Raw genomic sequence first — 72,089 nt, 5'->3', positions numbered from 1 at the left:
TCAATCTGGGAGTTATGGTTCTTGTTCAAAGGCTAAGAAATGAAAGCTTCCTTTGTACTGTGAAAGGAATTGGTACAGCAAAGCATGGACTAAACATTAGTGGGAGAACTAGAGAGAGATCGTCTCCTAGGGGGAAACCCATTTAAATGTTTTCTGCCTGTCCATGTACTTAAGTTAACTGTATTGTGACACTGTACATGGATCTTGTTACAGATTGGGATTAGTCATTATCATAAAATTGTTGGCATCTCCATAAAGGCATGTCTTAAAGAACTCGTCCATCATAACAGAATGATATCATAACAGAAAGATATCTGATCTGGATGCTCACCCACAAACTATAGACAGAGAAGACAGGTATAAAGATGTTTCTTTAATCTACAATCACTGCTTCTGTAGTCCCATCAGTGAAACAATGTTCAGCTCCCAATAACAGCCCAATATTGAGCAATTTGTAGGCTTAACATTCCTAATATCTCTGGCTGTTATCCCTTCAGGCTTCATCTTTTTTTTTGTTAAGTTAGTCTTGACATCAATCGATAATGTCAAGCATGACTGTAAGTTGCTTTCACAGAGATTGTAGGACATAAAATTCTTAAATTACACAGGTGTGTGAGAGTTTAAGATTGGCAACTTATATTTTTAGGTCAGAAGTAGGTTTCCTTCCTTCCTTCTTTCCTTCCCGCCTCTCTCTCTCCTCTCCTCACTCTCTTCCTTCTTTCTTCCTTTTTTCCCCTTCCTTCTTTCCTTCCATACCTTACCTTATTCCATGCAGGATTTGAGAAAACTTCTGTTCACTCATTCTAAGCCTTCCTAAATTGCAAGGCTAAAAAGAGGAGAAGTGTGCTACCTCTGTCTATTTTGGTATTTTATTTTCTCCAGTACCTACGGGAGGTAGAGGATGGCTCATGTTCCTTCAGCACCAATGCACCTCTCTGTTGAGGGTCCATGGGTCAAAGTGAGGACAAAAAGAGAGTAGTTCTAAGTTATTGAGACTTTATTGTGGGATCTTAGACAAGTCACTTTTATTCCTTATCTGCTGCTGCTGCTGCTAATACGCTGCAGTTGTGTCTGACTCTGTGCGACCCCATAGACGGCAGCTCACCAGGCTCCCCCGTCCCTGGGATTCTCCAGGCAAGAACACTGGAGTGGGTTGCCATTTCCTTCTCCAATGCATGAAAGGGAAAAGTGAAAGTGAAGTCACTCAGTTGTGTCTGACACTTAGCGACCCCATGGACTGCAGCCTACCAGGCTCCTCCGTCCATAGGATTTTCCAGGCAAGAGTACTGAAGTGGGGTGCCATTGCCTTCTCCGATTCCTTATCTGCTGCTACTGCTGCTGCTGCTAAGTCGCTTCAGTCATGTCCGACTCTGTGTGACCCCATAGACAGCAGTCCACCAGGCTCCCCATCCCTGGGATTCTCCAGGCAAGAACACTGGAGTGGGTTGCCATTTCCTTCTCCAATGCAGGAAAGTGAAAAGTGAAAGTGAAGTCACTCAGTCATGTCCGACTCCTAGCGACCCCATGGACTGCAGCCTACCAGGCTCCTCCATCCATGGTATTTTCCGGGCAAGAGTACTGGAGTGGGGTGCCATTGCCTTCTCCAGATTCCTTATCTATATGGTGGTAATTATAATGTCTGACTCAGAGTGTTACTGCACCCATCAAAGATAATTATGACTATACACTTGCCTGTGAAGTGCCATGCTTCCATCAAGGGTTGATGCTCTGCTGCTAAGTCAGTTCAGTCGTGTCCGACTCTGTGCAACCCCATAGATGGCAGCCCACCAGGCTCCCCGGTCCCTGGGATTCTCCAGAGGAGATCACTGGAGTGGGTTGCCATTTCCTTCTCCGATGCATGAAAGTGAAAATTGAAAGTGAAGTCGCTCAGTCCTGTCCGACTCTTAGCTACACCATGGACTACAGCCTACCAGGCTCCTCCGCCCATGGGATTTTCCAGGCAAGAGTACTGGAGTGGGGTGCCATTGCCTTACTCTATTCCACTGATACTTGTGGCATAGAACTACAAGGAAGTGTCACTTACTGTTTCTTCAGGGAAAAGAATGCTGTATTTTCTTACTTGGATGTAGATATAAACACTTGAGCATTAGTAGGGCCTACTGCAAGGGGATCCAATCAGTCCATTCTAAAGGAGATCAGTCCTGGGTGTTCTTTGGAAGGAATGATGCTAAAGCTGAAACGCCAGTACTTTGGCCACCTCATGTGAAGAGTTGACTCATTGGAAAAGACTCTGATGCTGGGAGGGATTGGGGGCAGGAGGAAAAGGGGACGACAGAGGATGAGATGGCTGGATGGCATCACCGACTTGATGGATGTGAGTTTGAGTGAACTCCGGGAGTTGGTGATGGACAGGGAGGCCTGGTGTGCTGCAATTCATGGGGTCGCAAAGAGTCAGACACGACCAAAAGACTGAACTGAACTGAACTGAACCCAGATTTACGTTTGGCAAATCAACCAATTCTCCTTTGTTTTCTTAAATTGGTAATGTAAGGCAAATTTATAATAATAGTACATAGTATTTTTTGATTCCTTTATTATTTGCTCACTGTTTAAAATGAGTTATTTTATTTAAGCCCCCCAAATAAGCTTATCATTAAGATTTTATTATCTCCATTTTTTTTTTCCTATGTTGAAACTGAGGCATTGAGAGATTAAGCCACTGGTCCAAGATCTCATGAGTGATGAAGGCAGTGTTTAAACTGACTTGAAACTCCATGCTCTAAACCCCCAGACTTCCTCTGCACATATCAGTCAGTTCAGTTCAGTCGCCTCCGACTCTTTGCGACCCCATGAGCCACAGCACGCCAGGCCTCCCTGTCCATCACCAACTCCCGGAGTCCACTCAAACCCATGTCCATTGAGTTGGTGATGCCATCCATCCATTTCATCCTCTGTTATCCCCTTCTCCTCCTGCCCTCAATCTTTCCCGGCATCAGGGTCTTTTCAAATCAGTCAGCTCTTCGCATCAGGTAGCCAAAGTACTGGAGTTTCAGCTTCAACATCAGTCCTTCCAATGAACACCCAGGACTGATCTCCTTTAGGATGGACTGGTTGGATCTCCTTGCAGCCCAAGGGACTCTTAAGAGTCTTCTCCAACACCACAGTTTAAAAGCATCAATTCTTCAGAGCTCAGCGTTCTTTATAGTCCAACTCTCACATTCATACATGACCACTGGAAAAACCATAGCCTTTACTAGATGGACCTTTGTTGACAAAGTAATGTCTCTGCTTTTTAATATGCAGTCTAGGTTGGTCATAACTTTCCTTCCATGAGGTAAGTGTCTTTTAATTTCATGGCTGCAATCACCATCTGCAGTGATTTTGGAGCCCCCCAGAATAAAGTCAGCTACCTTCTTCAGTGATCAATGCAAAGAAATAGAGGAAAACAACAGAATGGGAAAGACTAGGGATCTCTTCAAGAAAATCAGAGATACCAAAGGAACATTTCATGCAAAGATGAGTTCAATAAAGGACAGAAATGGTATGGACCTAACAAAAGCAGAAGATATTAAGAAGAGATGGCAAGAATACACAAAGAACTGTACAAAAAAGATCTTCACGACCCAGATAATCACGATGGTGTGATCACTGACCTAGAGCCAGACATCCTGGAATGTGAAGTCAAGTGGGCCTTGGAAAGCATCACTACGAACAAAGCTAGTGGAGGTGATGGAATTCCAGTGGAGCTATTCCAAATCCTGAAAGATGATGCTGTGAAAGTGCTGCACTCAATATGCCAGCAAATTTGGAAAACTCAGCAGTGGCCACAGGACTGGAAAAGGGCAGTTTTCATTCCAATCCCTAAGAAAGGCAATGCCAAAGAATGCTCAAACTACCACACAATTGCACTCATCTCACACGCTAGTAAAGTAATGCTCAAAATTCTCCAAGCCAGGCTTCAGCAATATGTGAACCTTGAACTTCCTGATGTTCAAGCTGGTTTTAGAAAAGGCAGAGGAACCAGAGATCAAATTGCCAACATCCGCTGGATCATGGAAAAAGCAAGAGAGTTCCAGAAAAACATCTATTTCTGCTTTATTGACTATGCCAAAGCCTTTGACTGTGTGGATCACAATAAACTGTGGAAAATTCTGAAAGAGATGGGAATACCAGACCACCTGACCTGCCTCTTGAGAAATTTGTATGCAGGTCAGGAAGCAACAGTTAGAACTGGACATGGAACAACAGAGTGGTTCCAAATAGGAAAAGGAGTTTCCTATAGGAAAAGTCAAGGCTGTATCTTGTCACCCTGTTTATTTAACTTATATGCAGTGTACATCATGAGAAACGCTGGGCTGGAAGAAGCACAAGCTGGAATCAAGATTGCCGGGAGAAATATCAATAACCTCAGATATGCAGATGACACCACCCTTATGGCAGAAAGTGAAGAGGAACTCAAAAGCCTCTTGATGAAAGTGAAAGTGAAGAGTGAAAAAGTTGGCTTAAAGCTCAACTTTCAGAAAATGAAGATCATGGCATCCGGTCCGACCACTTCATGGGAAATAGATGGGGAAACAGTAGAAACAGTGTCAGACTTTATTTTTCTGGGCTCCAAAATCACTGCAGATGGTGACTGCAGCCATGAAAGTAAAAGACACTTACTCCTTGGAAGGAAAGTTATGACCAACCTAGATAACATATTCAAAAGCAGAGACATTACTTTGCCAACAAAGTTTTATCTAGTCAAGGCTATGGTTTTTCACGTGGTTACAGTTGGACTGTGAAGAAGGCTGAGCGCCAAAGAATTGATGCTTTTGAACTGTGGTGTTGGAGAAGACTCTTGAGAGTCCCTTGGACTGCAAGGAGATCCAACCAGGCCATTCTGAAGGAGATCAGCCCTGGGATTTCTTTGGAAGGAATGATGCTAAAGCTGAAACTCCAGTACTTTGGCCACCTCATGCGAAGAGTTGACTCATTGGAAAAGACTCTGATGCTGGGAGGGATTGGGGGCAGGAGGAGAAGGGGACGACAGAGGATGAGATGGCTGGATGGCATCACTGACTCGATGGACGTGAGTCTGAGTGAACTCCGGGAGTTGGTGATGGACAGGGAGACCTGGCATGCTGCGATTCATGGGGTTGCAAAGAGCCGGACACGACTTAGTGACTGATCTGATCTGACCTGATCTGACTGTTTCCACTGTTTTCCCATCTATTTGCCATAAAGTGATGGGACCAGATGCCATGATTTTAGTTTTCTGAATGTTGAGCTTTAAGCCAACTTTTTCCCTCTCCTCTTTCACACTCGTCAAGAGGCTCTTTAGTTCTTCTTCACTTTCTGCCATAAGGGTGGTGTCATCTGCATATCTGAGGTTATTGATATTTCTCCTGGCAGTCTTGATTCTAGGTTGTGCTTCCTCCAGCCCAGCGTTTCTCATGATATACTCTGTATATAAGTTAAATAAGCAGGATAACAACATACAGCCTTGACGTACTTCTTTCCCTATTTGGAACCAGTCTGTTGTTCTATGTCCAGTTCTAACTGTTGCTTCCTGACCTGCATACAGCCAAACTTAGGGAGTTTCTGGTTAAATATGTCCTTGTAAAGCATTTTTACTCCTCTTTGCTCCCTTAAAACTCATCTAAAGTAGCAAAAGGATGAAAAACAAGGGAAAACAACCCCCTCATATTCAATGAAAGAATAAAATGATCCCAGCTGCAACCTGTCCCAAAATGCCCCAGATTTCTCTCAAATGTCTCAAACCTAAAGACTCATCCTATAATTCTTTAGATTCACAGGATATCTTCTGTGCTGTGGTGGTACACAGGTCACCAAATGAGGACTAGCCCATGGAGACCCAGGTTAGTAGTTCTCATTGGTAGGAATGGCATCTCTAACAGAAAAGAGACATCCCTTTTCTAAAAGAAAACCGACATCCCTTTGGGAGGAGGGTGGCGTTAATTTTCTTTGTTGTTGAGATATAGTTGCTTTATAATACAATATAAATTGCAGATGTACAAGATGTGCATGTGTGCATGCTAAGTCGCTGCAGTTGTGTCCAGCTCTTTGCAACCATATGGACTGTAGCCCACCAGGCTCCTCTGTTGGTGGGATTCTCTAGGCAAGAATACTGGAGTGGGTTGCCATGCCCTCCTCCAGGGGATCGTCCAGACACAGGAATTGAACCCATGTCTCTTATGTCTTCTGCATTGGCAGACAGGTTCTTTACCACCAGCACCACTTGGGAAGCCCAATGTACAGGATAACGGTTCACAAATTTTAAAGATTATCCTCTATTTATAGTTACTATAAAATAGTGGCCGTATTTGCTGTCCACTGTATCTTGGTAGCTTATTTATTTTATGCATAGTAGATTGTACCTCTCACATATGAAGAAACCAAGGTTCAGAGAGGCTAAAGAGTCTAAGCTTACCCTGAGAGTAAGGAAGTAAAAGGTAGAGCTGGGATTAGAGTCTAAGACAGGCTGGATATCACGATTGTCTAAATCTGTCTAAACAGCAGCAGAATAAAGGGGAGCAGGGAAGCTCTGTTTTTCACCTACTCATATCCTAGAAAGGACTTGATTGACAGAAGCACTAATCCTCAGAGATGATGGGGGGACGTTTTCCCAGGGCAAAGCATTAAGTCTCCCACCTCTGGACTTGCCCTCTGGCCAATTTCAGCAATCACCTCCTCCCTCCCCACCTTGACATTGTCCCCTCCCTCACCCCAGCTATGGCTCCTGATCTCCCGGTCTGAGTCAGCTGGGGCTTCTGAATTGCTAGGAATGGCAAGAGGAGGCACTTGGGGAGGAGCAGAGCAATCAGGGCTGTGATTTGAATTGTTCATCTCTTGGTTTTTTTGTGTACAGGTACTAGAAATATGAGTCAGGAGAATAAATGTGGGTAATCAGAACTTCACTGGTTCTCTAACCAGTGGCACAGATCGGTTCTGAAGTTCCACAGTCCTCAAGCTCTAAATCCCAATATTAGAATTTCTTACACACTTACCTCTGCCTCCTGCATAATTCTGGATGTGAGTCATCCCCTTTCTCCTTCTCCCAAGCATTGCTTTCAGTTACATATCTTTTGGTTCTAACTCATTTTGACCCTGTTTATCCCTGGGTTTATTATTCACCAGCCGTCTTCATTACCATTTCAGTATTTCACTGCAGACTGGAAAATATTCCATTGTGATGCTGAAAGACACTGAGCAGAAGTGTTACCTCCATGAACTTTCTCTCCTAAGGGAGGCTGGACAGTGAGAGAGAGGGGGCTGTCTGTAGCTGAAAGTGAGGGGTCCATAGTAGGGGCTGTATATATTCCAATCTCTTTCGTAATCTATATGTTTTACCAGCCAGGAATGTTGGCAGTGGGCACCCTTTTGAAGTGGATGAAGGTGTCCAGACAGCTGTTTCCTTTCATTCGGATGAAAACTGTTAGCTTAACATATGCACCAGAACTCCTAGCCCGCCATATAAATTGTGATAGATTTACCTACCGCCATGAACCTGAACTGACTTTGTGGACTGCTCAAGATTGCTCTCCCCTGTCCACATTATTCCTTAGCTAACAGTTGGCTTCATTTAAAGAAGACTCACTATTTTCATTTTAAAGGAAGCAGAAAAAAATAATCATAAAAGTTACCCCAAAACATAGGAAGAGTTTAGACAAATAGGTGTATATATTTTAAAGAAATTGCACTGTGTTTTCTAAAGGACTGCTCAGAGGGTTCTGTGAAGAGACTATAATAAATCAAGCAGAAAATGAATGGTGTGTCAGTAGAATTTAGGGAAGAACTGCAAGAAAACAAAATCATTACAGAGATGAAGCACACTTCAGAAATGATACGAGAGGAAAAAGAAGCAGCACAATGCTGAAAAACGCAGCCAGAGGTAAAAGTGCTGAATAGGCTTGAGGAATCATAAAAGCAAAATGGAAAAGACAGAGGTATTGAAAAGGGTATATGGGAATCCCCAGGGGTCCCATGGCTAGGACTCAGTGCTGTCACTGCCTGGGGCCCAGGTTACATTCCTGGTGGGAGAACTAAGATCCTGCAGTGTAGGGGGAAAAAAAGGCGAGGGAGAAGGGGTATAAAAAAGTGGTCAGAGTGGAAGACAGAGAAAAGGCAATGAACAGAAGTATAATTTATTTTCTGAAGAAAAGAACAGAATAAATAGAACAGAAAAAGTATTCCAGCATATCATTTATGCATTCAAGGAATATTGATTGAGTATGTATGTAAATTATGTACTTATGTAGCAAGACTTTTTCTTGGGGATGGTCTTTTTTTTTTTTTGTACATGTATTAGAATTTTTTTTAAATTTTATTTTATTTTTAAACTTTACATAATTGTATTAATTTTGCCAAATATCAAAATGAATCCGCCACAGGTATACATGTGTTGGGGATGGTCTTGATCCCTGTCTCCTGTACAATGTCACGAACCTCCATCTACAGATCATCAGGTACTCTGTCTATTGGATCTAGTCCCTTAAATCTATTTCTCACTTCTACTGTATAGTCATAAGGGATTTGATTTAGGCCATACCTAAATGGTCTAGTGGTTTTCCCTACTTTCTTCAATTTCAGTCTGAATTTGGCAATAAGGAGTTCATGGTCTGAACCACAGTCAGCCCCTGGTCTTGTTTTTGCTGACTGTATAGAGCTTCTCCATCTTTGGCTGCAAAGAATATAATCAATCTGATTTTGGTCTTGACCATCTGGTGATGTCCATGTGTAGAGTCTTCTCCTGTGTTGTTGAAAGAGGGTGTTTTGCTATGACCACTGCATTCTCTTGGCAGAACTCTATTAACCTTTGCCCTGCTTCATTCTGTACTCCAAGGCCAAATTTGCCTGTTACTCCAGGTGTTTCTTGACTTCCTAGTTTTGCATTTCAGTCCCCTATAATGAAAAGGACATCTTTTTTGGGTGTTAGTTCTAGAAGGTCTTGTGGGTCTTCATAGAACCATTCAACTTCAGCTTCTTCAGCATTACTGGTTGGGGCATAGACTTGGATTATTGTGATATTGAATAGTTTGCCTTGGAAATGAACAGATCATTCTGTCGTTTTTGAGATTGCATCCAACTACTGCATTTCAGATTCTTTTGTTGATTATGATGGCTACTCCATTTCTTCTAAGGGATTCCTACCCACAATAGTAGATATAATGGTCATCTGAGTCAAATTCACCCATTCCAGTCCATCTTAGTTTGCTAATTCCTAGAATGTTGATGTTCATTCTTGCCATCTCCTGTTTGACCACTTCCAATTTGCCTTGATTCATGGACCTAGCATTCCAGGTTTCTATGCAATATTGTTCTTTACAGCATCAGACCTTGCTTCTATCACAAATGCCATCCACAACTGGGTGTTGTTTTTGCTTTGGTTCTGTCCCTTCATTCTTTCTGGAGTTATTTCTCTACTGATATCCAGTAGCATATTGGGCACATACTGACCTGGGGAGTTCATCTTTCAGTGTCCTGTCTTTTTGCCTTTTCATACTGTTCATGGGGTTCTCAAGGCAAGAATACTGAAGTGGTTTGCCATTTCCTTCTCCAAGGGACCACATTCTATTAGACCTCTCCACCATGACTCATCTTTCTTGGGTGGCCCCACAAGGCATGGCTTAGTTTCATCGAGTTAGACAAGCTGTGGTCCATGCGATCAGATTGGCTAGTTGTCTGTGATTGTGGTTTTAGTCTGTCTGCCTTCTGAAGCTCTCAGGCTTCAGTAATACATGAACCATGAACTTCCAGATGTTCAAGCTGGTTTTAGAAAAGACAGAGGAACCAGAGATCAAATTGCCAACATCCTCTGGATCATCGAAAAAGCAAGAGAGTTCCAGAAAAACATCTATTTCTGCTTTATTGACTATACCAAAGCCTTTGACTGTGTGGATCACAATAAACTGTGGAAAATTCTGAGAGATGGCCATACCAGACCACCTGACCTGCCTCTTGAGAAATTTGTATACAGGTCAGGAAGCAACAGTTAGAACTGGACATGGAACAACAGACTGGTTCCAAATAGGAAAAGGAGTACATCAAGGCGGTATATTGTCACCCTGTTTATTTAACTTATATGCAGAGTACATCATGAGAAACACTGGGCTGGAGGAAGCACAAGCTGGAATGAAGATTGCCAGGAGAAATATCAATAACCTCAGATATGCAGATGACACCACCCTTATGGCAGAAAGTGAACAAGAACTAAAGAGCCTCCTGATGAAAGTGAAAGAGGAGAGTGAAAAAGTTGGCTTAAAGCTCAACATTTAGAAAACTAAGATCATGGCATCCAGTCCCACCACTTCATGGCAAATAGATGGGGAAACAGTGCCAACAGTGGCTGACTTTATTTTGGGGGGCTCAAAAATCACTGCAGATGGTGACTGCAGCCATGAAATTAAAAGATGCTTACTCCCTGGAAGGAAAGTTATGACCAGCCTAGAAAGCATATTCAAAAGCAGAGACATTACTTTGCCAACAAAGGTCCATCTACTCAAGGCTATGGTTTTTCCAGTAGTCATGTATGGCTGTGAGAGATGGACTATAAAGAAAGCTGAGTGCTGAAGAATTGGTGCTTTTGAACTGTGGTGTTGGAGAAGACTCTTGAGAGTCCCTTGGACTGCAAGGAGATCCAACCAGTCCATCCTAAAGGAGATCAGTCCTGGGTGTTCATTGGAAGGACTGATGTTGAAGCTGAAACTCCAATACTTTGGCCACCTGATGTGAAGGGCTGACTCGTTTGAAAAGACCCTAATGCTGGGAAAGATTGAGGGCAGGAGGAGAAGGGGATGACAGAGGATGAGATGGTTCGATGGCATCACCGACTCAATGGACATGAGTTTGGGTGGACTCTGGGTGTTGGTGTTGGACACGGAGGCCTGGCATGCTGTGGTTCATGGAGTCACAAAGAGTCAGACATGACTGAACGACTGAACTGAACTTATGTAACTCTAATACATAAGGGGAAAAGTATCAAGTAAAAATATAACAAGACAATTTTCTTAAACTAAATAAAAACATGAATTTGCAGATTAAAAAGGCACAGTTTATCCTAGGAAGAAAAAATCTACAATCTTGATATAGAATAATTAAAATTAAGACACCTCTGGCTCAGATGGCAAAGCGTCTGTCTACAATATGAGAGACCTGGGTTCGATCCCTGGGTTGGGAAGATTCCCTGGAGAAGGAAATGGCAACCCACTCTAGTACTGTTGCCTTGAAAATCCCATGGATGGAGGAGCTTGGTGCAGGCTACTATCCATAGGGTTGCAAAGAGTCGGGTACGACTGAGTGACTTCACTTTCACTTTCAGGGGAAATTACTGTTTTAGGAATAAAGGAAAATTTAGTGGTAAGAAAATTTAGATCTTAACAGGGAAAAATATGTTTGGTGCCATGTTTCTTAATGGGATCAGTCACTGTCTGAAGGCAATGGAACAAGTATCTACCAATATCAAGTGGATTGGGTATACAAGTGGAAAGTTGTAAAACAGGCATTCTGAATTATATGGTCTCAGTGATCCAATCTTGAAAAATCTACGTGATGACAAAATGTAGCACATTAAGAGATAAATGACAATGTCATGATGTATGGAGTAGTGGTGAAACTCATGGAATTAGCAAATGATCTGCGTTCGATCTCTGGGTTGGGAAGATCCCCTGGAAGAGGGCATAGCAACCCACAGCAGTGTTCTTGCCTGGAGAATCCCCATGGACAGAGGAGCCTGGTGGGCTACAGTCCATGGGTTCAGAAAGAGTCAGACCCAAATGAGCAACCAAGTACAGCACAGCACAGTACGAGGACTGTGATCACAATCAGACTGTCATGCTACCAACTTTTACAACATTGAAATAATTGTGTAATGAATAAAAAGTAGGAATTGAGGGAGGGATGGTGGGAGAAACTATGGTGTTAATTTTCATATCTTTCAAGAAGGGAATGAATAGGCATTCATTATACTTAAAATAAATAATTAAAAAAGAATCTTGGCATAATTTAAGAAATAACTTTATGTCTTTTTATAAATGAAATCTCATAAATATTACTTGGAGATTTAGTAATTTTTCAGTTGCTCTTTGGTACCCTCTGGCAAATTTTGGGGACACTAAATTTATACTGAAAAATTATGTCTTGCTTAAGCAATAGATTTTAAGATGATCCCAGAATGTGAATATTACATGCAATCAACATTTTCTTTGAAAATCTCTTTAGAAAGTTTAATATCCCACTTTGGAAGAAATTGGTATTTTCTCATTAGAGTACTAGATAAGGTAGTAAGTTGTGTATGTGGAGGCATACTGTGCAAACGGTATCTCCTTTTGCGTGCCAACTCTCCTATTCAGTTCAATGAGATGCTTGCATTACAGAGATACATTGTGATTGACCATGAGTGAGGAACAGATGGAAATCTCTCTTATGCTCCTTGAATGAAGGGGAAGGTAAGTTGAAGCGTCTGCACTATGTAAATTTTTCCTCTTCCTCTCTCTCTTTATCTAAGTGTGTGGCTGTATCTATGTAAGTTAAATAAATGCTTAGTGTCGACTTAGAAAAAGATAGCATAAGAGTTGTGAGTTTCAGTTTTATTTAGGCTCTTGCTGAGGACTAAAGCCTGAGAGATAGCCACTCAGTAGCTCTGAGGAGACTGCTTTAAAGAGGAGCCAAAGTATATATGGTTTTTGGCTGGGAAATTCATGCAGTCAAGTATGTTGCTGTTGAGTTGCTAAGTTATGTCTGACTCTTTTGTGACCCCATGGAATGTAGCCCACCAGGCTTCTCTGTCCATGGGATCTTCCAGGCAAAAGTACTGGAGTGGGTTGCCATTTCCTTCTCCAGGGGATCTTCCTGACCCAGGGATTGAACCCTGCGTTAGCAGGTGTTGGCCTGCATTGGTAGGTGGATTCTTTACCACCGAGCCACCTATATATATCTTAGTAAAAGATTACTGTTAATCACAAAGAATAGACATCTCAAATTAATTATTTTAGGGCTTTTCTGTGTATGGGGAGATGCAAGAATCTGGCTGAAGTATGCATCCAACTATGTAAAGGCTTGCTTTCCCAAGGCACAGAGTGCCTCATCTCTTTTCCATCCTGGATTCCTTTCTGGGTGCACTATTGGGGTCAGCTGCAGTGGATTACAACTTAACCCTTGTAGAACTGAGTGGTGAGTAATGTTCTTTGTCTTAGTGATCTTAGTTTTTAATGTATCCACATTAGATAATGTGACTCTATGGAAATATTTTAATTAAAACAGCAGGTCGTGTAAGTTCATTTTGCAAAAGTTTTCATTACTCCTCTCTCTTCTCCTTCCTACCTTCCTTTTCATTCCTTCCTCCTTTCTTTCTTTCTCTATCTTTTATCTATTTGTTTTGTATCTTTCTGTGTACATCCTTCTATTCATCCAACCATGTATACAGTAATGTGTGTGACATATATGTGTATGTGTGTTTTTAGAGAAGTGTGTGTGCTTGTATATATATGTTTATGTATATATATATAGGGCTTCCCAGGTGGTGCTAATGGTAAAGAACCAGCCTGCTAAGGCTGGAAATGTAAGAGACAGGTTTGATCCCTGGGTCAGGAAGATCCCCTGGAGAAGGGCATCTAGTATTCTTGCCCGGAGAATCCAACGACAGGAGCCTGGCGGGCTACCATCCATAGGGTCACAAAGAGTCAGACACGACTGAAGCAACTTAGCAAGAGCTTGATAGATATATTTATCTGACTTACCTGAAAAGGTGTCTACCATATGGTGACCATGCTAATCTCCAGTAGGTGGGATTTGGGTAGTATTGTATTGTCTTTTTTCCTTCTATTCAGTATTCCTAGAACTGTTTTACAAGAAAGTATAATTTTATAAAACTGTTAAGTCATTCTTTCCTATTCTCTATACATAAAGAATTATATAAAATTGACTCCTAACTGTTATACCATTATATCTGCAGGTAGAGCTGCACAAACACTGCATTTTGTACTTAGATCCGTAGGGAGCTGGAAAAAGCTGATTAGCCAAAGAAGCGAGGCTTGGTCTGTCTCCATGCTCCAGCTCCTCCCCTGTTAGCCTTCTCTGCTGGTTTCTCCTATAGAGCTCCCGTTCCCAAGCTTTACTGGTTGTGTTCTCTTTGGGCTGTCATCCTGGAGACAACCCACTCTCCCTGGGGACCATTCGCTGTCAGCTTGTCATTATCAGCTTTCTAATCATTTCTTCTCATGTTCTCTCACTTTCTTCTTTCATTTTGCTTTTATGCTGCTCTCTGCCTCACCTCCCTTCTTTCCCTCCACTTCTCCCTACTCTTTCTGTGGTACCATGCTTTCTTTATTTTCTTATTTATTTTTATTGAAGTGTAATTGATTTGCAACGTTGTTAATTCCTGTTATACAACAAGTGATTTGATTATAAGCATACATATATTCTTTTTCTAATATCCTTTTCCATTATGGTTTATCATAGGGTTTTTTTAAATTGGACGATAATTGCTTTACAATATTGTGTTGGTTTTTGTTGCACAACAATGTGAATCAGCTACGTGTGTACATATGTGCCCTCCCTCTTCAGTCTCCCTCTTACCCCCACCCCCATCCCACTCCTCTAGGTCACCACCGCTGAGCTCCCTGTGCTATACACCAAGTTCCACTAGGCATCTCTTTTGTGCATGGTAGTGAACATACACCAGTTCTACTCTCTCAGTTTCTCCTGCCTTCTCCTTCCTCTGTGTCCATGATGCCATGCTTTCTATACTATGACCTCAGTTTATTTCATCTGGACTTTCTTTTCTATTTTCTCACTCATAGGGTGAGGCTCTTCTTGGCATTCCTAAGGATAGTTTCTTATTTTGCCCAGGAAGGACTGATGTAGTGGACTCTGCCATCAGAATCTTATCTCTTTCCAAAAAAATCATTATCTTGGTTCTCAGGAATAACTGAAAGCATCTTTAGTAGAAGCTACAGGGCATGGGCTCAAGGAAGAAAGGCTATCGGAGCTGTCCAATGACCAGTGGCAAATGGAGTGGCCAGCAGGCATACCCCACAGGCGCCTTATCTCACATGTGCCCTCTCCATGCAGGTACAGTTGCAGAAGTGTTTCTGTACTTCACTGACTTATGCTCGCTGTCTTTATGCAGGATCTCAGTCTGTTGTTGACAGGGTCTTCCCATAATTTTTGAGAATTCCTAGAGGTATTCTTGAGAAATTTGTATGCAGGTCAGGAAGCAACAGTTAGAACTGGACATGGAACAACAGACTGGTTCCAAATAGGAAAAGGAGTACATCAAGGCTGTATTTTGTCACCCTGCTTATTTAACTTATATGCAGAGTACATCATGAGAAACGCTGGGCTGGAAGAGGCACAAGCTGGAATCAAGATTGCCGGGAGAAATATCAATAACCTCAGATATGCAGATGACACCACCCTTATGGCAGAAAGTGAAGAGGAACTCAAAAGCCTCTTGATGAAAATGAAAGTGGAGAGTGAAAAAGTTGGCTTAAAGCTCAACATTCAGAAAACGAAGATCATGGCATCTGGACACATCACTTCATAGGAAATAGATGGGGAAACAGTGGAAACAGTACCAGACTTTATTTTTCTGGGCTCCAAAATCACTGCAGATGGTGACTGCAGCCCTGAAATTAAAAGACGCTTACTCCTTGGAAGGAAAATTATGACCAACCTAGATAGCATATTCAAAAGCAGAGACATTACTTTGCCAACAAAGGTTCATCTAGTCAAGGCTATGGTTTTTCCTGTGGTCATGTATGGATGTGAGAGTTGGACTATGAAGAAGGCTGAGCACCGAAGAATTGATGCCTTTGAACTGTGGTGTTGGAGAAGACTCTTGAGAGTCCCTTGGACTGCAAGGAGATCCAACCAGTCCATTCTGAAGGAGATCAGCCCTGGGAGTTCTTTGGAAGGAATGATGCTAAAGCTGAAACTCCAGTACTTTGGCCACCTGATGCAAAGAGTTGACTCACTGGAAAAGACTCTGATGCTGGGAGGGATTGGGGGCAGGAGGAGAAGGGGACAACAGAGGATGAGATGGCTGGATGGCATCACTGACTCGATGGACGTGAGTCTGGGTGAACTCTGGGAGTTGGTGATGGACAGGGAGGCCTGGCAAGCTGCGATTCATGGGGTCGCAAAGAGTGAGCGATTGAACTGAACTGAACTGAGAGGTATTCTCATAGGCACTCATGTAAACTCCTCTGCTTCTTCTGTTCTGGACTGTAATCAGTGTTTGCTTCCCAAGAAGCCCCTTGAGAGAGGAGCTTATATGACTGCAGTTGCCAGTACCTTTGTCCAAATACTAAAGACAAATAGATTTCCTGGGATGCTGCAAAACATTCTGAACCCAGGTGCAGACATTGCTCAGGGAAGAGAACCAGACTTGAGACCAACATTACGCTGTTGTCCTATTTCCTTCATCTTTCTTCTTCAGCACTTACAGAAAGACCAACTTTCTCAATATCCTCCCAAAACTATCAATCAGACAAATTAGTCTTATGGAAATGAACTGAGGGCAGCTACCCACCAGTCCATTACATATGATCAGGCCTGCCTAAATCCTAGTTCAGACTTCCCTCCTGAATTTTTTCAATGCACAGTTGAGTCAAATGCCCTAGATAAATCCCAACCCTTTCAAAAATCAATAACAAATAAATATAATTTAAAACATACATAAATACATTAAATCAATAACAAGGTTTTGGGTTTGAATGATATGGAACAATTGCTAATTTACCTTTGTTTGAATATTTTATCCATAAAATGTTACAACCTCGGATGTACAGTTAGCCTAAACAACAAAAAGATGTTCAATGAAAGCATCAGTTTATTTTAGTTACTTTTCCTCTTGTCATTCTAAACATTTTAAATCTGTGAGTATAAAGTCATTGAAAATTCTCAGGTTTTGTCTGTCTAGAAATGTCTTGGTTTTATCCTCATTATTGAAAAATAATTTCTTAAGATATGACATTCTAGGCTGACAGCTCTATCTTTCAGCACTTTGAAGATATTATTCTGGGAAAATACTGGGAATTATACTGGGAAATAATCTGTTAATTTAATTTCAAATCATTTATAGACAGTTTAGCTTTTTTCTCTTACTAGTTTGAAGGTCTCACTGTCTTTGGAATTGCACTTGGTCTTAAGTTATGCTGAGGTGTGTCTAGCCTGCTATTTGCTAGGCTTCTTGAATCTGAGGTTGGTGTATTTCATCTTTCTTGGAAAATTCTTAAACATTGTATCTAACCTAAATGGGGAAATAATTTGAAAAAGAATATATATATATATATATATATATATATATATATATTTATGACTGAATCATTTTGCTGTACATCTGAAACTAACACAACATTGTAAATCAACTATACTGAAGTGTAAAATAAAAATTAAAAACCAAAACATTGTATCTTAAACATATTGTTTCTCCTTTTTTTTATCTCTGCTCTCTCTTCCATGAATTACCAACAGACATTTTTGGAACTCATGCTATTTTTATTGCCTCTTCACTTATCCATGTTTTTACCTCTTTAATCTTCAGTTTAGTTCAGTTTAGTTCAGTTGCTCAGTCGTGTCCGACTCTTTGCGACCCCATAAACCGCAGCACGCCAGGCCTCCCTGTCCATCACCAACTCCCAGAGTCCATTCAAACCCATGTCCATTGAGTCGGTGATGCCATCCAGCCATCTCATCCTCTGTCGTCCCCTTCTCCTCCTGCCCTTAATCTTTCCCAGCATCAGGGTCTTTTCAAATCAGTCAGCTCTTTGCATCAGGTGGCCAAAATATTGGAGTTTCAGCTTCAGCATCAGTCCTTCCAGTGAACACCCAGGACTGATCTCCTTTAGGATGGACTGGTTGGATCTCCTTGCAGTCCAAGGGACTCTCAAGAGTCTTCTCCAACACCACAGTTCAAAAGCATCAATTCTTCAGCACTCAGCTTTCTTTATAGTCCAGCTCTCACATCCATACATGACCACTGGAAAAACCATAGCCTTGAGTAGATGGACCTTTGTTGACAAAGTACTGTCTCTGCTTTTTAATATGCTGTATAGGTTGGTCATAACTTTCTTCCAGGGAGTAAGTGTCTTTTATTTTATTTTATTTTTTTGTTTATTTATTTATTATTTTTTTATTTTTTTAATTAATTTTATTTATTTTCAAACTTTACATAATTGTATTAGTTTTGCCAAATATCAAAATGAATCTGCCACAGGTATACATGTGTATACACAATGGAGTATTACTCAGCCATTGAAAAGGAGTAAGTGTCTTTTAATTTCATGGCTGCAATCACCATCTACAGTGATTTTGGAGCCCAGAAAAATAAAGTCAGCCACTCTTTCCACTGTTTCCCTATCTATTTGCCATGAAGTGATGGGACCGGATGCTTTAAGTCAATGTTGCGCTTTAAGTCAACTTTTTCACTCTTCTCTTTCACTTTCATCAAGAGGCTTTTGAGTTCCTCTTCACTTTCTGCCATAAGGGTGGTGTCATCTGCATATCTGAGGTTATTGATATTTCTCCCGGCAATCTTGATTCCAGCTTGTGCTTCCTCCAGTCCAGTGTGTCTCATGATGTACTCTGCATATAAGCTAAATAAGCAGGGTGACGATATACAGCCTTGACGTACTCCTTTTCCTATCTGGAACCAGTCTGTTGTTCCATGTCCAGCTCTAACTGTTGCTTCCTGACCTGCATACAGGTTTCTTTCCTCTTATTGTGCTGTGTTTCGCGGGCTCAGCTGGGTACGCACCAGCACCCAGGTGACACTGCTGGGTGCATTCAGTTCCTTGCCCGCTGTTGGTTGGAGGACCTCAGTTTCTCTTTGACTTTGGCTGGAGGCTACCTTCAACTCCTTCTTGCTTGGCGCTTTCCATATGGCTTCTCACAATATGGCCGCTTTCTTCCTCAAAGAAAGCAACACAGAGAGAGACTTCTGGTCATATGGGCTACAGTTTTATATAGCATAATCAAATATACATGATTACCTACATTCTGTTACCTTTGGTATATTCTGCTGACTAAAACAAGTCACAGGACCCTCCCACAGAAGGCATGGGAACCATGGGCTCACCCTAGATTCTGTGTCACAGTGCACACCTCTATAATTTAATGCAAAATGAAACCATGTAACCCCCAAAATAGAGTTAGTCTGTATCCTAAAAGTTCCCTTTGTCTCCCCTCCCAATCATTTCCCCCCTTCTCCCTAATGATAACCACCCTGATGAAGTTTATGATAAAACAGCCTCATTTTTTAAAAGAAACCATATTTGTTTATATTCCACCTAGGAATGCATTCCTAAATATTATGAATTAGTATGGGCTATTTTATTTATATTTTTATTTGACTTCTTATTTATTTTACACTTATAGAAAAAGAACTTAAAACTCATGTTTCCTCTGGTCCCCTACTGCCAAGCATAGCATCTTCCAGATACAACATGGAAATTCACTCATGCATAATAACTTTTTTCGCATTATGACCACTTTATCTTCCTGACCCCAGCGGCTCTATGTGGCACATGGCACTGCAGCATGAGTGGTATAATTTATTTCTTCCCCAAATTACACTGGGCTTCCCTGGTGGCTCAGATGGTAAAGAATCTGCCTGTAATGCAGGAGACCCAGGTTCAATCCCTGGGTCAGGAACCCCTGGAGAAGGGGACAGCAACTCACTCCTATATTCTTGTCTGGGAAATCCCACAGACAGAGGAGCCTGGTAGGCTATGGTCCATAGGGTTAAAGAGTCGGACACGACTGAGCTACTAATACTTCCATGTCTTCATACACTCTCATCGGACAGTTTGCCTGTTAGTTTGCTTGGATGTTAAGCTTCTCTGTGGTTTGTTCCTTTATAGTGTTTACTAGAAAACTTTTTATAGGGTCACAACTCAATCTTTTTTTTTTTCTTCTTTATTGAAGTATAGTTTATTTACAATGCTGTGTTAGTCAGGTGTACAGCAAAGTGATTCATTTATATATATGTATAGTGGTTTTCGGAGAAGGCAATGGCACCCCACTCCAGTACTCTTGCCTGGAAAATCCCATGGACAGAGGAGCCTGGTAGGCTGCAGACCATGGGGTCGTGAAGAGTTGGACACGACTGAGCGACTTCACTTTCACTTTTCCCTTTCATGCATTGGAGAAGGAAATGGCAACCCACTCCAGTGTTCTTGCCTGGAGAATCCCAGGGACGGGGGAGCCTGGTGGGCTGCCATCTCTGGGGTCGCACAGAGTTGGACACGACTGAAGCAACTTAGCAGCAGCAGCAGCATAGTGGTTTTCAGATTCTTTTCCATTATAGGTTGAATATAATTCTCTGTGCTATACAGTAGGTCTTCGTTTATTTTATATATAGTAGTTTGTATGTGCTAATCCAAAACTCCTAATTTACCCCTTCCCCACCTTTTCCCCTTTCATACCTGTAAAATTGTTTTTTATGTCGTGAGTCTGTTTCTATTTTGTAAATAAATTCATTTGTATCATTTTTAAAGATTATACAAATAAGTGATATCATATATTTATCTTTCTCTGTCTAACTTGAAAGCTCAGTCGTGTCTGACTTTTACTGACCCCATGGACTGTAACCTGCCAGGCTCCTCTGTCCATGAAATTCTCCAGGCCAGAATACGAGAGTGGGTAGTTGTTCCCTTCTCCAGGGGATCTTCCCTGTCCAGGGATCGAACCCAGGTCTCCCACATTACAGGCAGATTCTTTACCATCTGAGCCACCAAGGAAGCCTGAGAATACTGGAGTGGGTAGTTTATCCCTTCTCCAGGGCATCTTCCCAACCCAGGAATTGAACCAGGGTCTCCTGCTTTGCAGATGGATTCTTTACGAGCTGAGCTACCTCACTTAGTATATTAGTTAGTTAGTTAGTTCAGTCGCTCAGTTGTGTCCGACTCTTTGCGACCCCATGAATCGCAGCACACCAGGCCTCCCTGTCCATCACCAACTCCCAGAATTTACCCAAACTCATGTCCATCGAGTTGGTGATGCCATCCAGCCATCTCATCCTCTGTTGTCCCCTTCTCCTCCCGCCTCCAATCCCTCCCAGCATCAGGGTATTTTCCAGTGAGTCAACTCTTCACATGAGGTGGCCAAAGTATTGAGTTTCAGCTTTAGCACTTAGTATATTACCCAGCCATAAAAAAAGAATGAAACAATGCCATTTACAGTATTATGGATGGACCTAGAGTTTAGCATACCAACTATAGGCTATTTTAAATAGAACCATCTTGTGTAAATTCTTCCAGATTTGCTTTATTTAGCTAAACTTTAGGTTTGTGAGATTTATTTAGGTTCAGTGTGTAGCTTTATTTTGTTCTTTTTTTGTGTGTTATAATAGTCCATCCTAAAGGAGATCAGGGAGAAGGCAATGTCACACGACTACAGTACTCTTGCCTGGAAAATCCCATGGATGGAGGAGCCTGGAAGGCTGCAGTCCATGGGGTCGCTGAGGGTTGAACACAACTGAGTGACTTCACTTTCACTTTTCTCTTTCATGCATTAGAGAAGAAAATGGCAACCCACTCCAGTGTTCTTGCCTGGAGAAGCCCAGGGACGGGGAAGCCTGGTAGGCTGCCATCTATGGGGTTGCACAGAGTCAGACATGCCTGAAGTGCCTTAGCAGCAAAGGAGATCAGTCCTGGGTGTTCATTAGAAGGACTGATGCTGAAGCTGAAACTCCAGTACTTTGGCCACCTCATGTGAAGAGTTGACTCATTGGAAAAGACCCTGATCCTGGGAGGGATTGGGGACAGGAGGAGAAGGGGATGACAGAGGATGAGATGGCTGGATGGCCTCACTGACTCGATGGACATGAGTTTGGGTAAATTCTGGGAGTTGGTGCTGGACAGGGAGGCCTGGTGTGCTGCAATTCATGGAGTCGCAAAGAGTCGGACACGACTGAGTGACTGAACTGAACTGAACTGTGTAGTTCATTGTATGAACATATGATAGTTTATGAAGTTTACTTTTGAGGGACATTGGTTTATTCCAGTTTGAGGCTATTGTAAGTAATGGTGCAAGGAGCATTCTGACACAGTGTGTATGCTTATACTCATTTGTATGGGATATACATCTAGAAGTGGAATTTCTGGGTTATAGGGTATGCATGTTTTCAATTTAGTAATGCCACTGTTTTCTAGAGTGATTCTTCCATTTTACTCCCCACACTAGTAGTGGGTGAGAATGCCTTTTGGTTCCCGCCCTGAATAATGGCTTGTATTGTTTTTTTTCTTTCAAAAATTGTTTTTAGTTTTAGCCCTTCTAGTAAGTAAATAGTAGTACCTCATGTGACTTTAATTTTTATTTCTCTGATCATTGGTCAGGCTGCACATGTTTGTATATGCTTATCAGCATTTTGGATAGACTTTTCATATAGTACCTATTTGAATTTCTTGTTCATTTTTCTGTTGAGTCATCTGACATTTTCTCATTCATTTGCAGAGATAAATTTTTAAAAATGTTCATCAGTTAAGAGCACTTTATCAGTTATAAATAATATAGATAACTTCTCCCTCTCCATGGGTATCTTCTTAAAGGTATCTTGATTTTAATTTATTCAAATTTGTCAAACTTTTCCTTGATAGTTACCATTTTGTATCAGGTTTAAGAAATCCTTCCTTTTCTTTAAACCATGAAAATATTCTCTTTCATTACCATCTAGCAGCTTTATTTTTGGCCTTTGCATTTAGATCTACAATTTACCTTGAAATTGTTTTTCTGTATCATGTGAATTAGGGGGTCATCTTTCTTTTATTATAATGGACGTACAATTGTTCTGGGACCATATATTGTAAACAATATTGTTTCCCCACTCCTCTGCTGTGTTATTTTTGTCATAAATCAAACTTCCAGAAATGTATGGGTGTGTTTCTGGGCTCTCTATACTTATATTTTTTGATATTTCTATCTTTTCATTATTACAACAGTCTAATTCTTTAAAATAAGCCCTCTTTTTTAGAGCCATTTGTGGCTCAGCAGGTAAGGAATCTACCTGCGATGCAGGAGACCTGGGTTCGATCCCTGGGTTGGGAAGATCCCCTGGAGAAGGGAAAGGCTACCCCCTCTAGTATTCTGGCTGGCCTGGAGAATTCCATGGATTATGCAGTCCATCGGAGAAGGCAATGGCACCCCACTCCAGTATTCTTGCCTGGAGAATCCCATGGACGGAGGAGCCTGGTGGGCTGCAGTCCATGGGGTCGCTAAGAGTCGGACACGATTGAGCAGCTTCCCTTTCACTTTTCACTTTCATGCATTGGAGAAGGAAATGGCAACCCACTCCAGTGTTCTTGCCTGGAGAATCCCAGGGATGGGGGAGCCTGGTGGGCTTCCGTCTAGGTCGCACAGAGTTGGACACGACTGAAGCAACTTAGCAGCAGCAGCAGCACACAGTCCATGGGATTGCACAGAGTCAGACATGACTGAGTGACTTTCACTTTCACTTTAGATTCTTAGCAAAACTGAGTGGGAAGAACAGAGATTTCCTATATTTCCCTTGTCCCCACATATGCATAACCTCCCCTACAATCAACATCTCCTACTAGGGTGGTACACTTGTTACCATTGATGAACCTACACTGGTACATTATTATTAACTAAAGTCCATAGTTTACGTTAAGGATCATTCTATTTGTTGTATAGTTCTGTGGATTTTGACAAATGCATAATGTAATATATCCACCATCTAGTGTTGTACAGAATAGTTTTACTGCCCTAAAAATTCTCTGCATTCCACTTGTTCATCCTTTTTTCCCTTCCCACATCAAGTCCCAGGAAACTGCTGATCCTTTGGCTCTTTCTAAAGTTCTACTTTTTCCAGAATATCGTAATCATAGAATCATATGTGGAATGGAATCATACAGTATGTAGTCTTTTCAGACTGGCTTCTTTAACTTTGCAACATGCACTTAAGTGTCCACTGTGTCTTTTCATGGCGTGCTAGCTCATTCTTGTTTAGCACTGAATAATATTTGGTTGTCTGGATGGACCAGTTCACCTACTGAAGAACATATTGGTTGCTTTCAAGTTTTGGCAATTATGAATGAAGCTGTTGTAACCATCTCTGTGTAGGTTTTTGAGTGGACAAAAGTTTTCAACTCCTTTGGGCAAATACCAAGAAGAGCAGTTGCTGAGTCATATGGTTAGGGTACGTTTAGTTTTATAAGAAACTGCAAAACTGTCTTTCAGAATGGCTGTACCATTTTGCATTTCCACCAGTAATAAATGAGAATACCTGTTGCTGTATATCCTTGCTAGTATTTGGTGTTATCAGTATTCTGGATTTTGGCCATTCTAATAGGTGTGTGGAAGAAAAGTTATGACCAACCTAGATAGCACATTAAAAAGCAGAGACATTACTTTGCCAACAAAGGTCCGTCTAGTCAAGGCTATGGTTTTTCCAGTAGTCATGTATGGATATGAGAGTTGGACTGTAAAGAAAGCTGAGCACTGGGGAATTGATGCTTTTGAACTGTGGTGTTGGAGAAGACCCTTGAGAGTCCCTTGGACTGCAAGGAGATCCAACCAGTCCATCCTAAGGGAGATCAGTCCTGGGTGTTCATTGGAAGGACTGATGTTGAAGCTGAAACTCCAATGCTTTGGCCACCTGATGCAAAGAGCTGACTCATTGGAAAAGACCCTGATGCTGGGAAACATTGAGGGTGGGAGAAAGGGACGACAGAGAATGAGATGGTTGGATGGCATCACCGACCCAGTGGGCATGAGTTTGGGTAGACTCCGGGAGTTGGTGATGGACAGGGAGGCCTGGCGTGCTACAGTCCGTGGGGTCGCAAGGAGTCGGACACGATTGAGCGACTGAACTGAAACTGAATAAGTGTGTAGTAGTTGCATTGTTTCAATTTGCATGTCCCTGGTGACACATAATATGAAGCATCTTTTATAATGCTTTTTTACTATCTGTATATCTTCTTTGACAAGATGTCTGTTAGGTCTTTGGCCCAGTTTTTAACTGGCTCATTCATTTTCTTACTGTGCACAATCTAATTTTAATGTGGCTTTCTATCTTTATAAATAAAGTCTCCTATGTTTGTTCTTGTATAACCCTCCTGCACTGAACCCAACCTTTAAAATAAAGTTGCTAGGTTTCTTTGACTGATATTTTGTTTAGGATTTCTTGTGTTGTGTTCAAGACAGGTTCGGCCTGTAACTCCTTTTCTTGCAATGTTTTGTCAAATGTTGACAATAAAGGTATTACAGAATTGCTGCCAAACACAAGTCCACATCCTGGCACATGATGAGGCCAAACAAACCAAAATATCAGAGTTTGGAGCAGAGAAAGGTTCATTGCCTGCCATGAAGGAAACAGGTGGCTGGTGCTCAGAAGACCTGAACTCCCCAGGGGGTTTCAGGGAAGAAGGTTTTATAGGCAAAATTTGGGAGGAAGGTTGCAGGGTGTGTATCCCTCCTTTAACTGGTTAGTGGTGATGTAGCAGGATGGTGTTCCAGGAATCTGAGTCATTAGTGTGGGTCCAGCTGGTTTGGGATCCCTGTGCAGTCTTCAGCCTATAGTTAACATTCTCCACCTGAGTGAGGGCCTTAGTTCCTATAGAAGAACTCAGAGGTGTGTATCAGATTGCTCTGCACGTCCCCAAGGAGGAACTAGGATCTTGCCGTATCCTTCGCTATCATTTCTTTCTTCATTCCCTTGCTCTTTTAATTACTAATTGTTTGAACCTACCATTTGGAACTCAGATCCTAGACCTCCAAAGGTCTAGGAGGATGAAACCTTTTCCCTGCAAAGAAGAAATGAAGGACTCAGAAAGCCCTTTGTACTTGGGAGGGCTCCCATAGTATCCTGCAAGGTTTCAGAATCACAAAATGATTTGGGTTGTGTTCATGCCTTGTGTCGGAGAAGGCAATGGCACCCCACTCCAGTACTCTTGCCTGGAAAATCCCATGGACGGAGGAGCCTGGTAGGCTGCAGTCCATGGGGTCGCTAGGAGTCAGACACAACTGAGCGACTTCACTTTCACTTTTCACTTTCATGCATTGGAGAAGGAAATGGCAACCCACTCCAGTGTTCTTGCCTGGAGAATCCCAGGGATGGGGGAGCCTGGTGGGCTGCCGTCTATGGGGTCGCATAGAGTCAGACATGACTGAAGCGACTTAGCAGCAGCAGCAGCAGCACGCCTTGCGTATATGCTTTGGTAATATTTTCCTGTGAGTCAACTTTCTATGAGCCCCCAGGGGTTACAAGGTTTTTAATTATAGAATTAGACTTTTGAATTGTCAGTAGACGGCAAATTTACTGGATCTTCTTTATCAGTTTTTGTAAGTTTTATTTTTCTAAGAATTTATATACTTCATCTCTTTTTTATTGACTAATATCTCTTAAGAGTTGATAAGTTTGTGTCTTTTTAATGCACACACCTTTTGTCTTGGTTGATATTCTCTAGTTTTTTAATTTCATTACTTTTCATCTTCTGATTCTCCTAACTTGCTAGGTTTTTGTAATTTCTTGAGATGGATGTTAGGATGTGTAACTCATTGATTTTCAGTCTTCTTTTCTAACAAATACTTGAAAATTATAAATTTGTCTCTAGTTGCTTTTCACGTTTTGATATGTCATTAAAAAAACAATTACATACCTTCTAATTTACATTTGAATGTTTTTCTTTGACTCAAAGTTTACTTAAAAGTGGTGTTTTCTGAAACTGCCAACACCTGAGGATTCTCTTATCTTTTTGTTATTGATTTCTATGTGGAAATAATTGTTTGTGAAAATAATGTTAGATGATAGTGTCTTCCTCCAGTGAAGATCTAAGCTTGTTTTTGCTAGGCATCCAGGAACAGAGGAATCCAAGATAAGCTTCAAAGGCTGATGTGATTCGAAACTGAGCTGCTGCCTCTGTGAAAATCCTATTGATTTCTAGGAAACTCCTACTCCTCGAGTGTTGCTCCTTAGGGCCCTCGAACAAAGCTAGAGGCGTTCTCACCAGTCTTCATCTTTGGCATGCCCTGGACTTACTATTTAGCTCTTTTGGATGATTTTGTTCCTGCCACTCAGTTTTCTCCTGGGATGTGCCAGCAGTCACAGCAGAACAGCATCCTCAAACACTCAGACCGCTGATTATCCCCGAACCTTTGTATCACGCTCCCTACTGTGCCGAGAGCTCGCCAGGGCCCCTAAGCAGATGCGTTTTAAATTCCACCCTGCTCTAATTTTCCCTGGTGGAAAGGTTTGTCTGTATTCCTTAGTCTGTAATTGTTGAAAGTAGAAGTTTTATTTAATTCTATTTCCCATCTGTCTGGACAATTTTGATAGTATTAATAACTTGTTTTCATCTGATACTTATACCTCTTTTATTTCTTTAAATATGTTAGACATACTTATTTTATATTCTACATGTGATAATTCCAGTACCTGAAATTTTATGGATTCGACTCTATAGGCTTTTTTCGCCAAGTATTGATTTTTTACTATGGTTTCTTCTTACATCGTAAGTTTAAGGAATTTTTTCATTGTATGCTCAGTTTCCTAGGAACCTTATCTTGAATTCTTTGGGTCCTGTGCCTAAAATATATTAATGCAGAAAGGATTTTCTTTCACTGCTGCCATGTTCCTGGGAGCATAACAAACCTAAAACCACTTTAAAATTTTAGTTTAGGTTTTCCTGGGCCACACAGATGATTTGAGTTTTGGCCCCAAATTTGCCTGGTTATGAACTGATGATTAGAAATTCAAAGGGATCTTTTCCCCAGCTCTTTTCACAGCCAAGGCCAAGAGAGTCAGACATTTCTGTTGTCTCCTTCAAGGGTTAAAATCCCCGGTGTGGGGAGGGGTTCCAGGTTTAGAGTCTCTGATTGACCTTTTATTGTATTCTAATGGGTCTGTTTCAAGTCTCCTTAGGCCTGTTAAGTCCCAGCTCTAGACCTCCCATGATTAATGGTAGATTGGTACTTTACCCACATTTCTTCTTTCCCCATAGCCTCAGCCATAAATTTAAAAGAGTTTTAAAAGATTTCATCCAGAATTTTAACTTTCAGGGCTGTTTCAGGAGCAGTTTCTATAAAAATCTGCTCAGCCATATCATTGAGAAGTCTCCTCCTTGTAATTCTATACTCTGTGATTCTAAAATGATTTTTATTAGTGATTATTACATTATGGTTCCATTTGTTATACCCTACTCCTTCCCTGTCTGCGTTTGCCTGGGGTCTGTATTTGTTGAAATCATTTTGACCAAAACAAGGGGGGATCCAGCTTTTACTCTGGATGTTTAGTATATTACACAGGCCAAACATTTAGGTCATTGATTAGATTCTTCATCACTAAAATGTGCAGGACTATTTATATACATCAACAGTTTGCATGTCCTAATTTGCTGCTGTCATTTTAGATATGCAAATAATTCATTTATTTCAATTTTGGTTCATCTTGTCATCTCACTGCTGCTTTACTGGAGGCATTATTTTAGACCTAGATGTTGGTGAAGAATATGGCTAAGTAATTCTGATTATAATCAGTTCTTTTCTTGACGTATTCTCCTGAGGATGGGATTACATAGCAGAGGACATTAGCATCAGCCCTTACACTGGTGTATCTATTTTGGAGCATTAAGAAAAACGCAGAATCTGAAGACTAATGTGGGATTGTTAAGGAGTTTACTTATTGAGTGATTTAAAAAATATATTAATCCCATTTTATCCGCAAGGAATCTCATAATAGTAATCAAATTACTCTTATATTGAGAAGTTCCATAAGCTAGGAGAGAATAGAAGCAAGCATTAATTCTTATAGATAAACCAAGCTTCTTCCTAGACTTTTGTTCAGATAGTTTCTAGAGAATGAGATGTGCCAAGTTCACAGTAGCGAGGCCCATAGTATTTATGGCTCTGCTTGTTCTACAAGTTGAAGTACAATGGAAACGTATTCTGTAACTCCATCTGAGGTCAAGGAAGCACAATGAGCACTAGAACAAATTTGTTTTTGTTCTAAGCTCTCACTGGTTTCCACAAATATGGTTTCCACCTCCTTATATGAAAGTGAGAGACCATAGTAATTCACCTTAAGGCGGTGAGCAATCGGGGCTTGATATTCAGGAGTGAAGATAGATGTGGCCCCGACTACCCATCCTCTGCTGTTGGGGGCCAGAGTGAGGTACTCCGCCCATGGCAAAGGTCATGAGGAAGGAGGCTCGACATACGCAAAGGTGGGATCGAGCCTCAGGAGTCCCCCTGGAAATCCTCGAGCGTCTACCCCCATAACCAGAGCCTGCCTACTTTACTACTTTGTGCTCTTACCTACACCTCTGACTTTACGGGGGGCTGTCCCCCACCACCTCTTTCGGAGAAGGAGTTAACCTAGAGCTCCAGTCAATAAAAACTCTTGGGTGTGACAAGAGTGTTTTAACCTACAAACTCCTCTGAAGGTTCTCTAGCCTGCCTGACAGGCTCGTCCGGCCACATGTGATTGCTCACAGCCTCCCAACCGTGAGAGGCACGAGATGCTTTAAACCTTCTAAAAACAGGTTCCTTAGAAAAGTTAGAAAACTATTAGTATAAGTATAATGGGCTGATTAGAAATTGTATTGGTGAAGGGTTTTTCATTTGTTGAGCCAATGTTTGTTGCTAAGTCTCCACATCCCCTGCCCTTACACACATTAATGAATATATAGAAGAAATAAGTATTAACCTTTGATATTAATCACGTTAGACCTTAGGCTAAGTAAATTCTTTCCTTAACTAAAACCCACTACACCCTCACCCTGTAGGAATGTAACTTTACTTGGGTGGCGTCTGTTTTGAGAATAATCAGCCCTGGAGAAATAAGTGTCCTGATTGACTGACCGCTGTCACAAGGAGAGGGTCGTAAATTGTCAGCAGGCCCCCCTGGCCAGAAGATGATGTAACACCCCTAAGACCTCTGTATACATTTGTGTGAAGCACCTGACTTTAATAAAAGTCAGGACTGCTGTCCCCACGTGACTTTTGTATAACATCTTAGTGTATAAAAACAGACTCTGGAAAATAAAGAATTGGGATCAGTTTCTCGAAATACTGGTCTCCCCATGTCGCTCTCTCTCTCTCACTCTGGCTGAGTCTCCATCTGGAGCGCGGAACGCACCATGCTTACTAATTATGCCTGGGCTTCTAAGATCCGACCGGGGAGGCCTCAGTGTCTCCTCTCCTTTGGGAGAACGGAAGGACGCCTGCGGCCTACGTAAGTGGTGCAAACTTCTTGTCTTGAAGTTTTATTGGTCTCCCGCGTAAACCAAGCTACTCAGCCTCTTTTCTCCACTGAATTTTCCTACTGAGCTATCCTCATCCTATTACTCTTTATATCTTTAATTAATATCTAATTGAAGCTATTGTATCCTGATCCTCGCCTACGCCGTCTCTCCTTCGAATACCCTGGATCAGCCGGGGCTGGTCCCCGGCACTCTGCCATTTGAACTTGGCCCACACTTCATCTGATGATGGTAATAAGAGGAGTAACAATTTTAAAAAATTATTATGGTAAAAGTCACATAATGTAAAACACTTTTAAAACCGTATTTAGTTGTACAGTTCAGTGGCACTAAGTACATTCACTTGCTGTGCAGCTCTCGCCATCATCCTTCTTCTGAAGTTTTTACCTTCTTAAACTGAAGCTCTGTCCCTTAAATACCAACTTCCCATTCCTCATCCCCATCTCCTCCCAACCCAGCATTTGCGAATGTACTTTCTGACGCTTATGAATTTGACTATTCTAGCTATCTTGTGTAAGTGGGATCAAATAGCGTTTGTCTGCAAGGAGGAGTAACAAACAGATATATGTTACTGTAGCATTTTGCAATTTCCAAAGATGTTTTTATTTGCCTTCTCTTAATCTGATCCTCCCAAGAGTCCCCTGAAGTCGAGGAGGCAATTAAGAATTCCTCCTTTCATAAAGAAGGAAACCAAGGCTCAGATTCCATGACACAGCTGAGACTGAGCTCCAAACATCCTGATTCTCAGCAGAGTGTCCTGTGCCTCCACCAGTCTAGTGATTTGGCAGGAGTCTTGGTGCTGCAGGAAGAGAATCCTGTAAGCAAAGTGAAGGGGACATCTTGGCCACATGCACTTGACGTGGTCTGTGACACGATTCCCTAACACTCTCGTGAATTTCCTGGGGATTCTCATGTTATAACCTCTCTGTGCTTCACCAGTACCTTGAGCCTTTGTTATTTTGGAATAAAACAAACAGATCGAAAATGTTTACCAAAAAGTGTTTGGTGAGTGCAGTGAGTGGAAGGTTTGGAAAAGTGAGACAGAGGGATGTTTTGGAACACTTTTCTTTTATCTTTGGTTTCTTTGTTTCTATGAGTCCAGTTAATTGTTTCCTTGCTTCTCAATGATATGGCATTCTCTGGAATATTCCTCCTTTTCCTTGTCCCCCTCTTTTTAAAAATCCTGCTGTTGTTGACCGTGGATGGAAGTGGCTAATGCTGTGGAGAACAGTGAAGTGAACAAGTAACATTTCCTGAAGAAACCTGAACCAACTGATACAGAGGTTTGACAGCTTTCCCTTCTCTTGTGTGAGAATCTAAGCTCTCCTGTCATCAACTTTTCTAAGCCCTTTCCAGGTTTTGCCTTGCTGATCCATGTCCAGGAGGAGATTAGCATCTTGAAACATTACTTTAGAAATTGGCCATTACAGGGATTTAGAGTGGCAACAGAAGCCAGCACCCAGAGACTCGTCAGATTGGGCATGTTTGGACCAAACATTTCTAGTTTTCATAGAATTTTATTGATTTTGTGTTTCTTTTTTTTTTTCTTTTTAAATAATGGTTGCTTCTCTTTTTCAATTACGATGTCCAACCAGTCACAAGCCCTGTATGGGCTCTTGGACTCTACCATCTACTTGGAAACAGTAAGCAGAACAAGTGGAATAGCAGTGCCCATGACATCTTTGGGAGCAGAAGCAGATCACTTTCTAAGCCTTCGTGGTTGGGGCTATTTTTACCTTGCCTCTGGATTTCCTGGTGTTTTATCCACAAGTGCATCACAGAAGGGAGTGGCGTCATCACTTGCCACAGGATTTCTAACCTTATGTCAGAATTTCCCAATATTGTTGAAAATGGTTCTTCCTTTTTCTAACTAGAAGATTTTCTTTTAAAAAAAGAAGAGCAGGTGGGTTTTTCCTAAACATATGAAGCTTTCAGCTTAAGTAGAAAACTATTGAAAACATCTTGCCTATAGACCAGAGGGTGCAGTCTGTCTCTAGTAAGTACCATTTGTGGCATGTCCTTTTCCTTATAGGGTGGTTGGTTCTTTTTTTTTTTTTTTAATTTTATTCTTCGTATTTTTTTTACTTTACAATACTGTATTGGTTTTGCCATACATCAACATGCATCTGCCACGGGTGTACACGTGTTCCCCATCCTGAACCCCCCTCCCACCTCCCTCCCCATACCATCCCTCTGGGTCATCCCAGTGCACCAGCCCCAAGCTTCCTGTATCCTGCATCGAACCTGGACTGGAGATTCGTTTCATATATGATATTATACATGTTTCAATGCCATTCTCCCAAATCATCCCACCCTCGCCCTCTCCCACAGAGTCCAAAAGACTGTTCTATACATCTGTGTCTCTTTTGCTGTCTCGCATACAGGGTTGTCGTTACCATCTTTCTAAATTCCATATATATGCGTTAGTATATTGTATTGATGTTTTTCTTTCTGGCTTACTTCACTCTGTATAATAGGCTCCAGTTTCATCTACCTCATTAGAACTGATTCACATTGAAGAGTGAATGAATATATCACTTCAAGCTGACGGTGACCTTACTGAAAATCTGATCCAACCTTTATATTTTAAAGCAAGGAAATGAAGGCCAAGCAGAAGATGATCAAATATGAGGGTATCAGATGCCTATGAATAGAGGGTGCCCTGAATAGGAAGAAAGGCATCATGTTTCAAAAGGCATTAGTGATTCTCTGATTCACCAACTTCACAGGCTGGCATCCATCAGAGCTACAGGTCCGAAGAACTGACACATCACTGAACAGGTTGGTTCTGAGATTCTTCAGGGTTTTGAAATCCAAGGGATCTCTTTATGGCTTTCTCAGCATTTTAATTTAATTTTATATTTGTTCATAAGCATGTGATATAGAGAAGCAGAGGGCCCATGATTCAGAAGGGCAGCAATTTGGGGCACATTTGTAGTTCAGTTCTTCTGAAGAGAGGAGTTTGGGCTTCCAGCAAATAGTAGGATCATTTATCTTTGACAGAGAAGGGAGCCTCACTTTAATTTACCCTGGGTGTCAGTGTTAGATATATGTATATATATTCACAAACACTATAGGTATGATATATATATCAGATCAAATCAGATCAGTCACTCAGTAGTGTCTGACTCTTTGCGACCCCATGAATCGCAGCACGCCAGGCCTCCCTGTCCATCACCAACTCCTGGAGTCCACTCAAACTCACGTCTATCGAGTCAGTGATGTCATCCAGCCATCTCATCCTCTGTCATCCCCTTCTCCTCCTGCCCCCAATCGCTCCCAGCATCAGAGTCTTTTCTAGTGAGTCAACTCTTCGCATGAGGTGGCCAAAGTACTGGAGTTTCAGCTTTAGCATCATTCCTTCCAAAGAAATCCCAGGAATGATCTCCTCTAGAATGGACTTGTTGAATCTCCTTGCAGTCCAAGGGACTCTCAAGAGTCTTCTCCAACACCACAGTTCAAAAGCATCAATTCTTCAGCACTCAGCTTTCTTCACAGTGCAACTCTCACATCCATACATGACTACTGGAAAAACCATAGCCTTGACTAGATGGACCTTTGTTGGCAAAATAATATCTCTGCTTTTGAATATGCTCTCTAGGTTGGTCATAACTTTCCTTCCAAGGAGTAAGCGGCTTTTAATTTCATGGCTGCAGTCACCATCTGCAGTGATTTTGGAGCCCCCCAAAATTAAGCCTGACACTATTTCCACTGTTTCCTCATCTATTTGCCATGAAATGATGGGACCAGATGCCATGACCTTAGTTTTCTGAATGTTGAGCTTTAAGCCAACTGTTTCACTGTCCTCTTTCACTTTCATCAAGAGGCTTTTGAGTTCCTCTTCACTTTCTGCCATAAGGGTGGTGTCATCTGCATATCTGAGGTTATTGATATTTCTCCTGGCAATCTTCATTCCAGCTTGTGCTTCTTCCAGCCCAGAGTTTCTCATGATGTACTCTGCATAGAAGTTAAATAAGCAGGGTGACAATATACAGCCTTGACGTACTCCTTTTCCTATTTGGAACCAGTCTGTTGTTCCATGTCCAGTTCTAACTGTTGCTTCCTGACTGCATATAGGTTTCTCAAGAGGCAGGTCAGATGGTCTGGTATTCCCATCTCTTTCAGAACTTTCCACAGTTTATTGTGATCCACACAGTCAAAGGCTTTGGCATAGTCAATAAAGCAGAAATAGATTATTTTTCTGGAGCTCTCTTGCTTTTTCCATGATCCAGCGGATGTTGGCAATTTGATCTCTGGTTCCTCTGCCTTTTCTAAAACCAGCTTGAACATCTGGAATTTCACAGTTCACATATTGCTGAAGCCTGGCTTGGAGAATTTTGAGCATTACTTTACTATATATATGTGTATATGTATATATATATGTGTGTGTGTGTGTATATATATATATATATATATATATACATACATATTAGCACATGCACACACACACACTCTGGGAGATGGAAAAGGACAGGCAAGTCTGGCGTGCTGTAGTCCATGGGGTCACAAAGAGTTGGACACAACTTAGCAACTGAACAACAACACACCCTAACAATGTCTGTCTATCTCTGAGGTTGTGGATATTGCCTGATTTTATGGTGTCAGTGTCTCTTGTCATCTCTTAAGGACTCCCCATTCTAGATTTCAATCCAGTGGAAACTGGACTCTTTCTCTGCCCCTCAGTGACTTTTTAAACAAGGACAGGGCTAAGGGAGGTAGACTAGACACCCATGGAGACTTAGATGAGCGTCTCATTAATTATGCTAAAAGGATCATTTTTCTATCGTCCCCTAAATTATAACATTTTAATCTCTTTATCAGAAGAACAGGAATTTCAATAACCTCAACCATACCTTTAAAAGAGATAGTAATAAAAAACAAAGCTTTCAATGGAAGCTAAATCCATAATAGCCTTTAATGCTTTCCCCCTTCCACCCCCCATTGCTTTTCTTCTGGTTTTAAAAATTGTCCAAGGGTCAAATTTCAGGGAAGAGACAGCTTGAGCTGACTTATCCGTGCAGTGTCAGGGCATTCCTGAGTTGTTCACCTCTATTATTCAATCACATTCCCTCAGCGATCTGTGGTTTGCTCCCATCTCTCCTTCAGGGCTCTGCTCAAATCTCCCCTTACAAAGCAAGGCCTTCCCAGACTGTTCTTCATAACACAAGGATCCCTACCCACCCCTTCTCAGCTCCCTAGCCTCCTTTCCTGCTGTCTTTTCTTATTGCCAACCACCCTGTTTGTTAGTCTGAAGGTTGTCAGCTGGCTCCACTAGACACTGAACTGCCTAAGGATAGAGGTTTTTATGTTTTGTTCACTGCTGTGTCTTTAGCACCAGGAAGACTCTCTGGTGCATAGCAGTTGCTCAATGAATGCTTATTGAATGAATGAAATGTAGGAGGGAATCAAATAGTTAAATAAAGTACTGCTAGAGCAAAGAATAAAAAGATAACCTTAAGCTGAGCATCTTCTCCGCCTCCTGCTTCCAGCACTCCTAGATGCCATCATATAGGACAGAAGAAGAGAAAGGCGTTCACCAGTGTGGGACCAGAGTCTGTGTTAGACAAATAGGTTAAAGACAAAAAGATGCAGACGCTCTACTGTCTCTTGTAGCTGGGAAACAGGAATGGGTCTGGGGATGCAAAACGGCTGAAGGACTGTGGGTCTCTCGCTCTTCAGCACTCTGCTCAGCTTCAGTAGTACGTCTTGACCTCATTCTTCTAGAGCCATCATGAGGCAGTGGACATGGCTGCTAGGAGCTTTGGGATAGTATCATTATAGCTCTCAATCAAGGGGAAAGAAGGAATTCTTTTTTTCACTGTCTGCACATGAAATTCTAAAAAATAATTCCAATTGGTCTAATTTGACCCATTCTTCCAAATAGGTTCTAAGCTCCAAGAAAGCAGGAACGTATTCATTTTCTGCTCACTGCTGAATTCCAAGATCCTAAAGTAGTCCACGGCACAAAATAGGTGCTCACTAAATAATTCTTGGAGGGAGACTGGGAACTGCACTCTAATAGGTAAGGGGCAGGTGTTGTTACCCCGACACGCCACCAAAAACATTAAATTAGAGAAGAAAGGGATGCTGGGCAGCTAAAATTGTAGGTTCCCATCTTAGAGTATAAAGATTAAAAAAAATAATTTTTACTGGAGTCTAGTTGGTTTAGGACTTCCCAGTATCTCAGATGGTAAAGAATTTACCTGCATTATAGGAGACCTGGCTTCAATCCCTGGTTCAGGAAGATCCCCTGGAGAAAGGACAGGCAACCCACTCCAATATTCTTGCCTGGAGAATCCCCATGGACAGAGGAGCCTAATGGGCTATAGTCCACGGGGTCACAAAGAGTTGGACATGACTGAATGACTAACACACACACACACACACACACACAGTTGTTTTATAATGTTGTGCTAGTTTCTTCTGTACAGCAAAATGATTCTGCCATATATATACATGTATCCCCTCTCTTTTGGTAGAGATGGGGAAACAGTGGAAACAGTGTCAGACTTTATTTTTTGGGGCTCCAAAATCACTCCAGATGGTGACTGCGGCCATGAAATTGAGACGCTTATTCCTTGGAAGGAAAGTTATGACCAACCTAAATAGCGTATTGAAAAGCAGAGACATTACTTTGCCAACAAAGGTCCATCTAGTCAAGGCTATGGTTTTTCCAGTGGTCATGTATGGATGTGAGAGTTGGACTGTGAAGAAAGCTGAGCTCTGAAGAATTGATGCTTTTGAACTGTGGTGTTAGAGAAGACTCACCTCATGAGAAGAGTTGACTCATTGGAAAAGACTCTGATGCTGGGAGGGATTGGGGACAGGAGGAAAAGGGGACAACAGAGGATGAGATGGCTGGATGGCATCACCGACTGGATGGACATGAGTTTGAGTGAACTCCGGGAGTTGGTCATGGACAGGGAGGCCTGGCGTGCTGCGATTCATGGAGTCGCAAAGAGTCGGACATGACTGAGCGACTGAACTGAACTGAATTGAAAGTCCTTCTGATTTTTGTTTTCAAATAGAAGGGGTGATTTTCCATTTTCATCTTAGAGTCCCTTCCTGGGAGAGCACAATATTTGTTTGAAGGAATTAAACATTAAGGAAGAAATGAACTGTGGGCCTCTTCCAGTTATAAGGTTGATGGGACAAAATGTTACTTGTCTAGGTGCACACTTTTTACAGAAACAAAAGGATTACAATGTAAAGGGAATGAATACACAGGCAAATAGATTATGTTAGATGTTAGTTAACAATATCACACTTGATTTTTAAAAGTTTTAATGTGGGAAGGAATATATGCAGTACATTTTCATTGATTAAAAGAATGAAAAGTCCTTCATGAGAAACATGAGATCATTTACTAAAAATTCCTAAAGTTGTTTATATAATCTGAGCAGCAAAACTAGGAATTTTTCTAAATTTTCTAGATATGCAGAAATCTCTGCTAAGGAAATAATAAGAGATGTGCAAAAAATTTATGTAAGATTGTAATTACAGTTACTGATAATAGGAAAAAAAACCCTCACAATTGATAAAAAAAAAACAACAACCAAGAATTAAATAATCTGTGGTATATTGTATACTTATATATTGAACAAGACAAAAATCATGTTTTAGGACACTAATAACATAGGAAATTGTTCACAGTATACTATTAATTGAAAAATGCATGATTTTAAATTATAATGTAGAGTATGATTCTATTTTTATAAAAAAACAGTCATATTAATAGTGTGGGTCTTTGGACAGGATTAAAGTATTATTGCTGGATTTTTTTCTTTGTACTTTTTTGTAAACTTTGAATTTTTACAGTAAACATGTATTTCTTTTGTAACATTAAATTTGGAAAACATTTCTCCAATCTTCTTTGTATATAGAATTGAAGTAGCTAACAAATCTTGTGAAGTGTTCCTACTTATATTTGAAATCCTGAAATTTATATGGAAATATTTAAAATGCATGTATCCTGTGGATCTTTTTTTATTCTTTTTTATGTTGTTGGAGGAATTCAATCCTGCAGCATTTATTTCTTAAATCACTGCCCATTTCTCCACTTTGAAAATGATGTGCAATGAAAGTTCATGCAAGAAAAATATGTATATAAGTTATTGCAGGGAGCCAAGGGTACACATCTCTGGATGTGAAACTTTAACTGTAACACAAGTGTTGGTTTGCTTTCACTTATAAAATCTACCACCAAATGGGATGCTAGCAAGTACTGTGAACAACTCCACAGCAGGATCTATGGATAGAATTAGAACAATGTGGGAGGAAAGTAAAAGGTGATTCAAGAGGGCTGGTTAATTAAAGGAATAGCAGAATGGTGCTTTGCAGGTGGGGAATCAGCAACATTTCTGATTTGCATGCAAACAGGCTTGGGGAAAAGAGACAAAAACTAAACAGAAATAGAGCCAGTCTATTGGATTACTCAGGAAAATGTGTTCTTAAATCTGTCTTCAATGCACCAGAGTGATTGCACAGGTCCAGAATTTGTACTGTTTAATCCAACCCAGCCAAAATGCTTTAATGTCACTACTGATTCGTTTTTCGTTTAGTCCTTAAAGACTCCACAACTTTTATTTCAATTAGCATGTCTTATTGATGTTAATGGTTTTGTGTTTGTATAACAAAATGTTGACAGAAAAAATATGTTGTCTACCTGGCAGAGTAACAAGTAGTCAGAAAAAGTTGTGGAGAAGGACTAGTCACTTAAGAATGGATGTAGATTTAAATTAGTGAAAATTGAAGCAAAAATCTTCATTTAGATTTTAATCATCTTAATTTTGCAAAGACTTCTCATAGTTTCAGCAAGAAAGCTCAAACTCAAAAGACGGATTACTCAAAATAGGTTTCCTAAAAACAAACAAACAAAATGGTTTCCTATCGGTAACTTAATGGAAACAACAATATTGAAGTAGTTTTTTGCTCCAAATAGTTGAAAAGTTGGAAAACTCTGTATGTTTAGCAATAGAGCAATATTTATATGGTACATATGATACAGAGAAGGCAATGGCACCCCACTCCAGTACTGTTGCCCAGAAAATCCCATGGATGGAGGAACCTGGTGGGCTGCAGTCCATGGGGTCGCTAAGAGTCAGACACGACTGAGCGACTTCACTTTCACTTTTCACTTTCATGCATTGGAGAAGGAAATGGCGACCCACCCCAGTGTTCTTGCCTGGAGAATCGCAGGGACAGGGGAGCCTGGTGGGCTGCCGTCCATAGGGTCGCACAGAGTCGGACACGACTGAAGCGACTTAGTAGCAGCAGCAGCACATATGATACAGTCACTCACTGTACTGTGATACAAGTTTCAGAATGATGGTTAACAATACTCTGAGGTAGCATATGAACATTCACACCTTGAAAATGAAAGTCGCTCAGTCGTGTCTGACTCTTTTTGACCCCATGGATTATACAGTCCATGGAATTATCCAGCCCAGAATACTGGAGTGGGTAGCCTATCCCTTCTCCAAGGGATCTTCCCAACCCAGGGATCGAACCCAGGTCTCCCACATTGTGGGTGGATTCTTTACCAGCTGAGCCACAAGGGAAGCCCAAGAATACTGGAGTGGGTAGCCTATCCCTTCTCCAGTGGATCTTCCTGCAGGTAGATTCTTTACCAATTGAGCTATGAGGGAAGCCCTAATGTTATCTAAAAATCAGAATATTAAATTATATATGTAGATAGACATACCTGTATATTTACCTATAGCATATAAGGAAAAATTAATGAAAGGAAACATTAGTATGTTTGTAGTCAGTAGTTCGGAGAAGGCAATGGCACCCCACTCTAGTACTTTTGCCTAGAAAATCCCAGGGACGGGGAAGCCTGGTGAGCTGCCGTCTATGGGGTCGCACAGAGTTGGACAGGACTGAAGCGTCTTAGCAGCAGTCAGTAGTTAGTATACTAATATACTAATATACTACTAATAAACATTAGTAGTTAGTATACACTAGTACTCTATTCCTGGAGAAGACAATGGCCACCCACTCCAGTACTCTTGCCTGGAAAATCCCACAGATGGAGGAGCCTGGTAGGCTGCAGTCCATGGGGTCGCAAAGAGTTGGACACGGCTGAGCGACTTCTTTCACTTTTCACTTTCATGCACTGGAGAAGGAAATGGCCACCCACTCCAGTGTTCTTGCCTGGAGAATCCCAGGGATGGCGGAGCCTGGTGGGCTACTGTCTATAGGGTCGTACAGAGTCGGACACGACTGAAGCGACTTAGCAGTACTCTATTCCACTAGTTTTTCTTATCCATGCTAATATCAGTTAGGATACTGGTGTTTCATTTTTCATTTTCCAAAATTTCCATACCATGATTATATGAGAACTAACTTTAAAAAATTCACTTATATTCATCTCTACAATTAAAGAAAAAATACTCTGAATCAACTCCTGTAAGAATTCTTCTAAGGTTAAGCTGACCTCCTGTTAACTCCCATTAATTTTCTTACCTTGTAAAACATAACAAAAGTATCAAGTTTATTATGTTTATAACACTGGCATGGAATATATTGTTTCCCAAAGAGTCTAAATTTATTTTAAGACATAGGCCTTTTTTTCTACTTAGGATTAGATGAAGTAATGCATTTGGAAATTATTTCAAAATAAAATGAAAGCTAATCATCATAATCTCTACGATTCATGGTGTAAGGTTGTGTATATGATAGACACATGCTTATAAATGCTTATGCGATGGATGAATGAACTCAGGAGGGCAAAGAGCAATAGAGCCAAAAGATGGTTTTTCCTGGGTGCTTAAGGAGCAGGTAGCTTTAGGTGAGAATGGCATTAAAAAGTTGTCTGTAGGGTGACAGAAGGGTCTTCCCAAATCTGTAAATGGAATGAGTCCTCCAAAGGCCATCTAAGGGCAGCATAGAAGGGTGGAGGCTTTGATCTGCTAATCTACACAGAGAAGGGTAGTATTGAAAGGACCGTGTGGGCTTATATGAACTGCAAAGATAAAAATAACTGCAGGAATAAGGTTTTCTCTGAAGGCTCTAGAGTAAATCAGAAGCCTGAAGTTTAGCCATACGCATCTTCCTAATTCGGTTGTTCATGACACCAACTGTGGAATGAGAGCCCAGGCTGAGGATGGACGGCACCAGTCCCTGCCTGTCTTCTCTCTGGGGCTTCCCTGGTGGCTCAGACAGTAAAGAATCTGCCTGCCATACCAGAGACCCAGGTTTGATCCCTGGGTTGGGAAGATCCCCTGGGGAAGGGAATGGCTACCCACTGTACTCTGTGTACCCACTGTACTCTGTCCAGAGTACTGGACAGAGGAGCCTGCGGGGGCTACAGCCCATGGAGTCACAAAGAGTCCGACACGGCCGAGTAACTAACACTTATCACTGGCACTGCAGGTGAAGAGAGCATCAGGACTCCACACAGGCTCCTCTGTGATGATGGCTCTTCCTCCCATCTCTGCAACTCCTTGACACAGATGCTGACAGAGACACATTGTACTCTTACACATGTACTCGAGTGCACGCTGTTATACATTATAAATCAGCACTTAGGGAAGAAACATTTCTCTGCGGGCCAGGTAAACTGTAGAAACATTGATCTGTTCAAAACCTGCCCAACTTAGTGTCTAAACAGACCCCTTGGCTTCTTCAGGTGGAGCAGATTGCATTTGGGTCTGCATTTATGTCCTCCCCAGAGCCGTGGGTGGGCATTGCACAACCAAAAGACTCACTCGGGTGGCTTTTCACAGAACTGAAAAACAGGCATCAAAAACCCAAGCTGCCACCTCTGAAGAGGGAGTCTGCCTGCAACTTTTCCAGCTTGAGAATAAGGTACACTAAAGAAGACTTATAAGAAAAGATTAACCCTACCAACTATTAAAATGCATAATGAAGTTAGAGTAATTAAATCAGTTTATAATCAAGGTAGAAATAGAAAATCAATGAAACAGATTAGAGAGTCTAGAAATAGACCTGAATTTGTTTTCAGATTTGACATGCCGGATAGTATTTAGAATTATAAAGGCAAAATTAGATTTTGTAATAAATTATGTTTGGACAACTGGAAATTTGGAAACAGTGCATAGCTAGATCCTTACTTCATGTCTTACACTAAAATAAATCCCAAGTTATTAAAACATTTATACTTAAAGAATTAGGAATGACAGTACTGGAAGAAAATACCACTAATTAAAAAAAATAATTTTGGAGTGGGGGAACTCTTGGGGTCTGACATAAAACCCAGAAGTTCTAAAGCACAAAGTTGATAAATTGGATTGTTTCAGATCAGATCAGATCAGTCGCTCAGTCGTGTCCAACTCTTTGAGACCCCATGAATCGCAGCACGCCAGGCCTCCCTGTCCATCACCAACTTCCGGAGTTCACTCACACTCACGTCCATCGAGTCAGTGATGCCATCCAGTCATCTCATCCTCTGTCATCCCCTTCTCCTCCTGCCTGCAATCCCTCCCATCATCAGAGTCTTTTCCAATGAGTCAACTGTTCACATGAGGCAGCCAAAGTACTGGAGTTTCAGCTTTAGCATCATTCCTTCCAAAGAAATTCCAGGGCTGATCTCCTTCAGAATGGACTGGTTGGATCTCCTGGCAGTCCAAGGGATTCTCAAGAGTCTTCTCCAACACCACAGTTCAAAAGCATCAATTCTTCGGTGCTCAGCCTTCTTCACAGTCCAACTCTCACATCCATACATGACCACAGGAAAAACCATAGCCTTCACTAGACGAACCTTTGTTGGCAAAGTGATGTCTCTGCTTTTGAATATGCCATCTAGGTTGGTCATAATTTTCCTTCCAAGGAGTAAGCGTCTTTTAATTTCAGGGCTCAGTCACCATCTGTAGTGATTTTGGAGCCCAGAAAAATAAAGTCTGACACTGTTACCACTGTTTCCCCATCTATTTCCCATGAAGTGGTGGGACCAGATGCCATGATCTTCATTTTCTGAATGTTGAGCTTTAAGCCAACTTTTTCACTCTCCTCTTTCACTTTCATCAAGAGGCTTTTGAGTTCCTCTTCACTTTCTGCCATAAGGGTGGTGTCATCTGCATATCTGAGGTTATTGATATTTCTCCTGGCAATCTTGATTCCAGCTTGTGTTTCTTCCAGTCCAGCATTTCTCATGATGTACTGTGCATAGAAGTTAAATAAGCAGGGTGACAATATACAGCCTTGACGAACTCCTTTTCCTATTTGGAACCAGTCTGTTGTTCCATGTCCAGTTCTAACTGTTGCTTCCTGACCTGCATACAAATTTCTCAAGAGGCAGATCAAGTGGTCTGGTATGCCCATCTCTTTCAGAATTTTCCACACTTTATTGTGATCCACACAGTCAAAGGCTTTGGCATAGTCAATAAAGCAGAAATAGATGTTTTTCTGGAGCTCTCTTGCTTTTTCCATGATCCAGCAGATGTTGGCAATTTGATCTCTGGTTCCTCTGCCTTTTCTAAAACCAGCTTGAACATCAGGAAGTTCAAGGTTCACATATTGCTGAAGCCTGGCTTGGAGAATTTTGAGCATTACTTTACTAGCGTGTGAGATGAGTGCAATTGTGTGGTAGTTTGAGCATTCTTTGGCATTGCCTTTCTTTGGGGTTGGAATGAAAACTGACCTTTTCTGTCCTGTGGCCAGTCCTGTGGCCACTGCTGAGTTTTCCAAATTTGCTGGCATATTGAGTACAGCACTTTCACAGCATCATCTTTCAGGATTTGGAATAGCTCAACTGGAATTCCATCACCTCCACTAGCTTTGTTCGTAGTGATGCTTTCTAAGGCCCACTTGACTTCACATTCCAGGATGTCTGGCTCTAGGTCAGTGATCACACCATCGTGATTATCTGGGTCGTGAAGATCTTTTTTGTACAGTTCTTCTGTGTATTCTTGCCATTTCTTCTTAAGATCTTCTGCTTCTGTTAGGTCCATACAATTTCTGTCCTTTATCGAGCTCATCTTTGCATGAAATGTTCCTTTGGTGTCTCTGGTTTTCTTGAAGAGATCCCTACCTAGTCTTTCCCATTCTGTTGTTTTCCTCTATTTCTTTGCATTGATCGCTGAAGAAGGCTTTCTTATCTCTCCTTGCTATTCTTTGGAACTCTGCATTCAGATGTTTATGTCTTTCCTTTTCTCCTTTGCTTTTCGCTTCTCTTCTTTTCACAGCTATTTGTAAGCCCTCCCCAGACAGCCAGTTTACTTTTTTGCATTTCTTTTCTATGGGAATGGTCTTGATCCCTGTCTCCTGTACAATGTCACGAACCTCATTCCATAGTTCATCAGGCACTCTGTCTATCAGATCTAGGCCCTTAAATCTATTTCTCACTTCCACTGTATAATCATAAGGGATTTGATTTAGGGTCATACCTGAATGATCTAGTGGTTTTCCCTACTTTCTTCAATTTAAGTCTGAATTTGGCAATAAGGAGTTCATGGTCTGAGCCACAGTCAGCTCCTGGTCTTGTTTTTGCTGACTGTATAGAGCTTCTCCATCTTTGGCTGCAAAGGATATAGTCAATCTGATTTCGGTGTTGACCATCTGGTGATGTCCATGTGTAGAGTCTTCTCTTGTGTTGTTGGAAGAGGGTGTTTGTTATGACCAGTGCATTTTCTTGGCAAAACTCTATTAGTCTTTGCCCTGCTTCATTCCGTATTCCAAGGCCAAATTTGCCTGTTACTTCAGGTGTTTCTTGACTTCCTACTTTTGCATTCCAGTCCCCTATAATGAAAAGGACATCTTTTTTGGGTGTTAGTTCTAAAAGGTCTTGTAGGTCTTCATAGAACCATTCGACTTCAGCTTCTTCAGCATTACTGGTTGGGGCATAGACTTGGATTACTTTGATATTGAATGGTTTGCCTTGGAAATGAACAGAGATCATTCTGTCGTTTTTGAGATTGCATCCAAGTACTGCATTTCGGACTCTTTTGTTGACCATGATGGCCACTCCATTTCTTCTGAGGGATTCCTGCCTGCAGTAGTAGATATAATGGTCATCTGAGTTAAATTCACCCATTCCAGTCCATTCAGTTCGCTGATTCCTAGAATGTCGACATTCACTCTTGCCATCTCCTGTTTGACCACTTCTAATTTGCCTTGATTCATGGACCTGACCTTCCAGGTTCCTATGTAATATTGCTCTTTACAGCCTTGGACCGTGCTTCTATCACCAGTCACATCCACAGCTGGGAATTCTTTTTCTTTGGTTCCATCCCTTCATTCTTTCTGGAGTTATTTCTCCACTGATCTCCAGTAGCATAATGGGCACCTACTGACCTGGGGAGTTCCTCTTTCAGTATCCTATCATTCTGCCTTTTCATATTGTTCATGGAGTTCTCAAGGCAAGAATACTGAAGTGGTTTGCCATTCCCTTCTCCAGTGGACCACATTCTGTCAGATCTCTCCACCATGACCCACCTGTCTTGGGTTGCCCCACAGCATGGCTTAATTTCATTGAGTTAGACAAGGCTGTGGTCCTAGTGTGATTAGATTGACTAGTTTTCTGTGAGTATGGTTTCAGTGTATCTGCCCTCTGATGCTCTCTTGCAACACCTACCATCTTACTTGGGTTTCTCTTACCTTGGGCATGGGGTATCTCTGCATGGCTGCTCCAGCAAAGCGCAGCCTTTGCTCCTTACCTTGGTTGAGGGGTATCTCCTCACCGCCACCCTTCCTGACCTTCAGTGTGGGATAGCTCCTCTAGGCCCTCCTGCGCCCGCGCAGCCAGGGCTCCTTGGACGTGGAGTTGGTCCTCCCGGCTGCCGCCCCTGACCTCGGGCTTAGAGGAGTGGGGTTGCTCCTCCCGCCCACTGCCCCTGGCCTCCGGCTTGGGGTGTGGGTCATCTCCTCCTGGCCGCTGCCCCTGACCTAGGACGCGGGGTAACTCCTCTAGTCGCAGCCCCTGACCTTGGACGCGGGGTAGCTCCTCTTGTCGCCACCCCTGGCCTCGGACGCTGGGTATCTCCTCTGGGCCACCCGCCCTGACCTCGGATGCGCGGTAGCTCCTCTCGGCTGTTCCTGCGCTGTCGCAGTCTGGTACTCTCGGCCGCTGCCCCTGACCTCGGACGTGGGGTAGCTCCTCTTGGCCACCGCCCTTCGGGCATGGGGTCCTCCCGGGTTCTGCCCCTGACCTCGGACGTGGGGTGGCTCCTCTCGGCTGCGCTTTGGCGCGCCTGTCGCAGTGTTTAAAATATATATAAAACTTTAGAATGTTAACAATACTTGTAAACGAAAAATTCAAAGAACAAAATGGGAAAAATGAATGAGTATGATAAAGATATTATCATTTTGTATATATTTGTGGATATTCTTACAAATCAAGACGAGTAAATGGACAGTGAATCAAGGATATGAATAAGTAGTTCATGGAGGAAATGTGTTTCTGTGTGTGTACAAATAAGGCATTGTAAATGTGCACTGAAGATTTATAATGGAGATTAAAACATTAAATACCATTTTCATTTAGTAGTGAATACTGGCATTGGCCAGGTTGTAGAAAAGTGAACACTTTACCTTCTATTATTGTTGAGAGCAATCTGACTTCATCTATCAAAATTTACAATGTACGTATTTTTTTTAGCATAGGGTTCCACTTCTAAGATCTGCTTGCACAGATACACAAAGATACATGTTCAATTTGACTGCAGCATGGCTTGTAATAATAAGCAATGGATAGTCATCCCATGGTCTCTTACAAGAGGGCTCATTAAATTACAGTCTGCCCAGACAATATTCAGTTCTTAAAAAGAGTGAATTAGATCTGAGTGTACTGATACGGAAAAATGTTCAAATACATGAAGTTAAAAAAAGCAAGTGATGGAACAGTGTGCTTTGTGTGATTCTCATTTGAATATTTTAAAAAGTACCATCTATAGAATCAGTTGCATGTTTGTAAATCATTTCTTAAAGGATATAAACTATGAAATGTGGTTACTCAAGTAGTAAGGGCACTTGGGGGACTCAGGTGATAAGGAGAGGAATTTTATATCACATACCATTCTGCATAATTGAGGATTTTCCTCTTGATATGTAATATTTTGGACACAACTGAGTGACTAAGTGACTAATCACATACACACATAATATTTTTACATGTAACAAATTTAATCATTGGGACCAGTCTTGGCCAGGGCAGCAGATTATATACTGGAGGTCTAGATATTTGTGTTTACCTTTGCAGGTCGAGGAAACCAGATGGGGTAAGAAACACATGTGATTACTCTAGAAAGAATGACTTAGCACATGTCACCCTAAGGAATGCAGTGTCACCAAGAACCTTGGACCAGCACTGAGGTGAGATGGGACAGTCTAAGGCATAGAATTCATGTCTTTCCTTTTCTCTTCTGGTGTGGTGCAGAGGGTGGTCCCTGGCATGGCTCTCCCTCTCTGCATTCTCTGGGGAGCCAGCTCTGCGCTGGGGTTTTGCTACCTTGTCATCGTACCCTGGGTCTCACCTTCTGCTTGCAAAAAAAGATGGTGCAAGAGAACAGCCACTGTCACTGAAGAGACTCCTCAGCTTCCTCTACTAGGCTCTAGCATGACGATTTTGGAATGGTAAGAAGTCTCCCCTATCTAATTACTATAAATGTGTTTATGCATTAGAAAACATCAGAGTCACTTAATGACAACAGCTTGAGAATTACTCAGGGAGTGTTAGGAAAAATGAGAAATCTTCAACACAGCCTACATTCATTATCACTAGGGCAAGAAAGGACTTACAGAAGGTACTCTGGAATTTGATAGCTCTTGAATGTCTTTTGTCTTTTCCTCTTTCTCCTTTCTTCTCTGGGAAGCCAGACATAATCTTTCAGTTGACTTTTCATAACTGCCTGAGGAGGTGGCAGTTGACTATTTTTTCAACTTTCTTTTCTTTTTCTTCTACACCCAAAGCAGTGTTTAGGCTCCAGTCAATGGTGTGGAAATGATAGGATTCTTGTGACAGGTTGGAAGGTTAAGAAACTGGAAAGCTTCACCAATGATAAGTCACAGCCCTCAGAGAAAGGCTGGAAGGGAGTTCAGTTTGACTTGGCTCATGAGGAGGGTGTCCCGAGTGCCACCGGGCAAGCACGTAGCTGCCTCTGGCCGGCGTGTTTTCTCAGACCAGGAGTGTGTCCTCAAGAAGTCAGTCTTCACAACTGAAGTAACTCAATCTGAGATGCCCAGCCCCTACTGGTTGGGAAAATTCTAGGGTGTGCAACCCAAATGCTGTGTGTGTATGTGTTAGAAGGTGTATATGTAGGCTGTGGACAGGAAAAACTGGGACCGATGTTATTCTCTCTTCTTTGGAACCTTCCAAGCAGGCTCCATGATACAGGTGGCTTGTCTGGGAAGGAGTAAATTCTCAGTCCCTCTCAATGTGATGCAATGATGGTCATACTGCAGCATGTATATGTGTGTGTGTGTGTGAGACAGGGAGAGACAGACAATAAGAGAAAGTTATAGAGCTGGATATACTCAGAAAAAGAGGCTTGAACTTCATGTTAACTAGTTCAGACAAAAGAATTTTGTCAGATGAATAGCTTCTATTTTATGCAAACTCTATATTAATTAGGGTATAAGCTAACTTCTGATAAAATACTTGTCTATATTTGTTTCTGTAATCAAAGTGTATTCTCCCAGCACTCTTGTCGATATGGCATCATTGGTAAAACTAGAATGTCAGGGCCAAGGAAATGAGAGTTTTTACCTCTTACTTCAGCCCAACTCCTCTCCTCCCTGGATGGTTCTCTGGGAAGGTACATCCATGTGGAACATACAGGAAGTAAGTTGACAGAGCTACATGTTTGAAAGTGGGTTTGGGCTTGAGGTCTCAATTTGTAGAACTCTGGGAAAGCTAAAAGGACTGTATCAGCCTAATGTTTCACTTTCCCCCAGATGGTTATACCCAATCTATCATATCTACCAGCAGTAGGGGACTAGGACTACAGAGAGAGGAGGGGAGAGAGACTGCAAGGCGAAATGCAAGTGTTTTACAATCCAATGCCTAAAATAACCTAGGCTGCACACGGACTTGGGCTCTGCTGTGGATAGGCAAGAAGAGAGCACAGAGAAGTGCAGAAAACAGCCGTTGGGCCAGCTTTCCACTTTTAGCTGCGTGGCTGAGAGCAGGGAAGGAGAGCTGCTGCCAGGTTCATCCCACTCCCAAGTGTGCGTTCACTGCTTGGAGCCCCTGCTCAGCAGGGAATGTGGCCCCGTCAATATCGTGGAGTCTGATCCTCAGACCAATCTGAGTAGTTACCCCATTTCCAGCAGTTCTTGCAATGGGAAGGGAAGAAGTGATGTATGCGTGGGATGGGGAGTGGGGTGGGGTAGAAGAAGAAGCCTTAGAGCTTGAGGCTTCTGGAGGATCTTGGAAATCATTTTGTCCAACCCACACATTTTGGAGATGAGGAAATATATTGAAATGAAGTGAAGTCTACCAGCAGATCTGGGATTTGAGCTAACCTCTTTAGTGTGGACAGAGAAGGCAATGGCACCCCACTCCAGTACTCTTGCCTGGAAAATCCCATGGACGGAGGAGCCTGGTAGCCTGCAGTCCATGGGGTTACTAAGAGTCGGACACGACTGAGCGAGTTCACTTCCACTTTTCACTTTCATGCATTGGAGAAGGAAATGCCAACCCACTCCAGTGTTCTTGCCTGGAGAATCCCAGGGATGGCGGAGCCTGGTGGGCTGCTGTCTATGGGGTCACACAGAGTTGGACACGACTGAAGTGACTTAGCAGCTTAGAAGCTTTGGTGTGGAAACCCTTCTAGTTGCCCTAAACCAGTTGCATCTGTGAAAGCCGCTGAGGTGACTCTGCAAATCTCAGAATACAAAAGAGCCCTGGTGCAGAATCATATGTTGCATGAGTCCACCTCACAAGCTGGACTGCTTTTTAATGACTCATCATAAAGACAAATATCCCCCCAGTGGACAGATAGCCCCATAGTTTAATGATTGATATTGCTTTTATGGTGTGAATTTATATGTTTATAAGGATTTTTTTTGAGCATGTCATATAGTTCTGACACTGTAGAGAATTGTTATTAAAGTTGAGCTATCAATGGCTGCTTTTCTTTTAAGTTTGGGCTTTGAGGCCAGGCCCACTGAAACATGTAAGAAATCAATGATTGTATGAAAGGTGATGATTTTAAAAGCTCATGACTGCTTTTTCACAAACCGCTGTCTTCATTTAGCATACCCATGGAGATGGGTAAGGTAGAATCTTCCCAACTTAATGAGTGTTCTTCAGAATAATTTCATAAAAATAGACCTAGTGCAGCCCAATTATTTCCACTCTTGTCTGCAAAGCAAGCGAAAGGTCTGAAGCGGGTCTTCAGGAACTAGCCCTGGAGGGTGCAATCAGCATTGCCATGATTCTCTTTGTGTTTCTGATTATGAAACCTATTTATGAAAATACAGGCAGATCCCAGAAATACTGCAGGTTTGGTTTCAGTCTACCACAATAAAGCAAACATTGCAATAAAGCAAGTTACATGAATTTTTTGGTTTCCCAGTGCGTATAAAATTATGTTCACACTATACTGCAGTTTGCACGCATGCTAAGTCGCTTCAGTTGTGTCCGACTCTTTGCAACCCCATGGACTGTAGTCCACCAGGCTTCTCTGTCCATGGAATTCTCCAGGCAAGAATACTGGAGTGGGTTGCCATTTCCTCCCCCAGGGGATCTTCTCGACCCAGGGATTGAACCTGCGTCTCTTAAGACTCCTTCATTAGCAGAAGGGTTCTTTACCACTAGCTCCACCTGGGAAGCCATACTGTAGTCTATCACCTGTGAAATAGCATTGTGTCTAAAAAAAAAAAATTATCTACCTTAATTAAAAATCCTTTATTGCCAAAAAATGCTACCTATTATCTGAGTCTTCAGTGAATCATCATCTTTTTGCTAGTGGATGTTTTGAAATATTATGAGAATTACCAAAATGTGAGCAGATGATGTTGGAAAAATGGAGCTGATGGACTTGCTCAATGCAGGACTGCTACAAACCTTCACTGTGTAAAAAATGCATTTTCTAGCATCTGAAAATGGCTAAAACACATGGCTAAGGCTGCTGCTGGTTCAGAAGAACATTTTGACACCCCATCCCCTTTTTTCCTTTTAAGAAATAGGGGATGTGGGTTTGTAAAAAGAAAAAGAATATATATATATATGTATATGTAGAGAGAGAAATATCCCGTTGACCATTTTTAAAAGGCTCCAGATTGGGTATTGTGTTTTAACCAAATTTTAAAGATTACCAGGGGAATTGTGGGAGGGTCAAAGACTTGCTACAACTAGGCAGATTTTATAAATGTGCAATAAAAGTATTTGTTTTACCTTAAAAAAAATGCAATATCCGTGAGGTGCAGCAAAGTGAAATGCAGTAAAATAAGGTGTGTCTGTTAACAGAAAAGGTTTTGGAGGAAAAGTCAAGAGTTGGGAGTAATTGGTGAGCGAGGAAAACTTACTATGTGTAAGCAGTTGATGTAAAACTGGACCATGATACAAACACAGAAAAATCATTATAAGTGGAGACTCCAGAAGTTTAGAGTTCTGTTGAAACCAGTTGATCTCTAGAGAGATTAAGATCTAGCTTTTTCCTTATCTGACAGACTATTTGGGATGCATCTTCATTTTGTGTTATAAAAAGATCATGAAGTTATCCTCCTGTATGATAATGTCTGTTGCTGTATATTAGTCAGAAAATGAGATCCTACACCCCTACTTACTCAAGTTATAAGAGTAAAGATTTTACCATCTGCTGAATTCAATAGTAGGAAACACGAAATGGTAGCACGAGAAATCTTAGACTTCAAATCTACATTTCAGGGTTTAAGTTCTGAACTCACCACTTCTTCATTAAGGAACCTTGGACAAGTTAGCTTTACCCTGCAGTTTTCCAAGTTGGAAAATAGGATTTGTTTTTACCAACATCAAAGAATAGGTGTGATGATTAAATGAGAGACTATGGGCATAAATATGCTTCGCAGAGAGCTTGACACAGGGGAAACTCAGTGAGTGATGGTAGTTAAATATACTAGCTTCTGGTATATTATATGAGTTTTAAAACTTGAATCCAAGAGTCTGCTTCTTTTAGGATTGCTAGTGATAGCAATCATCATTGTATGCTTATTAAATGGTTTGATAGAAAAGACATGTTTTTTATATTTTATATCTTATGGCCCATATCATCAAATAAGCACAAATATTTTCTGTGCATAAGTCATATTCTCAGTACAGGAAATAAAATTCCTGATGAGGACCAGGGTAATCTAAGAGGCTGCTCCATATATTATCAAAACAACATGTTAGATTAGAATCTTCAGAATATGAGATAGTCAAAGGTTCTTTCTTTAAAGTTATTTGGGAAGGAGGTCTGAGAGTAACATCAAAGAGAACCCCAGCCTAGAAGCAAGCTAAGTATTTCTGGAAACTACATAAATCCTTTAATTTAGTGAAATATAGTTTCATTATGAGCATAACACAACTGACCTCCCAATACTTTGGTGATGAGCCCTGCTCTGGCCAAGGTTCCCTTGGCGCATTGCTGGAAGATACCACAATTCTTCTGAGAGATTCAATGATATGCAAACTATTTGAAAGACAAATTGGCAGTTAGTTACCTAATCCTTGAGCTCTTGGTGATAAAAGTGAGGATTTTAAAAAGGTATTTGTTTGGTCAAAAATGTTTTCTAATTCTTACAACAACTCTGGTATGAATTGTTGTTGATGATATTCAGTTGCTCAACTCTTTGTGACCCCATGGACTGCAGCACACCAGGCTTCCCTGTCTTTCACGATCTCCTGGAGTTTGCTCAAATTCATGTCTTTTGGTTGGTGATGCCATCCAACCATCTCATCCTCTGTCATCCCCTTCTCCTCCTGTCTTCAATCTTTCCCAGCATCAGAGTCTTTTCTAATGAGTCAGTTCTTTGCATCAGGTGGCCAAAGTATTGGAGCTTCAGCATTAGTCCCTCCAATGAATATCAGGATTGATTTCCTTTAGTATTGACTGGTTTGATCTCTTTTCAGTCCAAGGAACTCTCAAGAGTCTTTTCCAGCAACACAGTTCAAAGGCATCAATTCTTCGGCACTCAACCTTTTTTCTTGTCCAGCTCTCACGTCCATACATGACTACTGGAAAAACCATAACTTTTACTCTACGTACCTTTGTTGGCAAAGTAATGTCTCTGTTTTTTAATACACTGTCTAGTTTTGTCACTGTTTTTCTTCCAAGATGTAAGCGTCTTATAATTTCACGGCTGCAGTCACTGTCCACAGTGATTTTGGAGCCCAAGGAAATAAAGTCTGTCACTGTTTCCATTGTTTCCCCATCTCTTTGCCATGAAGTGATGGGACAAGATGCCAATGATCTTAGTTTTTTGAATGTTGAGTTTTAAGCCAACTTTTTCACTCTTTTCTTTCACCTTCATCAAGAGGCTCTTTAATTCCTCTTCTCTTTCTGTCATAAGGGTGGTGTCATCTGCATATCTGAGGTGGTTGATATTTCTCCCGGCAATCTTGATTCCAGCTTGTGCTTTATCCAGCTGGCATTTCACATGATGTACTCTGCATATGAGTTAAATAAACAGGGTGATAATACACAGCCTTGAAATACTTCCTCAATTTTGAACTTCAGTTTATTGTTCCATGTTTGGTTCTAACTGTTGCTTCTTGACCTGCATACAGGTTTCTCAAAAGGCAGGTAAAGTGGTCTGCTATTCCCATCTCTTTAAGTATTTTCTACAGTTTTTTGTGATCTACACAGTGAAAGGCTGTGCATAGTGAAGCAGAAGTAGATGTTTTTCTGGAAATCTCCCCTTTTCTATGATCCAACGGATGTTGGCAATTTGATCTCTAATTCCTCTGCCTTTTCTAAATCCAGTTTGTACATCTGGAAGTTTTTGGTTCACATACTGTTGAAGCCTAGCTTGAAGGATTTTGAGCATTACTTTGCTAGCATGTGAAGTGAGTGCAATTGTGCAATATTTTAAGCATTCTTTGGCATTTCCCTTCTTTGGAGTTAGAATTAAAGCTGACCTTTTCCAGTCCTGTGGGCACTGTTGAGTTTTCCAAATTGCTGGCATATTGAGTGAAGCACTTTCCCAGCATCATCTTTTATGATTTGAAATAGCTCAGCTGGAATTCCATCACCTCCACTAGCTTTGTTTGTAGTGGGCCTTTCCTAAGGTCCACTTGACTTCACACTCCAGGGCGTCTGGGTGAGTGATCACACCATTGTGTTTATCTGGGTCATTAAGGTCTTTTTTGTATAGTTCTACTGGTATGAATTATTATCCTGATTTTTAAAAATGAGAGAACAAGTTAAGAGAGTTTCAAAATTTAGCTCAAACAATGGTGTTTAGATTTGAATTTAAGCCTGATCCTCAAGACCAATTACACTAAATTACTTTGCAAGTAGGTTGCGGTAAATGTTGTGGGTGGCCAGAGGCCTTTACTTTTAGCCTCTGGTCAAATGCTGGTCTATAGTCAACAAGCCTTGTGGCTACTGAAATAGTCTTAGAGGTATATGTTTGAGCAAAGATTTTCCTTGCCTGCTATGTTTCAGGTTGCATATCCTGCTGCAGTTCTAGAATAAATTGGAATAGGAGTCTTACCTGGTTCTCTCAAAGCAGGAATGGAACCAGACTCACAGGGCTCTCTTGTCCCAACTCATTCATTCATCCGTGTTCAGTCAGTATATTCAGTGCCTACTATCTATCTGCTAGGCACCTGCAACCCTTTTGTGAGCAAGATAAATAGACACCAGCTCTCATTATACTCTGATTTATATTTTAGGCTCTGAAAGTTTCAGAATTGTGCTGGGTTTCCAAGGAGGAATGAAATTTACCTGCTTGAAACTTTGCAGTGGAGATGGTACTGCAATGATTTGATTGTTTTTGTAGATTACAGTGATATTTCTCCTCCATTCCTCCAGTCTAAGTAAATGTCAGGAATACTGAAAAGGTTGAAACTGACATGTTTCTATCAACAAATCCATATTGGTTGGATGTAGTGGGATAAAACAGGCTTAGAAATCACCCACCTTCCAGGTACACTGCTTTGCTTGTATCATTTGTGACTTGTGTTGATGCTTTTGGTATTCATTGAATTCTTAAAGTGTCAGAACTATAAGTGCAAATGCAGGCCCCAACTCTTATTTATTTCTACCCTGAAAAGTCAGATAAATGTGTCCAAAGGTTCTCTGCTAGACAAACATTATGCTAATTTTTATAAGGAGTCTTTTTTCAGTAACAGTAACAATGGTCCTCTCCCAAAACAAACCCAAACAAGAGCCCCCAGAACTGAGCTTTCTGAAATCTACTCTTCCCACAGCTCCCCAGGCAAGCAAGTAGCTGACTGTTTCTTGTCTCTGAGGCCTGGAAGAGGATGGCATTCAGCACAAAACTTCCACTCTGAGAGGAGGCTGAGATATAGTGGTTGTGCTAAGTTGCTTCAGTCGTGTCTGACTTTTTGCGACCCTGTAAAGAATAACCCACTAGGCTCCTCCATCCATGGGGTTCTCCAGGCGAGAATACTGGAGTGGGTTGCCATGCCCTCCTCAAGGGGATCTTCCCAAGCCAGGGATTGAACCTGCATCTTTTACATCTCCTGCATCTTTACCACTAGTGCTACTTGGGAAGCCAGAGCTGGAGTTCCTGGGTCCAGATGTTTGGCTCCCCGGCTAAGAAGCTACGTGACCTTGGCAAGTTACTTATCCTCTCCCTTCTTCAATGATCTTCTCTGTAAAATGTGAATGATAAGAAGAGTACTTATCTCATTCCCGGTGAAGACTAAATGTGTTAAAACATGTAAGGCATTTAGAAAGGTGCCTGGCATACAGTGAGTATCCAAAGCTAACTATTATTGATTATGAGGTTTATTGTGTTGTGAAACTTCTTAATGTGTCCTGCTAGACAAAGTGCCTGGCATACAGTGAGTATCCAAAGCTAACTATTATTGATTATGAGGTTTATTGTGTTGTGAAACTTCTTCATGTGTCCTGCTAGACAAATACCTGTGGGTCTCTCCAACAAGTCATGTACTTAGGACTAGTCTGAGACTTCTCTGATCCTTTCACTTCCATAAACCACAGGACATCATCTGTGAGAGGCTTCCATCTCTAGGGTCAAGGGGCAGATGGGCATGGGGGAAGGGAAAGAAAGGGCGTGTTGCTTTGTTTCCAATTCTAAATGGGCCATTGTTTTAAAAACTTGGGTATCTAGAATGCTTCGTTGAATTAGCCTCAGTATTTGGGGAGGAAAGTGGGAACTAAAATACAAGCTAAAGTGCTCTAAATTTTCTTCGTTGTACAGATTGGAATCTGAGGCCATTTGTTAGCTAGAATTTTAGCTAGGATTTTAAATGTGATCCGTATAACTGGTTTAGGTAAAAGACTCACTTAAAATTCATCAGACCTTTGCACCTAGTGAAGGAAGCAGTGTGTAACTGTATTTAAAGCTATTGCTCTTTCTAAATTGTGCTTTTAAATGTTCCAGAAGCAAGGTCCCAGTAAGGAACCATTTTTGTGGAGCACAGCTAAGCCAGAGAAGTCATGTGGTATAGCAGGCAACTCCTGGGCACTGGGAAGAGGACTGTTTGAATGAACCAGCAACTTGGTTCCTCAGTAAGTTTTTGGGTTGAGACATGGTAATGGCTAGAATAACTGTTTGGGGGAAACTCTTGGGGATTTCAAAAGTCTCAATTTTTCTGTTTCTTATGAAGAAAGAATATAGAACCACCACAGGTAGCACAACTCATAGGCAAAGATAGCCGTTTTCTTTACCCATAGCGTGACTATTCAGGGAGAACTAGCTTCAGCTGAGGGCTTCCCTGGTGGCTCAGATGGTAAAGAGTCAGCCTGCAATGCAAGAGACCCAGGTTCGCTCCCTGGGTCAGCAAGATCCCCTGGAGAAGGGAATGGCAACCCACTCCAGTATTCTTGCCTGGAGAATCCCGTGGACAGAAGAACCTGAGGGGCTATAGTCCATGGGGTCTCAAAGACACGACTGAACGACTTTCACTCACAGCCTCAGTTGAACTTTGCCAGTAGGCGGATGCAATCTGTCATAACACGCAAACTGCAAATCAGAGGGAAGCCCTGGCCTCAGGCATGGACTTTTTTTCATTTTTTTGAGAAAATTTTCCTAGGCCAAGGTTTAATTAGGTGCTGAAAGAAAGAAAATTTAGTAGCACGAGGTGCTATTCTTCACCTATCCTTGTTTCAATATTGTTTCAAAACACGGTCGGTCATTCTTATCTGCAGAATGCCCTTATCCGCTGGTTCTGCAGATAAGGAGGGAGAATGGACTGTGCTTTGCCATCTTATATCAGAAACTTGAGCATCTGTGGATCTGGGTATCCATGAGGGCCCTGGAACTAATCCCTGATGGATACCGAGGGATGACTGTACCTACTTGACATGTGACCTTAGATAAGCTGCTTTGCCGCTCAGTGCCTTAGTGTCCTAATATGTAAAGTGACATTAATAGTAGCTTCTGTGGCATGGAGTGGGGGTCTTGTGAGTGTTAAATAAATTGATACATAACAAATACTTAGAATAGTGCCTGCTCACCCATAGTCTTTGCTTTTATTGCTATTATAATATATATTATACATTATGTTTAATAAGTATTGTTTAGATGATCAAATACATTATTTTTCTAATAGTTCCTCTGAAGATAAAAATCATTAAGTAGTGTGGAAGCATACGTGATTTCATTTTCCCCCATTACCCATGCCGAATGGGGACCTACTTGGTCTGGTCCACATACCCACAGCAGACTAGGTTTTTGAGAGGAACAGAGCAATCTATGTAGGACTGTTCTTCTATTTTTAAACCTATTAAGCAATGGTAAACATCTCTGACACAGAAAGAAAACTCTAAACAAATGATTGTTTTATTTATCAGCATCATGTAGTGCCACGAGTATTTGGCATGGCATTAGAAGACCATTCTAGAGTGTTATTTATGTCTACTACTTGGGATTTTAAACAAGGATCTAAACGTTAGAAATTCAGTAACACCACTGGGGATACATGAAAAGCGTACCTCTCCTGTATCTATAATAATTCTCCACTTATTGTTCCTGGAGAGACACATAGGTTGCACTGTTCCTGTCACTTCTGTCTTAAAAGAATGGTTTAAAGACGAAAATGGTAAAATAGCAGAGAAAATAGCCAAGTTGTATTTTGATAAGCAAACTGCTGAGCCATTTTTTATTTAATGGAAGCAGAGGAAGTGGGCTCTTTTCTGCTTATTTCAAGGCTTCCTTGAAGTGATCAAGCATCCTTGTTCTCACCTTCTTGCCCCAGCTGCTTGGAGATTTGGGCTCCTACTGAGAGTAGCATAACATAGGGAGAGGGAGTTCTGTTTTTCTTAGGAGAATGATGAAAGGAAAATAAGATGGTGACTCAGCTGGCCAGCAGGCAGCCCTTGCCTGGGGAACACTCGGTACCACCCACTTTCTCCTCCACCCGGTGTTCTGGCTGAACCTGAATTAAGTCCGATGGCTGTATACAATGCGGCAGACTTGATAGAGGGGTTCTAGGCTCACCCCACCTCCCTCATTTTCTAAAATTCTTGACGTTGACTGTCCTCTGTGATTAACTCAGAAATATCAGAAACTGCATGAAGAACATGGCTACTCTAAGAAGGGACTGGAAGCATGGAATTCCTCCCCAAGGCCCCCTAATGATGCAGTAGAATGGTTGACAAAGCGGTCTTTGACTTAAGAGAGAAGAGATGTTACCTCATAGTGATCCATTAAAATGATGGAGTTGAATGTTCCTGCCGCCACTGCAGAATTAAAATAATCAGGGTTAAACAGGATGGAGGGAAATGTAGGGAAATAGCCAACAGTGAAGAGTAGTTATGCATAGTTGGTCAGTGTAATTGCACTTATACATTCTGGAAGCCTTGCCACCGAGCCACGGGGGAGGTTACCTCCATTCAGCCACCCTCAGCTGAACACAGAAAAGGAATTGAGTGATGATTTTCTCAGATTTCCTGAGGATAATAGAGAACACTCTAGGTGCATGAGAAAGACATTAATTTATGACATACAATGGATGCCATGGGTCAACAAAGCTTAATTTTCTCAGGTTGAGAAAGGTTCCCCACTATTCTTGGCATGGCATGTTTCAAAGATGGGGCTAGTGAAACAGACAGCCCATGGCTGGGGATGTCTCTGTGGTCAGGGTGTAGGATACTTTTATTCATATCCTTGACTCAGGTCAGGCTTTAGAGTATATGTAATTGTGAAATGCCATTCATTCATTCACTCAACAAACAACTGAATCTCTTGCTCTTTTCTAGGCCCTGTGCTAGAAGAAGGGGATGCCATGGTAAACAAGAAGCAGATGAACAAAAGTCAATGATAATCTGTGCTAGGTTTTGGAGAAATTCTAAGGGACCAGGAGAGAGAAAAACAATGGATTTGGGAATATGCATGGTAAGTCAGGAGGCAGGCATGCTTCAAAGAGGGATATTCCTGAACACACATTCTCTCAGCTTGGCGGATTCAACTATCTGGCAGGTGGTGGTAGCCATTTAGGCAATGTTTATGCCTTTATGCAGAGAAAAAAAATGTTATCGCTCTGCTTCACAGTTCTTTTATAAACACAAGCAATTCCCTGCTACGACGCTGGGAATCTCTGTATTGCCAGCACATGAGGGAGGGCTTAGGACATAGCAGGTATGTGACAGTGTTCGGTAACAAAAATGGAAGGGGCTTTTAGAACAGTAGGATGTTGAATCTGTGGTGTCATAGAATAAATAAGTTCCACATTTTCTCTACTTATTGTTGAGTTTTTGGCAATAGTAAAGTACTTTGACTTTTTTCCTTGATCTTTCTGAAATCAAAGCAACCCCAGAGAATGTAAACTCCTGAAAAAATGTTGGATTTCTCTTTCATGTGAAAGGGGAAAAACCCCTCCAGTTTCTGGTGTAGTAGATATTATGTATATGTTGATTTTGCCTGTGTTGCTTCAGTTCATGTCAGGCACTTCTGTCGTGATATGGCATTCGATATCTGACCTTAGGATGCCTTCAAAAGCATCCTACAGATTTATTCCTATATGTATAATGAAGAACCCTGCACTATTTTAGAGCTTTTTTAAATTAAACTACACTAAAGCTAACTTGTGACATAATTTTCTCATGTACTCCTAAAAGGACTATGAAACAATTGTTTTGACATTTCTTGAATTTATTTTAAAACAAGAAAAATTATATATTTATTAATCTGGTGAAATGATGTGTAAATAATTAAATTCTAGAATGTCCACATTTTGAGACATCAGTAGGACTTGGTGATCATGAAATTTTATGTGTCAGCTTGGTTGGAGGTATGGCATCCAGTTGTTTGGTCAAACGCTATTTTGGATACTGTTGTGAAGGTACTTGGTGGATGTGATTAGCATCCACAATTCCAGTTGACTTTCAGTAAAAGATATTAACCTTTGTAATGTGATTTTTGATTCATCCAATCAGTTGAAGACCTTAAAAAGCAGAAACTGATATTTCAGGAAAAGAAGGAATTCTGCCTTAAGACTGGAACATAGAAATCTTGCTGGAATTTCCAGCCTGCTTGCCTGCTGTATAGATTTGGAACTCAAGACTACAACATCACCTCTTGTCTGCATTTCTAGCTTGCTGGTTTGCCCTAGGGACTTTTTTTTTTTTTTTAAACTGAAGCATGGTGGACTAATGGTATTATATTAGGGATTTTGTTTATTTATTTTATTTTTCAAATATTTTTTTTTTATGTAGACCATTTTTAAAGTCTTTATTGAATTTATTACTGTATTACTTCTGTTTTATGTTTTGGATTTTTGTCTGTGAGGCCTGTGAGATCTGAACTCCCTGACCAGAAATGGAACCCATGCCCCATGCATTGGAAGGTGAAGTCTTCACCATTGGTCACCAGGGAAGTCCCTATATTAGAGATTTTTTGACTTATCAGCTCACATAATTGAATAAGCCAGTTCCTCAAAATGCATCTTTTCATATATATATATAATAGGGTATACCATCAGTTCAGTTCAGTTGCTCAGTCGTGTCTGACTCTTTGCGACCCCATGGACTGCAGCATGCCAGGCTTCCCTGTCCATCACCAACTCCTGGAGCTTGCTCAAGATCATGTCCATCAAGTCAGTGTTGTCATCCAACCATCTCATCCTCTGTCATCTCCTTCTCCTCCTGCCTTCAGTCTTTCCCAGCATCAGGGTCCTTTCCAATGAGTCAGTTCTTCGCATTAGGTAACCAGAGTATTGAAGTTTCAGCTTCAGCATCAGTCCTTCCAATGAATATTCAGGACTGATTTCCTTTAGGATGGACTGGTTGGATCTCCTTGTAGTCAGTCCAAGGGCATCTCAAGAGTCTTCTCCAGCACCACAGTTCAAAAGCATCAATTCTTCGGCACTCAGTTTTCTTTATAGTCCAACTCTCACATCCATACATGACCACTAGAAAAGCCATAGCTTTGACTAGGTGGACCTTTGTTGGCAAAGTAATGTCTCTGCTTTTTAATATGCTGCCTAGGTTGGTCGTAGCTTTTCTTCCAAGGAGCAAACATCTTTTAATTTCATGGCTGCAATCACCATCTGCAGTGATTTTGGAGCCCCCAAAATAAAGTCTGACACAGTTTCCACTGTTTCCCAATCTATTTGCCATGGAGTGATGAGACCAGATGCCATGATCTTAGTTTTCTGAATGTTAAGTTTTAAGCCAACTTTTTCACATTCCTCTTTCACTTTCCTCAAGAGGCTCTTTAGTTTTTCTTCACTTTCTGCCATAAGGGTGGTGTCCTCTGTGTATCTGAGGTTATTCATATTTTTCCCAGCATCTTGATTCCAGCTTTTGCTTCATCCAGCCTGGCATTTCACATGATGTACTCTACATTTAAGTTAAATAAGCAGAGTGACAATATACAGCCTTGATGTACTCCTTTCCCAATTTGGAACCATATAAACCATATATAGGTGTATACCACATATAGGATACATATGTTTTTGTGTATATATATCCCCAATGGTAGGGACCTAACAGAAGCAGAAGATATTAAGAAAAGGTGGCAAGAATACACAGAATAACTGTACAAAAAATATCTTCATGACCCAGATAATCACGATGGTGAGATAACTCACCTAGAGCCAGACATCCTGGAATGTGAAGTCAAGTGGGCCTTAGGAAGCATCACTATGAACAAAGCTAGTGGAGGTGATGGAATTCCAGTTAAGCTATTTCAAATCCTGAAAGATGATGCTGTGAAAGTGCTGCACTCAATATGCCAGCAAATTTGGAAAACTCAGCAGTGGCCACAGGACTGGAAAATGTCAGTTTTCCTTCCAATCCCTAAGAAAGGCAATGCCAAAGAATGCTCAAAGTACCGCACAATTGCACTCATCTCACACGCTAGTAAAGTAATGCTCAATATTCTCTAAGCCAGGCTTCAGCAATACATGAACCATGAACTTCCAGATGTTCAAGCTGGTTTTAGAAAAGGCAGAGGAACCAGAGATCAAATTGCCAACATCCAATGGATCATCAGGAAAGCAAGACAGTTCCAGAAAAACATCTATTTCTGCTTTATTGACTATGCCAAAGCCTTTGACTGTGTGGATCACAATAAACTGTGGAAAATTCTGAAAGAGATGGGAATACCAGACCACCTGACCTGCCTCTTGAGAAATCTGTATGCAGGTCAGGAAGCAACAGTTAGAACTGGACATGGAACAACAGACTGGTTCCAGATAGGAAAAGGAGTACGTCAAGGCTGTATATTGTCACCCTGCTTATTTAACTTAAATGCAGAGTACACCATGAGAAACGCTGGACTGAAGGAAGCACAAGCTGGAATCAAGATTGCCAGGAGAAATATAAATAACCTCAGATACACAGGCGACACCACCCTTATGGCAGAAAGTGAAGAACTAAAGAGCCTCTTGATGAAAGTGAAAGTGGAGAGTGAAAAAGTTGGCTTAAAGCTCAACATTCAGAAAACGAAGATCATGGCATCTGGTCCCATCACTTCATGGGAAATAGATGGGGAAACAGTAGAAACAGTAGCTGACTTTATTTTTCTAGGCTCCAAAATCACTGCAGATGGTGATTGCAGCCATGAAATTAAAAGATGCTTATTCCTTGGAAGGAAAGTTATGATCAACCTAGACAGCATATTAAAAAGCAGAGACATTACTTTGCCAACAAAGGTCCATCTAGTCAGGGCTATGGTTTTTCCAGTGGTCATGTATGGATGTGAGAGTTGGACTATAAAGAAAGCTGAGCACCGAATAATTGATGCTTTTGAACTGTGGTGTTGGAGAAAACTCTTGAGAGTCCCTCAGACTGCAAGGAGATCCAGCCAGTCCATCCTAAAGGAGATCAGTCCTGGGTGTTCATTGGAAGGACTGATGTTGAAGCTGAAACTCTAATACTTTGTCCACCTGATGTGAAGAGCTGACTCACTGGAAAAGACCTTGATTCTGGCAAAGATTGAGGGCAGGAGGAGAAGAGGACGACAGAGCATGAGATGGTTGGATGGCATCACCGACTCAATGCACATGGGTTTGGGTAGTCTCTCAGAGTTGATGATGGACAGAGAGGCCTGCATGCTTCGATTCATGGGATTGCAGAGTCAGACATGACTGAGCTGAACTGATCCCATATATTTGTCTATATCTCTCCATGTATATGGATACACACACACACATACGTATGTGCGTGTGTGCTAATTCACTTCAATCATGTCCAACTCTGTGACTCTATGGACTGTAGCCCACAAGGCTCCTCTGTCCATGGGGATTCTCCAGGCAAGAATGCTGGAGTGGGTTGCCATGCCCTCCTCCAAGGGATCTTCCCAACCCAGAGATCAAGCCCATATCTCTTATGTCTCCTGCGTTGGCAAGTGGTTTCTTTACTACTAGCCCCACCTCAAAACCCCTCCCCTTCCATATATATGTATGTATGTATGTATACATACATACATATATACAGCTATATATATATATATATATATATATATATAGCTGATTCTGCTTCTCAGGAGAACTCTGAGTGTTGTAGACTATTTGGTTCAACTGTTTGGTTCTTCTTTCCTACAGTCTAGTTGAACTTGAGTAAAACGTAACAGTTTCTAGATTTCTACTGCTCTGATGAGAGACCAGAGAGATTTGAAAGGAAGCCAACGCAGTGTCCCACTCTTAAAGCTGCCCTCCCAAAAGGAAAAGAGCTTTTGGCACTGGGGAGAGGAACACTGAGCACGTCCATTTATTTCATTTATTTTGTTGTCTATTTGGCAAAACAGAAAAATATGGATAAGACTTTTTCATATACCATCATATTAATCTGGTAGGTAAGCTGTGAGTCATGAGCCTGTCCTGGAGGGAGAAAAAGGGCTTCATGAAATATCTGTGCCCCTCTTCTCTATAACAGGAGGGTCAAGGAGCACAGCAGCATTCGTCCCATGACAGGATTTTTATCTCCTCTAATGCATAAAATGACGTGATGGGAAGGGGGAACTAGAAAAGATACAGTGGAGATAGTTCTAGAGTCACAGATTCAAATATTTTGCAGCTAAGATTGACTTGAGATTTTTCTTGGTATTGGAGTGTCTTTTCTTGGTTTGGGGTATTGGCACTTGAGGTGACTCACTTTATTCTATCACCCCAACTTGTGTCTAATAGAACCAGCCAAATACCTGGAGATTCCCAAGGCTGATACCCAGCTGGTTACAGGTATCATTGGTTGTGTATGTTACTGACCATCATTTCACTCACCAGTGGGAATAAAATAGCTCCTAAATAGCTAGAACAAAGATGCAGAAGTAGAGTTTCTCTTTCTTCCCCATCCTCTCCTCTTCAATTTCAAGTGTTCCCACCCTGGATCTTCCACCTTTCAGCAGCATTTGTTCTTTCCTTGTCCTGTGCTCCATCAACCTGGATGGAAGGGCTAGATGTATATACCATCTCTTTTTTTTTTCTTAGGATCTCCTTTGCATTCCCCTTTGACCCAGACCAACTTTACTCACATTTCTAATAACATACATCTTACCAACCTCTTGTGACTTAGTTTTTCTTGTATTTACACAAGCTCTGGGCTTCCCAGGCGGCTCTGGTGGTAAAGAACCTGCCTGCAAATGCAGGAGACATTACAGACACAGGTTCTATCCCTGGGTCAGGAAGACCCCCTGGAGGAGGGCATGGTAACCCAGTCTAGTATTCTTGCCTGGAGAATCCCATGGACAGAGGAACCTGGCGGGCTACAGTCCATAGGGTAGAAAAGAATTGGACACAACTGAAGCAACTTAGCATGCACGCAAGCTTTAAACAGACCTTGCAATTATGATCTCTGAAAGGCTGGGTTGAGGAAGGATAGTATAATTCAGAATATGGAGTTTGGTTACAATTTTACAGAATATAAATGGGGTTACATGTCTTTCCCAGGACATACAACATCTATTACTTAAACTTGTACCTGGTTACTAGCTCCTAACTTAACTGCTGACATCAGCACAAAGAATATGATACTTTATTATTCTAGACTACAAAAGATTCCTTGAGTAGTCTCTCCCTGATCCTTAGGGTAAAATGATTTATAGATAAGAATGATTAATAGAACTGAAGTGACTCTTAAGAAGTCTAATTGACCTCACTGCTTCCAGGTGGTCATTGCTAGACCAGCAATGACGAAACAACTTTAGACTCACATAAGCAGTCTAATTAACTGCAGGTGACTGCCTGAAAGCCTATGTTGATAGGAATTGTTTGATCAAATCCAGACTCTGAATTTTCCGTAATTGATATGTGATATCTGATATGGATAAGTGATAGGAAAGTGCTGACACTCCTGACTCATAGATTCCATTCTTGGTTAAAATCAACGGAGATAGAGAATTACTCCCTTCAGTTTAAAATGACTTCACACAGGGAGAAAGGGTTTCTGGTGAGCAAAGGCAGAGGGAAATTCATCTTGCTACAGAGGAAAGAGGAGGTTGACAAATCGCCATATTTTTTGAGTGTGATAACTTTTCTGAAAATGTGCTAAAATAGAATAATACTCTGAAGATGATTATCTGGACTGTGAGAGAAACTTTAAAGGCTAATAGAATGGCCCTGCTTGTTTTCTTAGCTCATAAGGACACGCTACTGAGAGTGAAAGTGTGAAGTCGATGAAAATTGGCCTTCTTCACAGCTGAGTGAAGAGGATGTTTCCATGGTCAGAAAACACTCTTACATTGGACTTTCAGTGCTCTAAATTTAAACATATAAATTAAAAAATACTGTTTTGCCAAACTGTGTGAAATAGTACATTTTCCCTTTAATGGAAAATCCATTCCCACATAAAAACATAACTTGCTGTTCTTGGTTCAGATAGCTTCAGAGAAACTTTTTTTTTTGGTATCTTCTTCTAAAATGCGGGCACCCTAGACTTAGCTAAGAAATAAACAGAAACCACAATACATTTATTTCAGAGATGTTAGCCTGCAAATAGGATTATGTTGTGGCTAAGGCCCAACAAAAAACATCTAAAGGCTAATGAAGTCTTTGTAAATGCAGGCAACTAGACTTACAACCCCCTTCATACTATGTGCAGTGACAGCAATAATACAACCACTTTTTGAATAATAAGCTATCATTTATTATTATATACCTGCTTGTCTCCTGATTTGCTTCTTTCCTTTCTTTTGCTTCCCGTCTTCTTGTTTCACATATACTGAGTTCCTATTATGTTCTAGGAACTCTGTAAAGCTCAGGATATGATGGCATTGGATTTCTGAATAGACAAGGCTTCTGGCTTCACAGAGTTTACACTCTAATGTAAATTTATACTCTAGTGGGGAAAGCTGGGTATGCATTATTAACAATGATGTGTTGTGTCAGGATGGATTGAATTGTCTATCTATATCCTTTTGGTAGACAAAGAGGAAATTTGGGGACTAGAAGAGAGTGATTTCAATATTTTCCTATTTATTGCTCACTAATACTAATATGAGGAAGGGCTTCCCCAGTGACTCAGTGGCGAAAAATCCTCCTGCAATACAGGAGCCACGGGAGAGGTGTGTTCGATCCCTGGGTCAGGAAGATCCCCTGGAGAAGGGCATGGCAACACACTCCCGTATCCTTGCTTAGAGAATCCCATGGAGAGAGGAGCCTGGTGGAATATAGTCCATAGGGTTTGCAAAGAGTTTGACATGACTGAAATGACTTAGCACGCATGCACACTGTATGAGGAAGGCAGAGACAAATGTATCTTTACTATGAAATAACCTAGATGCTATTTTACAAAGAATTGGATTAAGTTCATATTAATAGGAGAAGTCAAACTTTAAAAAAGGATGTAGGTCAGATATATTGATCTTTAGAAAGAATTACCTTTATTGTGGTAGGTTCTGTCCTGTCACCTTGATTCTGATTCACCTGATTACAGCAGGGCTTGATTCTGCTGTAGTGTGGGAACTGCCAAAGAGTGGCTCCAAACTTGCTCACTTTCTCTCTAATCCCTACTTATAGGTCTCTCTTGACTTCAAGGGGCTAGTTGAGGGTAATGAATATTATTGTGCTGGGAGGAGGGCATGCATGGTCAGTTGCAACTCTTTGTGATCCCCAAGGAATGTGTAGCCCACCAGGCTCTTCTGTTCATGTAATTTTCCAGCAAGAATACTGGAGTGGGTTGCTGTTTTTTTTCTCCAGGGTGTCTTCCTGACCCAAGAATTTAACCCAAGTCTTCTACATCTCCTGCATTGGCAGGCAGATTCTTTACCACTGCCTTACCTGCTATTGAATGTTAATTGTTAGTTCAATAATTTTAATAAACTAATTAGTCTATCATTAATCTAGCTATTGGTTAAAGTATTTTAATCAAAATTGCATACTTATTTGGTTTTCAGAGCTGTATCTTAGTTTAAAAAACAAGAAGGACTATTATAAAATTGGAGATGAACAATCAAAGCCCTAAGTTTTTTTAAGAAAGAGGTAGTTGTGATGATGAAATAATAAATACTTTTTGGATTATTCCAATTTAAGAATATCCAGCTATCTCGACATAGAACCTGTGGCTTCTAACTTTTATTCCATGGACTTTTGTAAACAGAGATTTTTAAGTAATGCCGCTGTGAAAATAAATAAAAGAATAATCTAGATATTATACCAGAATCAGAAATATACTTAATAGTTAGAGGTTTTCTGATAAAGAATAAAAAAATCTTGTAGTAAAGTATTTTTACCAAAATTTATACCAAAAATATAAGATGAAACATACAATTTTGATCTTAATAAATTAAGATTATTTATCTCTAACATCTTTGTTACTTCATAAGGTAAAATATTTCTTTTTATTGGGGATGGTCTTGATCACTGCCTCCTATACAACGTTATGAACCTCCATACATAGTTCTTCAGGCACTCTGTCTATCAGATCTAATCCCTTGAATCTATTTCTCACTTCCACTGTATAATCATAAGGGATTTGATTTAGGTCACACCTGAATGGTCTAGTGGTTTCCCCTGCTTTCTTCAATTTAAGTCTGAATTTTTCAATAAGGAGTTCATGATCAGAGCCACAGTCAGCTCCTAGTCTTGTTTTTTCTGACTCTATAGAGCTTCTCCATCTTTGGCTGCAAAGAATATAATCAATCTGATTTCGGTATTGATCATATGTTGATGTCCATGTGTAGAGTCTTCTCTTGTGTTGTTGGAAGAGAGTGTTTGTTATGACCAGTATGTTCTCTTGGCAAAACTCTTGTTAGCCTTTGCCCTGCTTCATTCTGTACTCCAAGGCCAAATTTTTCTATTACTCCAGGTATCTCTTCCTATTTTTGCATTCCAGTCATCTATAATGAAAAGGACATCTTTTTTGGGTGTTAGTTCTAGAAGGTCTTGTAGGTCTTCATAGAACTGTTTAACTTCAGCTTCTTCAGCATTACTGGTGGAGAAGGCAATGGCACCCCACTCCAGTACTCTTGCCTGGAAAATCCCATGGATGGGGGAGCCTGGTAGGCTTCAGTCCATGGGGTCGCTAGGAGTCAGACATGACTGAGCGACTTCACTTTCACTTTTCACTTTCATGTATTGGAAAAGAAAATGGAAACCCACTTCAGTGTTCTTGCCTGGAGAATCCCAGGGACAGGGGAGCCTGGCGGGCTGCCGTCTGTGGGGTTGCACAGAGTTGGACACGACTTAAGCGACTTAGCAGTAGCAGCAGCAGCATTACTGGTTGGGGCATAGACTTTGATTACCGTGACACTGAATGGTTTGCCTTGGAAATGAACAGAGATCATTACGTCGTTCTTGAGATTGGATCCAAGAACTGCATTTTGGACTCTCTTGTTGACTATGAGGGCTACCCAATTTTTTCTAAGGGATTCTTTCCCACAGTAGTAGGTAAAGTGGTCATCTGAATTAATTTTGCCCATTCCAGTCCATTTTAGTCCACTGATTCCTAAAATGTCAATGTTTACTCTTACCATCTCCTGTTTGACCACTTCCAATTTACCTTGATTCACTTCCAAGTTTACCTTGATTTTTCCAGTAGTCATGTATGGATGTGAGAGTTGGACTGTGAAGAAAGCTGAGGACTGAAGAATTGATGCTTTTAACTGTAGTGTTGGAGAAGACTCTTGAGAGTCCCTTGAACTGCAAGGAAATCAAATCAGCCAGTCCTAAAGGAAAATCAGTCCTGAATATTCATTGGGAAGACTGATGCTGAAGCTGAAACTCCAGTATTTTGGTCACCTGATGGGAAAAACTGATTCATTGGAAAAGACCCTGATGCTGGAGAAGATTGAAGGAGGAGAAGGGGACGACAGAGGATGAGATGGTTGGATGGCATCACTAACTCAATGGACATGAGTTTGAGCAAGTTCTAGGAGTTGGTGATGGACAGAGAAGCCTGGTGTGCTGCAGTCCATGGGGTTGCAAAGAGTCGGACACGACTGAGTGACTGAAGTGAACTGAACTGAAGGTAAAATATGATGAACATTTCTAACATCATTTGACATATCAGAGGGACTTTTTGTCTTTTTTTCTAAGTACTTTCATTCAATCATAAATGATGTCATATAAAGCACCTCTCTGAATGTGTTTAGTGAACTACTTTTATTCAATTACCATGGTCAAGTGAGTAATGGTGTTTGGTGGGCAGGAGTGGGGTGAGAGTGGGAAATGCTGCTTTCAAATGAAGGCTCTTCAGTAGTCTTACTGACTTCTAGTTTCTTAAGTGTGCAGCAGTGGGATTAGAGGAAGCCTAGAGAAAGCAAACAAACAAAAATTTTAATCATGCAGCTATTTGAAACAGCAACATAGAGGAGTGAAACCAGCCTTTGATGGGGCCCATTGGTGGAGAAATCAAATCAAACAGCATTTACCTGTGATTAATCTGTCCATACCCTCTTATGACTAATGAATCCCAGTTAGAGGGCATTCCCCATAGAAAGTTGCAGAGAAAGATTGTGCAGCAAAGTAGGCCAGGGCCCTGGAAGCATAAATATTGGAGTTAAAGTCTATGCTTCTTGTGCTCTCGACCTGCATCTCACCACCTCAAGTTGGAGTTGGGAAGAGTGATCTCTTAATTCTTTCATTCTATACCTTTCCTTGGAACAATGCAATTTGTTTATTTGTTGAAAATAAACAAATGCATCTTTTAAGATCCATTTTACTAATAAGATTAAAATTTGAACTTAAGTTATAAATTAATTTATATATATATATATATATATATATATATATATATAAAACTTTAAACTTCACCTGGATTTTCTTTCCTGTTCTTCTTTCTTGATTCTATTCCCTGACACATGAAATTCCAATATGATCAGATCAGATCAGATCAGATCAGTCACTCAGTCATGTCTGACTCTTTGCGACCCCATGAATCGCAGCTTGCCAGGCCTCCCTGTCCATCACCAACTCCCGGAGTTCACTGAGACTCAAGTCCATCGAGTCAGTGATGCCATCCAGCCGTCTCATCCTCTGTCGTCCCCTTCTCCTCTTGCCCCCAATCCCTCCCAGCATCAGAGTCTTTTCCAATGAGTCAACTCTTCGCATGAGGTGGCCAAAGTACTGGAGTTTCAGCTTTAGCATCATTCCTTCCAAAGAAATCCCAGGGCTGATCGCCTTCAGAATGGACTGGTTGGATCTCCTTGCAGACCAAGGGACTCTCAAGAGTCTTCTCCAACACCACAGTTCAAAAGCATCAATTCTTCAGCGCTCAGCCTTCTTCACAGTCCAACTCTCACATCCATACATGACCACAGGAAAAACCATAGCCTTGACTAGACGAACCTTTGTTGGCAAAGTAATGTCTCTGCTTTTGAATATGCTATCTAGGTTGGTCATAACTTTCCTTCCAAGGAGTAAGCGTCTTTTAATTTCATGGCTAACCTTATATATATCTTCCCATGCTTAAGTATCTCTCTCTTGCATGTTTGTTTTCATCATTGTTTTAGAAAATGAGATATTATACCCACTTCAGTGCATTTGGATTTTATCAATCAATAATTCCTATGGAAAGTTCTCTAGGATAATTGGTCTTCTAGGTATAGAGACATATATCAAGAATAACATTTTCTTTTTTCTTTTTTAATGCTTATATTCATTGTTTTATTTTTTTACTTACTAAATTTTCTAGATGCTTCACAGAAATAATAAAGAATGTTGGTATTATATATCATTCCCTCTGTAATACTGATTAAATACTCTATGACAATAAGGTATGATATAAATACTTTGAGGTGTCATCACATTCTGTTTGCAAATATTTATTTTTAGTTTTGGCATCTATATTCACAAGGAGAACTGGTTTATTATTCACTCAAAAGATGTTTATTGAGTACCTGCTTTCTGTCAATATCAGTCTGGGTACAAAGGCTATAGTATTTATGCGTAAGCATCCCTGTCCTTACTGAGTTTACATCCGGGAGAAAGTGTTCTTTCTCTTCTTCCTCCTCCTC

At 41.2% G+C, this 72,089-nt stretch overlaps 1 long non-coding RNA gene across 1 annotated transcript; it reads left to right on the top strand.

Annotated features, from left to right (window-relative positions):
- Positions 1 to 17,326: 17,326 nt before the first annotated feature.
- LOC132343939 (uncharacterized) lies at positions 17,327 to 60,339 on the top strand. Its single transcript, XR_009492963.1, has 4 exons — positions 17,327 to 32,960; positions 47,338 to 47,450; positions 55,771 to 56,767; positions 59,459 to 60,339. It is a non-coding gene; the product is annotated as an uncharacterized lncRNA (long non-coding RNA).
- Positions 60,340 to 72,089: the final 11,750 nt, after the last annotated feature.

This window comes from Bos taurus, chromosome 26 (genome assembly GCF_002263795.3).
Source record: "Bos taurus isolate L1 Dominette 01449 registration number 42190680 breed Hereford chromosome 26, ARS-UCD2.0, whole genome shotgun sequence".
NCBI classification, from domain to species: domain Eukaryota; kingdom Metazoa; phylum Chordata; class Mammalia; order Artiodactyla; family Bovidae; genus Bos; species Bos taurus.
The sequence above is the reverse complement of the archived record's forward strand: the minus strand, read 5'-3'. Positions and strand labels throughout refer to the sequence as shown.